Source organism: Neovison vison, chromosome 8, assembly GCF_020171115.1.
Source record: "Neovison vison isolate M4711 chromosome 8, ASM_NN_V1, whole genome shotgun sequence".
NCBI lineage: Eukaryota > Metazoa > Chordata > Mammalia > Carnivora > Mustelidae > Neogale > Neogale vison.
In genome coordinates this window covers 19,448,610-19,520,698 of record NC_058098.1, presented here as the reverse complement: position 1 = coordinate 19,520,698, position 72,089 = coordinate 19,448,610, and the positions used below count along the sequence as shown (strand labels likewise).

The 72,089-nt window shown below is 44.3% G+C and overlaps 1 long non-coding RNA gene across 2 annotated transcripts; it reads right to left on the bottom strand.

Annotated features, from left to right (window-relative positions):
* Positions 1-18,928: 18,928 nt before the first annotated feature.
* Positions 18,929-47,295, bottom strand: LOC122915563. Of its 2 annotated transcripts, none has more exons than XR_006386067.1 (3): positions 47,253-47,295; positions 46,454-46,634; positions 18,929-19,009 (listed from the first exon to the last, which is right to left on the bottom strand). It is a non-coding gene; the product is annotated as an uncharacterized LOC122915563 (long non-coding RNA). The 2 variants fall into 2 exon arrangements; XR_006386066.1 differs by lacking the exon at positions 47,253-47,295 and adding an exon at positions 46,823-46,893.
* Between the last annotated feature and the right edge of the window lie 24,794 nt (positions 47,296-72,089).

The following is a 72,089-nucleotide window of genomic DNA, read 5'->3' as shown; positions in this document are numbered from 1 at the left end:
ATGCCTCCATCAGAAAGGATGAATACCCAACTTTTGTAGCAACATGGACGGGACTGGAAGAGATTATGCTGAGTGAAATAAGTCAAGCAGAGAGAGTCAATTATCATATGGTTTCACTTATTTGTGGAGCATAACAAATAGCATGGAGGACAAGGGGCGTTAGAGAGGAGTAGGGAATTTGGGTAAATTGGAAGGGGAGGTGAACCATGAGAGACTATGGACTCTGAAAAACAATCTGAGGGGTTTGAAGTTGGGGGGGTGGGAGATTGGGGTACCAGGTGGTGGGTATTATAGAGGGCATAGCTTGCATGGAGCACTGGGTGTGGTGAAAAAATAATGAATAATGTTTTTCTGAAAATAAATAAATTGAAAAAAAATAAAAATAAAAAATAAAAGAAGTAGTTCTCAATTGAACGAATGAATCAATAAACGAATGAAAATTGGAGTCAACAGCTAGTTGAAGACAGACTTCTTCCCGGGCGAGTCACAAAGAGGGAAGCTTGAGGGAAGCCAAAGGAGGGGCAGAGCTGTGGGGATGATGCCAGGGCGCTTAGGGGAGGGCAGGTACAAAGGACAGCAGAACATCTCATCCCCAGACTGCTGGTTTTTTTGAGTCTCTAGGGAACTACCAACAGGACCAGAGGCATTGGCCAGAAATGCTGTGTGGAGAGTAGGCTGGCAACAAATCTTACCAGCTCCCTCTGAGCCCAGAAGACCTGCGGCCACTTGTGGGCTGGGTGAAGAACTTGCCAATTAGGACCTGCTGGATGAGGAGGCACAAGCCACCCAGGAGGGGTCCCCACGTAGCTTCCTCAGAGGCGGGGCCTTCTGGGGAAGTGAAACCCCAAGGTCATTTTGACTGAAGGCACGGTTTCAGTACACTCACAGGAAGCAGAGTCCTAAGGTCTGTTGCTTACAAGTCCCAGGAGAGGAATGCAGCCAGCTGGGGGAGGCAACCCTCCATCCTGGGTCACAAGTGGAGGGCAGGGTACCAAGCACTTATGACTCAGGAGACAGCTGGGGAAGCGGTCACTCATTTTTCACAGACTGGACTTTAACTGGCTATTTTAAAAGGCACCCCAGGAAAAGCCAGCTGGGAATCTGTGGTAGAAATCCTAAGCTCTGATCCTAAGGTCTTTATCTAAATGTCCAGACTCTTGGTGGGAAGAGGTTGTTATTCTGTGAAATGCCCAGGTAGCCACTCAGAATGGCTATTTTCTCAGCGTACCCTCTTAGGAAAGTTGGGCTTGGCCTGGAACCTAGAATCCAATTTCAGTTTTGAAAAGTAGCACAGTGCCAGGCAAACAGAGGATGGTCATGCTTTCCCAGCATCGGACCTCCCCTACACCAGCCCCTGAGGGGTATACAGAAACCTCCAAGGGGACAGACTAGTTGACTGGGCTGAGCTGGCCCCACAGTCTCCTGAACCCAGATGAAGGCATGATGGCTGTGTCGGTCAGAAAGAGCAGGCAACCCAAGACAATGTTTGCTCCTTCCCAGGATCCAGCCAAGGCCAGTCTGGCCCAGTCCGGCCATCCCATTTTGGAATTCTCCACTCAAAACGTGCTGTTCCCAAAGTGTTGATGAATTAGGGCTTAATTATCCCAGCTCCAGTTCCACGCTGCTCTGGTTACAGTAAATAAACCAGAGCCTGTTTTAATGGATTTTTACCATGGGGTGAGCACTCGCATGGACTTTTTGCTGTAATAGTATCACTGCTTTGAAGAGGGCCCAAGCCGCATGGAAGAGGTTTGCGGCAACTTCTCCCCTGCTCGGCAGACGTACTCCGGGGGAAAGAGGAAGCCCGATGTTCCCCCTGGACTGAAGTGAGGGCTGAGGGACTGTAGAGTCAGCAATATTGATTCTTTCTCCAGTTCCTCGGCCATGTCCAGGGTTTTGAAGAGACCATGTTCTCAGAGAAACTGAAGAGGGTCATGGTAACTTCTACAGTTTTTTGAAATGCATTTTTAAAATTGATATTTCAGAAATGAATGAGCACAGCCACTGTGGTGTGGAGGCATGGTGTGAGGTAGGGGTGTGTGTGTGTATGTGTAGAAGGTAGGGGTGTGTGTGTGTGTGTGTGTGTATGTGCATGTGTGAGGTAGGGGTGTATATGGGGGTGTGAGGTAAGGGTGTGAGTGTGAGGTAGGGGTGTGTATGTGGGAGGTGCATGTGTGGAAGGTGTGAGGTAGGGGTGTGTGTGTGTATGTGTATGTGTGAGGTAGGGGTATGTATAAGGGTGTGAGGTAGGGGTGTGTATGTGGGAGGTGCATGTGTGGGAGGTGTGAGGTAGGGGTGTGTGTGTGTGTGTATGTGTATGTGAGGTAGGGGTGTATGTGTATGTAGGACATGGAGGGATTATAAATTTTGGGAAATGGCCCCTTAGGGAAATGGTCATATCACTTGTAATTAATTATTAATAAGTCACTTCCCAATTTACTCATGATTTGGGGGCTTTACCATCTCTCACCCAGGGCAGTTGTGCCATCCCTGTGCCTCAAACCTCACCCAGGTCCAATCTTCTCAGATTTCATCAAAAAACTCTTAGTATACAAATTATGGAGTGCACTCTCTTGACCCAAATCCTCTCAATAAGCCAATGTCCTGGATAATAATGTCCAAACTCCTTCACTTGGCATTTATAAGTTCTGCTCAAACAGTTTGTGTCCACCTGGCACACGCACCCCTGGCACCCCACAGTTTAGCTGGAAGGAATCAGTAGGCCTGCTGTATCATTTACCTTGACTGCTAACACATCTCTCTGCCAAAGACCTACTCAGCCTGTTGAGAGGATGCCTGGCAAATATTTCTCGACTGAAAAAATAAAGGGACGAGGAAGGATGTACACAAACACAAACATCTGTTTATATTCTCCCCATTTTGCCCTTTGCTTTCCCATGATCCCGACCTTTTCAAGAATATGGAACTCCTCTGACGGGATCCACGAGTGTATACGTCAAGGTCAGAGCTAGGGCCAGTGAAAGGGTAGGTAAGGGTTGGTAAAAAGTGGAGAAACCAAGTTCACGTCCTATCTCAGGCCCGGGCAGTGTCAGAGACAGCAGCCCATGCCTTGTGAAGAGAGGACTGCGCCATCTTCAGGAAATGCTGAAGGTGCAGATCAAGAGACTGAGGCTGAGTGAGAGTGATGGAGACCTCGCCTGACGCATCTGAGGAGAGAGAAAGGGCTGCTGGCACTTTCATCCTCACAGATCTGCTCCAGGAGCCACCCGGATTCTGGTCACCCAGCCTTTGCAGACCTGCTCCTCCTCCAGAGAAAAACTTCAGTGGCCACCCACCCACTCTTCACAGTGGCTTATCACCGGTATGCCGTGAGTCCCGGTAAGAAGCCAGCTCAAATGACCACCATCTCTGTCCTGACTGCGGAGGAAAATGCTGTCATTCCAGGGAACCAGAATACCAACAGGCTCTAAATTACCTGGTGGTTTCAGAACCTCTTTTTTTTTTTTTTTTTTTCAAAATAAGTTTTTTATCTACACTGAATCTTTTTGGAAAATATTGGGCCTGTGTTCCAATTAGCCTGGATCCTGGCAGCCTGAGACTTCACAGAAGCTGTTAGCTTCACTGGAATGTGGATGAATCTGAGACCTTCCACGATTCTCAGGGGTCACTTAAACAAGAGATGCCTCCGAGGTCAGCCCCAGATGGCTGAGAGCTGTTGTCCTCTTCTTCCAACCAGGGGCTGGGCCGATGTCAGCGTCCAGGCAAATGCGGGCAACATATCCAAGGGGATGAGATGGGTTTCAGGACACTGGGGGCTTTACCTAATCACTAGGCCAGACCACACCAATTAGAAACTGGGAAAAAGCAGATCCAGCTATGGGCATGTAGATGAAGTCAGGGTGTGAACTCAGGTCTTCTTAACTTCAACTCAGGACGTACCCATGCTGCACCACAGTCTCTCCCTTGAGTCCACAATGCTGGTGTTCACTGTGTGAGTCCGTACCGAAAGGACTCCTTCACGCCCTAAGCCTGGCACACAGAACCCAATCATGACTCCAGAGGTTGTGTCTCTCTGGCTTTGCTTGATTTTAATACGACAGGAGGGCCTGGAAGTCCCTCTTATTCATTTTATTTATTTATTTTAATGGCCTAAATTCAACTCCACTAAGCAAATCAATTTAGCGCCAAGGCTAAAATTTACAATACACCCACCAACACTATGGCTCAACAGGATGCATTAAGAGGCTAGTTAAACACCAAATGCAGTATAAATCTCAGCCTTATAGGTGGGCTGAAAACGTAAATAGCTTCCAAAGAGCTTCGATCAATACCAAGATATATGTGTTGGCTCAGAGTGTGCAAATAATTTAAATTTTAAATGAGCCCCTCCTTTGTACCCCTCCCCTCATTTCTGGGCTCTGCAATTTCTGTTAATGGTGCCAAATTTCTAGTATCTGAGTACTGGTCCTTGTAGTTCTGTTAAGACGTCAAAACCAGAACTGATGTAGTGTCAGGGTCTGTGTGTTGGTTGGAATCCAGAGACAGAAAGGGGAAAAACCTGAAGAAGCTGGGGACATAGGGAGTAAGATAAAGGGTAGGCCCACAGGACATCTCAGAAGGGACAGATAGTCTAGAAAACAAGAGCAGGCCAAGCTGGTACTAAGAAATCCACAAGCTGGTACTAAGAAATCACCAGGGCACACCCCAAATAAGGTGCCTTGCAGTGCCTTACTGAGACTGGGCTGATCTTGTTCTGGAAAGCCATAGATTCTGAGCACAAGCACCAAGTGAGGGCCTCCCCATGGGGACACCACACACAGCTGCAAAACTTAAGTGTTATCAACAGCGACGTAGACCCAAGGCCACTGCCAAGTCATGTGGTAACTGTTTGCTTTGGGGCTGAGCTGCTCTGAGTTCCCAAGTGAGGCAGGGAGGCAGAGCTGAAGTCACCCAGACAGGCTACAGACTCTCTTCTCCAGGAGCAGTGTCGGCAGCCCCTGCATTTCTTGGGTGATGGGGCAGCAGCATTTTCATGATTTTCTCCGGAGTTCGGACTCCCTCTACACAGTCTGGATTGCAAATACTGGCGCGTGAAATTGTCCCAAGGACACTGGCAGCTCAGACTAAAGGAACAGTCCACAGCCCGCCCGCCCGCCATCTTCCCGGAGGATACTGTCTCTGGGTTACACCCAATCCCACTTTGCCCTTTGGTTGTTCTTTGGGCTGTGGCAACTCCTTTGAGGTCGGGCTCATGAGTCTTAAGATCCCAGTAGTTTCAGGAATGAAGTCCACTGGAAAGAACCTTCCCTGCAACTCCAGGCCACCTGGAGGTCAGCCTGACCCTCTGACGAGTCCAGTAGCAGGTGACTATGCAGAAAGATGCTCAGCAGATAAGCAGACCAGGTAGCTCTGCATTTGGAGCCAAGCCCTTCAAGACGCCTATGCAAGGTGTGCCCTCAGTTATCAGCACCAACCCACTGGGACCGAGGAAGTTGCCTAAGGCTGGACTGACTCCCTGATGATCTAGCAGCTCTGGCTCCAGGGGAGGAGGGCAACTGGGTGCTCTCAGATTCAAGGACTGGGAAAACAGGGGCTGGGGGCCTGCATATATTGTGGGGGCAAAATGGGAGGGAGAGGCAAATGAGGGACAATTAATGAAGGATGAGAGAAGGATGACTAACGTTTTCACGGTCTGAACGTGTGCCAGACAATGTACCGGCAACAGCTGCATGAGGAGGGGGCACCCCCATCCCCAACGCCTTCCCCCTGGATAACTGCAAGGAGCTCCCAGGAGGTACCCCCGCCTCGAGTTTCAGCTGCCCACAGTGGCCACAGACTGGAAACCCCACGGTGGAGACTCCCTTTACAGACTCCTTCCATGACTTTCCACCTCCTTCAGAATGAACACCAAGCCCTTTCCCATGGCTGCTGAGGCCGCCTGCTCTGTTCCAACCCCTCTTCCTTGCTCACCCTGCTCCCACCCCTTTGAGCCATCCAGATGCTCCTTACACCAAAAGCCTCAGGACCTTTGTGCCTCAGTTTGCTCCGCATGGAAAGTTCTTCCTGCAAAACTTTGCAAAGCTTGCTCTCTCACTTCATCCATACCTGCTCCAGTGTCTCCTCAAGAAGTCCTCCTCTGGCTGCCTCAGCTACAACAGCTCCCCCAGCTCTGCTCTGGTGCTCTGGTGCCTATTCTATCTTCTCTTCCGAACATGTATCATCTGACACGTCCTGGGTTCTCTGTTGTCGATGACCACCCTTCCCGCCTAGAAAACAAGTTTCAGGAAAGCTGGTGGCTTGTCCCTCCCTGCTGTGTTCTCAGGGCTGATGGAGTGGCTGGCCCCAGTCCCTAGAGGGTGTCCAGCAGGTTCTTGCTGGATAGAACAGTGGGGAGATGATCATGGGCCCCGCAAAATGTCTTCATGGAACTCCATCCTTCCATCAGCTGGTTGAGTTTATGTTCCACTGGTCTTCCTATCTTACAAATAAGGACAGGAACGTGTTTAGAGGGTGGAAAACCTGCCTGAAGAGGTGGTGCTAGTGGGCAGGGAGCAGGGACTGGAAGTTGGACCTGACTCTCTGGTCCCGTAGGGGAGGTAATGCCAAACATCCCGAAGGAAGTAAAGATAAAGGAAGGCCTCCTGCCCCTGAACCACCCACTGAATGATCCTGAACAATCCACTGAACTTGTGACTCACTCATTATTATGCCCTCCACTCATTCGATTGGCCTAAATCTTCTTGGCAGGATACTGCAGCCAATGATGCTCAGTGCCCAGTGCATGACAGCATAAAAGAGCCCCTGACCTCAAACAGTTGAGGCACCAGGGCAAGAGAACACTGTGTGCACAGACCATTGGCAAGCAGTTCGGGAAATCTGAAATCAAGGCAGGAAAATGTCTGGGGTGCCCAGAAGAACTTCACGTTCCAAGCTAGTCCTACATTCCGAGGCTCACTGTAGTAGGATGGGCTTACCTCAGCTCCCTCCTTTCCTGCGGGGACTGACACCCAGATGACAGGCTATGAACATGGGGCCATTCTGACGAGTGCCACTAAATTTGGTTGTTGCTACAGGAAGCCTCATCGGGACGCCCGGGTGGCTCAGTCTGTTAGGCGTCTGTATTCGGCTCAGGCCATGGTCCTGGAGTCCCAGAGTCAAGCCCTGCGTCGGGCTCCCTGCTCAGTGGGGAGCCCGTTTCTCCCTCTCCCTCTGCCCCTCCTCCACATGTGCTCGCTCTCTGTCTCTCTTGCTCACTCCCTCTCTCAAATACATAAAATACATCTTTTTTTCTTTTAAAGAAGTCTTCATCATGCGGATGTCTTCTGTGCAACCAGTTTTGCCCAGTCTTTCCATCTGCCTTCCAAATATTCCCCCAGCCTTTCTCTCTCCACCCCCGGTGCCCTGATCCAGATGAGCCTTTACTGTCCCCAGAGTGGGTGAAGGCACCAGCCTCTCGAATGTTCCATCTGCTATCATTCTTGCCCCTTTCCACTCCAGACCTGAGCAAGTGCCCCACCCTCACCCCCTGACATCTCTGGTGCTCCCAGGGCCTCAGAAGAAAGTACTACCGAGCCTGTGAGACTCCTCTTGCAGCTGCTACGATGCCACCTGTGGGATGCCATGCTGTGTCCTCATACACTCCCAGGCCTTCACATATGCCCTCTCTCCTGTCATTTTTTATGACCCAACATCCACCTCAAGAGCAGCTTTCCCTGTGAAGTTTTCCACGATTAGCCCAGGAAATGAGATCACTCATTCCTCTGGGCACCCCAGACATTTTCTTACCACGATTTCAGATTTCCCAAATTGTTTTCCAATTATCTGTGCACAAGGCCTCCTCTTGCCCTGAGGTCTGAACTGTCAGAGGGAAGGGGCTGTTTCACGTCGTTGTGCGCTGGGCGTCGTTGGGTGCAGGGCATCCCGTAAGTAGATTTAGACTTGATCTTAGCCAAAAGGCCGAGAAGCGATTATAAGTAGATTTAGGCCAGTCAAATGAGTGGAGGGTATGATGACCGAGTGAGTCACAACTACAGTGGAGAAAATCCCAAAACACTTTGCAATAATATTAGCCAAGATTTTCTCAGTGGTTCACTCTTTTACTCTTCACATAAATCCCATGAGGGAGGCATCTTTATCCCTATTTTGCAGATGCCAGCCAAACTGGGGCGTACCCAGAGAGGTTAACGGGATTGTCCTATGTCTGACCGTAGCTTGTGGTACAGAAGGCTGAGTTTAAAGCCTGCTCTATCTCAACGCACGCACGAGCTCTTAGCCATGGTGGGAACAGGGCAGTAGAAAGGAGAAATCTCCCTGCAGGTGGGAGCTGTGAAGCGGGGTTCCTCATATATGACCAGCTCCGAGGCTGGACTTGCAGGGAATTGCAGGATTAGGTAAGAGATGTGGTCGTAGCCCCATCTGTAAGGTGTCTGCCTCCGGCAGGCTGTACAGACTTATTACCCCGGGATGTCAACAGTTCAAAGCACTTAATGTAAAAGCAAAACAAGCAGGACTTATGTGACTTGGCCCCATCCTTCACTGAGAATTCCAAATCATACTTGTCAACCTCGACATCCAAGTCCAGCCCTTTTGCCCCAGAACAGAGACACAAAAGGCAACTTAACTAATTGGTAAACATGATAGCACCCTCTTGTCCTCCTGGCCTTGATGTGAGGGCAGTTATTTGTGGCTGATCGCAGTGCATGAGGGCCGAGGGAGCACAGGGAGCAAAGGGGATGATGTCACCAATGATCCCTGGAAAGTCTACACACTATCTTTACTCAGGAGGCTCTTCGAGTCCAAAGTCCTATTCTGTAACCTACTCAGCACTCCTATGGACCCTCCTATATTCTTTCAACAAACACTCATTACCACTTAATATACCAGACTTTATTTTAGGTGATGAGCTATGGTGGCAAAAAAGAAGGCTCTTAAAACCATGAAGCTCAGATTATATGGGTAGGGCCAAAAAGTAACTACATAAATAATTATAAAAATAAAGTAGTCTTACATTGCGGTAAGTATTATCAAATTGCTTAGGAGGCAGGGAGAGAAAATAATGAGGGTTGTTTTGCTTTTGATGGTGTGGTCAGGGGAGACTTCCTGGAGGAGGTGTCATTTAAGTAGAAGCCTGAAGAAAGTAAAGAAGCCAAGCATTTGAGGGTGGTGGAAAAGAGAATTCCAGGCGCAGGTTGTCAGAAGACTGCCCTGGCAAGCCACAGAGTTGAAAACACATGCCTCTGTGAGGGTGCCCAAGATAGGGATGGCAACAACATTGTCTCGAATTTTACTGTTGAATACCACAGTGCCTGTGTGCCAAGTGGGCCAAAAGATTGCTTTTCTTTTCTCTTCACCTTGATTTCTACACGAACTGTATCTCTGTACAACGACTTTCTGTTTTTATCCCTGGTGCTTATGGACATTGAGAACACACCGTGGAACATGTCTTTGGCTCCAAGTTACCAGCAAAATAGAACAATATGGATGTTACCTCTGAAGGCAGCCTACTGTGGGCAGGGCTTCTGCTTCAGGCCTGCCACGAACGGGAGACCCGCTCAGCAGCCCCAACGCAAGAGCTACCTCTTTCTTTTCTTTTCTTCTTCTTCTTTTTTTTTTTTTTTTTAAGTTTTATTTAAGTAATCTCTACACCCAGTGTGTGGCTCAAACTCATGACCCCAAGATCAAGAGTTATGTGTTTTTCTGACTGAGCCAGCCAGGTGCCCCAGAGCCATCTTTTATTCAACCTTAGTGAGAGATGTAAGGTGCTTCACATAAAGATATTGATCTCTTCTCTTTGTATGGCTCTGTATGGTTCAGAGGCAGTCAGGGAAGTCTCCTGGAGAAGGTGACTTCAGGGAGCATACAACGCCGGTGGGTAGAAAGGAGAAAGAGGCACATTCCGGACTGCAGACACAGCCACTTAGTTTTGAAAGTGTGGCCACCTGGTTTGTGTACAGGTGGAGACAAGTCAGGTTAGAGCAAGTCTGTGCTAGAGAGAAGTCAAGGTCAGGAATACAAAGCTAGGAGGCCAACAGCGGGGGGCTGTGAAAACCAGGCCTGAGCACTTTGATCCTGCACCTGCATCCCTTCCCTCTTCTTTCTTTGGTGTGAATGGGACTTGTTTCCTGTCCCCTCCAGGGGCAATGTCACACCTACAAACTCAGTTCTCCCAGCCTCCTTGGGAGGTACAGTGACTCCCATGGACTAGGTTGACTCAGAGATGGTGGAAGCGGAATTCAGCTCACATCCCGCACGGGTCACCAGAGCTGCCACAGAGCTCCCTCCTCCCCTGCACACTTAGGTCACAGCCAAACTTTGCTTCTTTGTCTCTTTCACTCTCACACAGACAGATCCCATGATTATCCCATCTTTACATGCAGACTGGGGCTCGGACGCGTTAGGGAACTCCTCCAAAGGATAGGAAGTGGCAAAGGTGTCCGTTACTCAAAGCCAGGGGCCTCTGCTCTCAACACCAGCCTCCCTCACCTCCCAGTCCCCCTTTCGTTGCTATTGTTAGATAATTATCGTTAATAGTACTAAAATTCCTGCTCTGGGGCGATGTCAGAAGGGCTATAGAAAGAAGGCGAGCAAGGTGCACAGGCAGCTAGCTTGGCTACATCTGCCTGGGAGCTGCTGTTGGCCTGTGCACCAGGGACCCTCCGAAGCCTGAGAGCTGTCAGCACAGATCCCACCAGGGAGCGAGCAACACCCCTTACTTCCTCGGGCCTCTCGGAAACCCGGCCAAGGAGCAGGCGTTGAGCTAACGCTCAGACAGCTCCTGGAGCCTCCAGCCCCGGGCACGGTGCCCTCGCCTGTGAAGATGGAAACGGCCAGGCCTGTCTGACTCAAAGACGCTTCATTGCTCCTGACACCTCGGACTTAAAACCCACCATCACTGTCATTCATCATCTACCCCGCGGGGCATGATGTAGGGAAAGATGGAGAGGAAATGGAAGGTAGCCGCGGAGCGAGGGCGGGGTGCGGGGGGGTGTACAGAAGTTGGTGGAAAGAATTAAGGACCCACTTGTGGGAATCCTAGGGGGTGCGTGGTTAAAAGCCCGGCTGTGGGGGAATCAAAGGGGAGCCCCCAGCACAGCTCAGGGCCAGAGGATCAATGCCTTGCAGGCCTCATTAGGCCTTGATCTCCCTTCTCCTCTGCCTTTGAGGGCACACCGCAGCCGCTGCTTGAGCAAATGCTGCCTCAGGACGAGCGGTCTCCAGTGGGGCCTGAACAGCCTTGTGACAGGAAGTCCCCAATGGGAGTGTCATAAATCTGGATTGTTCCACAAATCATGAGGTAAAATCACATTAAGAGAAAAAAAAAAAAAAAAAGTCATTCCCTCTTCAATTCTCTTTCAGTCCCTAGAGTACACCAAGGGCAATGCATCCGATTAGTTCTAGGGTGTCTGTAATACTGAACTCCTTCCTCAGCTTCCCTTCAAACAAAGAGCCTAACCTGTGGTAGGCAAGGGTGTCTAGGTAAAACAAAATCACATTGTCCGGCTTTCATTACACTTCTACGCTTAACTGCTGCTTAGTACAGGAGTACAGGAAATATTTGTTTTCTCTCCAGTAATGGTACAAAGTTCTGTATAAATCCTTGTTCCTGAAGTTTTTGTTGTTGTGTTGTTTTGTTTAGTTTCTAAATGAACAGAAAAATAACACAACCCTTCACAGATACTTGGGATATTTTGAGGAGATTCGGGGCCAACTGAAGGTTGGGTGGCAGGGCCCAGGGTGACAAACCTCTGAGGACTCTGGGAAGGTTCTGGAGCCAGGACAACCAGTCCAGAAGCTGCTGGTCTCTGGCAGCCACGGGAGCCCCCTGAGCAGCGGCCTTTCTTCGAGCAAACATCCGTCTCTCTCCTCTTTGTCCTTAATGACCACAGCCGGGGGGGAGCAGCTTTCACTCCCAAGGAGGCTGTTTGTATCCAGTCTGTGAGGAGAGGCCTAAATTGGCATTCCACATCATAATAAAAAAATTCCCAACAATTATTAAAAGATTCTTATCTCTTGCTCCCTACGTGGATAATGAGGTCCTTCTCTGCTGGACTGAGACAGGCTGTCTCTGCTCTCACTTAATGAAACAGGACCAAGTTTGCAAATGAGCCTGCCCTGGCTCTCCCCTTAACCTCTGCTTGTCGAGTTGTACATCAAACCTCCTAGCTCTGTCTTTCCTTATTAACAGCCCGTAATCTTAGCAGGGCCCTTGCCTTGGCACTTCCTTTTTGCGTGTACAGATCTGGTTTTCCCTGGACAGAATGACTGGGGTGGGGGGGGTGTAGCCTTTGTCTCAGGGACTGAGGTTTTAGGGGATCGAGGTGCTCCTGCTTTCATGTAACAAGAAGGGTTCAGAACACTGAGTGAGACAGAGACTGAGAGAGAGTATGTGTGTTTGCTGAAGAATCGCTAGCATTCTCTCCCTGGGACTACTGGTCCGGGAAGCTGTGTTTAGTAAGGGTTTTGATGGGTAACCTCTATCTGCAGCTGTGGGGTTCAGGGGTTCGTCTTCTTCTCCAGGCCCAGCCCACTCCCAGGGCAGGATCAGGTCAGCTGAGTCATTGTAAGAGAGGTCACTGCATTATATTTTTCAAAGTCGTCCCTCCTCTGGGAGTCCCAGGGACTTTCCTTTATTTTGGCCCCCCACAAAAACCTTTGAAATAGGGACAGCTCTGCTAAGTGGAGTGTTTGACAGCTTCTTCTTAAAGGCCCATCCACTGCTAGGGGAACAAGGAGAAGGCAAGCATGTGCTGAAGGGGGAGTTTTCGGAATAGGCTGACCCATGTAGTCTCTTGTGTGTATAGACTATTATTTTGATAAAATGAGAGTTGATGGGCCCTTCGCTCCCAGAAGGTGTTGACTTTCAATGTCTGGTGGAGCATGGCCAATGCTGCAGCTCTTGAGGAAGCCGTCCCGTGGAATATTAACCATCCTCCGTTTCTGGAGGGCTTCACGCAGACTCTGGGATTCTAGTCCAACTGTCTGTTGCCACCTAGCAAAGTATCCCTAAACTTAGTGGCTTGGAAGAAAACCTCCTGATTTCGTCAGGGCTCAGGAATTCAAGCAAGGCTGCATGGGGGCTCTTCTGTTCCTCAAGGCCCTGCCTGGCATGTTGAGGTGGTGCACTTGGTCTGATGACCCAAGGTGCCTTTGCTTGCACATTTGGTGGAAGACAGGTACTCTTAGCAGGGTCTGGGCTGTCTGGGCTCCTCTCCCTCTCCACCTTTTCTCAGTGGTCTTTCCAACAAGGTGTCACACTCCTTACATGACTGTTCCGGGGATCTAGGAGCAAGCATTTCTGAAGACAGGAAGCAAAAGCTGCTGGCTTCTTGGAGTCTGGGCCTGGATCCTGGCTCTGGGTCATTTCTGCTACATTTGGCCAGTCACAGCCACAAACCCCACCCAGATCCAGGGAAGCAATACACCTTGGGAGCAAGGGTTAGGTTCCTAGTCCAATGCTTATGGAAGAAGGTACCAGCAACACACAAAGAAAAGCCTGGAATGCCTCTTGATAGACTTAAGTGAAAGAGTTGCTGAAATGGGACCAACCTCCCCGGCCCTATACAGAGTCAAGCTCAGGAAGTGACAGTCACAGGAATATGACTTCGAGTATCCAAAGATGTTAAGGGAATCCAGATGTTAAGGTCTCCAAGGAGACAGAGGTCCTGAGATCTGGGTTTCCCCTTTGCTGCCCAAGAAAGGAATGCAGGGCCAAGACCATATGTCAATGCCAGTCTCTGTTGCCAGTTTCCCCCATAGATGATCCCCTGCAGCTCGGGAAGTCGAGTAACCCACAGTTGAGGATGGCACTCACACCCGATAACTTATTTGTCTCTTCTACGGTTGTAAACATGACTATACTCTCACTGCTTACTTTTGGGGTCGTGGGGGAATCCAGAAGCAGTAGCTCCTTCCTTCCTACCAAAGCAGGGATATTAAGTCACCTCTTCATGCCTGTGCCCCGCCCCTATTATTGCCATCTGTTCCACCAGTCCTAAGCACTCCAGAGTGACAAGCTTGAGACATGGGGTACACCAGTTCTCCTTCCATTTTTTTTTTTCCCCCAGCTCAGCACCTGGAGTCTCCATTCCACCTGATGATCCTCGGGGTGACATGAAAGAGGAGGCTATTTTCAGCGGTGCCCACACCTAGCTGTGCATATGAATAACTTGGGAAACTTAAGAAACAAAATGTAGATCCACATGATACCTTTAAAGAGATCCTGATGCAGGAGGTCTGGGCTGGGACTCAGGAATCTCCAGGTCCTCAAGTCTTCCCCGGTGATTTTGATATGACTCAGTGCTTTCCTAGATGCATTTTATTAACTTCCAGCTATGCTGGGTCCATTTCAAAGGGATGGGGCCAATTAGCTCTCTCAGTTGGTGAGACCAGCCTGGTTATTGAGGAGACAAAGACCTGGGGTGTGTTTTCTATAGTGAGAGCCTGACCCATGACCTTAGCCAGCTGCCTTGCAAATGCCATTGGTCACCAGGGCAACCCAGCCAGAAAGGGCTAACGGTTCAGAGCAAATGCATCTTCACTGTGGGTGTGGGAGGGAAGGAAAGATGACTCTCTCCTAAGGACAGACCATACTGACTGTCACTTCTGAACAGGATCATCGTCTGTTACTCTGAAACCATGTGATGGAACTAGACACCTCCTTGGTTCTTAAGCCTGTGGGCCATTCCAACAAAGAATCCCACCCCTACCCCTTTCCTCCTAGGACATCTTTGTTTAAAGCAAGACAGAATAATATATCTCTGTGATATAGTGGTTAAGATACAGCCTCTGGATCTAAAGGTCTTCCGTGGATTTGTGGCTTTAGTGAGTGGTCTGTGGACAAGCAAGTGAATGAAGCTGTATGTCTCAGTTTCCTCATCCTGCAAAATTCTGGTAAAACTGGTGCCTATCTTGTTCTCAGGATAAAACGCCACGTCGCTCATAGAGCAGCTTTGACTTAGCACAGGGTGTGTTCTCTAGCAAACACTCGGGAAATATTCTCTGTTGCCATTGCTGTTATTATTTTCACGAATGATAAATCCCTCTCATCACTTCTACTTTCAGGACCAACATTGCCCTCAGCTTGTCCCCCCCTGCCAGTAATTTCCCTTCCTGTGATCGCTCCCCAACTCTGGTTCAGAGGACGCCTTCTAAGAGATCAATTTTAACAACTCACTCTGTTTAAAGAACTTACTGGTTTCCATCTCTTATGACACTAAGTACAAATCATTTACTTGGTACACAAAGTCCTTCATGCCTTATCCCAGAACTCTTCTCCAGGCTACCGCCCCTTGATTTCCTCTGTTTAGTAGGCACCAACAAGAATTCTGTGTCTATAGAGCTGACTTTCAGTGGTTCTCTCTGCAATATTTTTTTCTGCTGGCCAAGACATCCATCACTTTCTTTTCTCCATGGTGAGCCTCAAGTCACCCTTAAAGACCCATTCTTAAAGACACAATGTCCCAGGTCCTTCTTTGATGCTTTTAGCTTGGAACCAGTCTCCTTTGTGTTCCCGTATTTCTCCTTAATTCTATCAGAGTAGGGACTTATCTCAAAAGACTTTCTTAAGGACTTATCTCAAAGCTGTATTGCAAGTGCCTGAGGTTCAGGCTGATGGGATGAAGAGCTCAGGCTCCAAGGGCACACATTCCTGGGTCCTAACCTGAGTGTGACTCCATTTTCTTTCTATAAAATGGGCATAAAAGTACTCCTTTCCAGAGTTATTGTAAGAATTAAATGAAATCATGCCAGAATAATACACAGCAGAATACAATAGTACTAAATAAGCAATAGTACTAAATAAGCACTAGCTGTTTTTTGTTTGTTTTTCTTTTTTGTCTGTAGGTCAGTCTTCCCTGTGAGTTTTTTGGGGCTGAGCCCCTGTCTTTTAGAGCTCTGCATCATGAGCTGCCCAGGCAAGGCCTAGCACTTAACAAGGGCTTAATGAATATGAAAAGTCAACAGATGCCTTCTAATCCCAAGTTAAACATTAACGTAATTACCTGCTTATGGAACTATCTGAAATGTGGTTAGAGTCCTGGCCTGAAATGCTGGGGCCCTGCTTCCTTTTGTATTCCTTGCTCTCTTTCTTCACTCCTTCTTTTCCTTATTCTTTTCCCTTCCTTCCTTCTTTTTCTTCTTCTTTTCCATCCTGTAGTCTTTCATTCTCTTCTTACCTATTGGAATGATAATTGATTGATTTGCAATGAAAAAATAGGCTTGTATTAACAAGAAATACTTTGATCTTAGTGACAAGCCATCATATGTACGACCACTTTCAAGGTGTTTGGGAGCTCAGGTCATAATTAAAAATTGCTAAGCTTACTCGGCAAGAAGTGACAATAAGTAGCCTGCCTGTTGAACAGCCACAGAAGTAAACTTGAAACTGGATTCTCCAGCCCTACTTCAAAGCCTGAGAAGACAGTAATCCCAGCTGACTGCATCTCTGAAACCTTAGGGGAACCAGAATCAGCCAGCTAAGTTGCTTCTGGACTTCTAAACCTCAGAAACTGTATGTGATAGTAAATCTTTGTTGCTAAGTGCAAACTAAGTTTGGAGTAATTTGTTAATACAGCAATAGATAATGAATATAGTCCATATCAACAATGTATTCTTTACTCTCAGACAAGAAGAAAATATGTGGAATTATAAGTTCTTTAAGGAAACATGTATTTAGCATGAAAAGGGAGGTGAGAAAGAATGAAGTGAGCAACAGGTTATTTTTTTAAAAAATACATATTTTAATATGTTTATACTATAAATGTTAGTAGTACAAATTCACGTAGTATAAATATTATAAAGTAAAATTTAGACTCTCTTCATTCCCCAGTCCTATGCCTCCAAATCGATAATATTATTTCTCCCAGAATGTATCCATTCATACATTAGTAGACATACAATGTGTTATTCACTGATCAATACGTTTCGAAGTGTGGTCACAGCAGCATCAGCAGCATTACCTGGGAACTTGTTGGAAATGCAGAATTTCAGCTTTTGACCCAGACCTATTGAATCAGAAATTCCAAAGTGCATCCAGCAGTCTGCGTTTCAGCAAAACCTTTAGGTGATTCTGATGCAAAATAAAGTTTGACTCTACATACCATTCTGTAGCTAACTTCTTTCACTTAGCAGACCTTAAACAGCTTTTCTTGTGTATATTTAAATGATACATTATTTAAACTGCCACCCAAGATTCTGTCACATATGTACATCATACTTCATTGAACAAATCCACATCTGCATCCAAGTTTCTTCAGTATCATAAGCAGAGTTAAAAACAGAAAGACTTGTGTTCCGTTTATGTGTTATAGAAGGATGGATGAATGCATAGATAGGTACATAGACAGACAGATAGATAAATGATTATAAACTTTGTAAGAATTATCTAGGAGAAATTCCCAGATGTGGTACAGTTAGGTCAAAGAGTAATTGTATATTGAATCTGGACCAATTTGGCAAGTTCTCTATGAAACTATTTCATCAATGTGTAGAAGGTCTACTCCTTGAAATCTGCTTCCATACTTGGGCATTATTATCAATGTATAAATTATCAATGTTTAAATATCAATGTTAAACCTTGATGGGTTAAAATCATTACTCCCTTTATACTGCATTTCTTTAGTTATGAGTAATATTAAGCACTTTTCATAGTTTTCTCGACATCCCCCCCCCCAGGGAACTGCTTTCAGATAATTTCTTTCTTTCTTTTTTTTTTTAAAAGATTTTATTTATTTATTTGACAGACAGAGATCACAAATAGGCAGAGAGGCAGGCAGAGAGAGAGGAAGGGAAGCAGGCTCCCCACTGAGCAGAGAGCCCGATGCGGGGCTCTATCCCAGGACCCTGGGATCATGACCTGAGCCGAAGGCAGAGGCTTAACCCACTGAGCCACCCAGGTGCCCCAGATAATTTCTTTCTAAAACAAAGATTTCAGCAAAGAGCTTATTCCGACTGGTTTGGGAGTCATTACAGAGTTTGAAGGAAAACTGCATTATTAGCATCCTGCCGATTGCCCTGAATGTTTAAATACGATTCATGAGAAGTGATTGATCATAATCAAAAAATTAATCACCAATCAGCCCTAGTAATTAAGTTGTAATCATATTTGCATATAGGTGATAATTTATGCAATCTTTCGAGAAGGACATTTAGATGGGAGTCATTGACTGTGGAAGAGGTGCCAAAGTTGTCAGTCATGGGAACAGTGATTTTTAACTACAGTATGGCTGGATCCCTATGGTTAGTTCACTGGACTAAAGGGGCAGGCTAGACAGTGATGTCCACAGACTGGTTGGCATATTTCTACCTCATACTCAACAGGGTATTTTATTTTTATTTTATTATTTATTTATTTAAAGATTTTATTTATTTATTTGACACAGAGAGAGAAAGAACACGAGCAGGAGAAGCTGGAGAAGGAGAAGTAGGCTCTGCGCTGAGCAGGGAGCCTGAAGCAAGACTCGATCCCAGACCCTAGGATCATTACCCAAGCTGAAGGCAGACACTCAACCACTGAGCCAGCTAGGTGCCCCTCCAATGGGACATTTTAATTTCAAGGACTATGACGATTAAATATATGGATGGTTCAGGGCAAATCCAGTTTCCATGCTCAAATAGAGCTCACAGTGTACCCACACAGAATGGGTCTGAAAGGCAGACATTATGAGCTGATTTATGCCCAGTTCAGTCCCCTTTTTTGGTAAAGGGCATGATAATAAACATTTTTGGTTCAGTGGGCCATATGGTCTCTGTTGTAAACACTCAACTCCGACATCATTTTGAAAGCAGCTCGAGATAACACATGAATGTACATTACTGTGTTGCAATAAATCTTTACCTACACAAACAGTGCACCAGATTTGACCCATGGGCCAGTGTGTGCTCACCCCTGGTTTAGACATTCTTAGTGAACCAAGAGTTCAGGGTCCTACCTGTGATGAAATATCACTTCTTCTTAGTTCCCCTCCTTTTCCTCCTCCTCTTCTTTCTTCTTCTTAATAGTTGTGTTATGTAAAGACAGTTTCTTAACATCTCTGTAGCTCAGTCTCCAAATCTACAAAAGGGTAACAATAATAAAACCTTATAAAAAGGTTATTGGGAAGAGTAAATTAAGTAAAGATTCTGGAACACTCTTTGAGAGATTCCCATGGCTGTGAGTGTGTGTGCACACAAAACCTCAAGAAGGGGAATAGCCAAACACAAGAAATAATTACAATTCTGAAATGACATATTTAACTTCCAGATTGAAAGCATCCTTTAATGTGTGTCCATTGCAAAGTTGCAAGATCTCAGATATTGTACCAACTGTGTGAAGCAGTGAAATGAGTGTTTCCCTTCCTTGTCTTCTGGGTTGGCCTGCTGGGCAAAGAGCGCTTCAGAGATCCCTTCTTTTTTCCTGGAGTCAGAGCATTTTTGACCCATTTCTATTTACTAGCTGGGGCAAAACTCACATCCATCCTTCTAGAATGGGAGAAGACCCCACTGGTCACAGTGTTTCTTCCAGACCCAGCCTACTCTGCTGGAATGCCTTGAATTGCTACAGTAATCTGAATCTGCCTTGACATTGCAACATCATTTTGAGTACCTTCTGTTGGACAAATGGCCTCGGCACTTACCATTGGGTCTAGCTGCGTGGTTGTTCTCACCTGTACTCCTGGCTTTTTCCCTTTTCACCCACCCTTGTTCCTTAGATTCTGTGTTGATGTCCTAACCCCCAGGGCTTCAGAATGTGATGTTATTTGGAAATAGGATCATGAAAGATATAATTAGTGAAGATGAGGACATGTTGGAGTAGGATGAACCCTGGATCCTTCAGAACCCTGATGTCCTTCTAAGAAGAAGAAATGGGGACACGGCGCATGCGCCGGAAAAGGTCATGAGAGGGTGGAGGAGGCAGAGACTGGGTGATGCCAGTCTCTGGAGGAGGACAGCCAAGGATCACCAAGAAAGCACTAGAAGCTGGGGGTGGTAGAGGCCTGGAACGGATTCCTCCTTGAGGCCCTCAGAAGGAAGCACGCCTGAGGAAAACTAGATTTAGGAGTTCCAGCCTCCAGAAGCAACCAATTTTGTGGCACTTTGTTACAGCAGCTCTAACAAACTAATACACTTGCAACTACACTCTTTTTTTTTTTTTAAAGATTTTATTTATTTATTTGACAGACAGAGATCACAAGTAGGCAGAGAGGCAGGCAGAGAGAGAGGAAGGGAAGCAGGCTCCCTGCTGAGCAGAAAGCCCAATGCGGGGCTTGATCCCAGGACCCTGGGATCATAACCTGAGCCGAAGGCAGAGGCTTAACCCCCTGAGCCACCCAGGCGCCCCTCAACTACATTCTTAGTAATAGTAGTAATAACAACAACAAAATTGTTTGGAAGGTTAATGATGCACCAGCCATATGCTGGGTCCTCTTACATGTATTATTTAATTTTGTCCCTTCGGAGGCAGGTGCAGTTAGTACTCCTATTAGGTAGATAAGGAAATGGAGTCTTGGAGCCTAAAGAAGGTAAGTCTCATTTTCAAGGTGAGAAGAGGAGTGGTAAGGGTTTGCATCAGGCCATCCTGAGGCTACATCCTATGGCTGGATCCACCTTGCAGTTCTGGAGAAGCTTGGGAAGAGAAGGTCCAGTGGAGTTGTTCTGAGGAACATTCACTTCCCATCAGTCTCAGTAAATGAGAGGTAATAAGTGATATGGAAAGTGGGATGTTGACAGTGCAGCAGCTAAGTGGGAGAGAAGGGTCCAAATGGACAGGTTGTTATTTGCATGTGCTGCTGATTCAGGTCTCGGGCTTGCTGGTCTGAGTCATCTGTTTGTCCTCCAATGTTCTGTGCTCAGCAGCCATCGAGGTGCTGGCCTGCACCAACTTCCCTGAGTCTGAGCCCTTTCCCTGTGATCACTGGCCTGTTTTCCTACACAACAGCCCTAGTTATGAATCCAATCGTCCTTCCCTCATCAGGATCTTGGAGAAGCTGCTAGAAACACACTTCTCACCAGTGGTGGGGCTAGGGTCCATCCTGCTGAGAGTCATATGATCTAGAGAGAACTAAGTCCAGAGGTTAATTGGAATCAGAAGTTTGGAACCTGTTAAGTCATTCAATTAATTATGTGCAACCCCTCCCTTGTCCTCCCCTTTTCCTGCTTTCACACCCGCACAACAGCAAGGAGAGAGCTCTGGTTGCATACAGATGCTCACCTTTCACCCGAGAAGTCAGGAGAGCCTGTCTACCAGTGCAGTCACCCAAGAAAGCAAACACACATTGTCCATGCCCTGGGAGGTAGTGATTCTGAGATGAGAGACTGTGACATGTCCATGTTCCCTCCCTCATCTCGAGGATCCCAGGTTGTGGTGGGAAGCTAGCTGTGTCTGCAGGCAGAAAATCTGCTTGATTCCCAGCATGGCAATAAGCAAATACTTGAAAGGCAGGCTGACTTGGATTCTCTTCCTGGCTCCACGCGCCCTAACTGCATGCCCTTGAGAAAGTTTTGTGTCCTCCCAGCCTCACATTCCAGGTCCACAAAATGGGTACAGATCTTATGGTCGTTGGGCAAATCAGATGTACTGTTGCATCCCAAGCACATGGCACAGAACTTGGAGACACAGAAGTTGCTGGATTAAGGCTAGCTCTTCGTGGATGCTTTGCTGTTGACAAACCGAGGTTTTGCCTCCCTTCTTCTTGTTGAGACAAACTGGCAGAAGAGACAAACTGGCAGACTGTGGCTCCAGGTCCTGACCGATCCCTTCTGTTAATGCCCCTGACTCCTAAGACAGCCTTCCAGGTTTTGCCAGACTTCAGTGTGAATCGTTGGCTTCCACTTCATTCTTTGCAGAAAGACAAGTCCCGTGGGAGGCAGAGCTCAGCCTCCAGAATTCACTGGGGGGCCCTTTCCTGTTCATTTACTAGGTGGGGTTCCACTGGCCTGAGGGAGCTAATATGTTTCTCAGCATGTTTTGTAGATTGCATCTGGCCAGATGTTCCTCTGTGTGGGCTCCCTAGGCAATGTGGGAGGGAAGGAACACCCTCGTGTACATGGAATTCCAGCCAAGAGGCCTGGTGTTTCACCACTTTTGCTCTAGACCAACCGCCTCCATGGCTCTCAGGGAGCAAGACTGTATTCCAGGCTGAAAGCTTGGATTGTATTCTGGAAGCCACTTTTGATATCTTCCATTAGGTGCAGGCCTATGACTGCGTCTCTGATGACACCGGCTTCTTTTAAGAAAGGAGACATCTTTCAAGACAGAAGCCCAATTAGAGACCCATTACAAACACTGGAATGGGTATTCCCCAAAGTGGCCTTGGAAGGGGTAATATGTAACAGCCAGGGGGACCATATGTCCTTGTTTGCTGGAGACAGCACCACTCAGCATCCCATCCAGTCCTGTCCGGTCCCATCGAGCATTCTCCTCTTCCACCCAGTTTGGATCTGAAAACATACGCACATCCTAGCTATCACTCAGACTTAAGGCATCTTCCTCCAGGGACACAGTAGACACGTGGCCATCATGGCAAGCCTACAGGAGGCATCCTCATCCTGAATCAGAGGGTGCAAGGAGGCTACAGAGAGTTATCATTAAGATGTCAGTTACTTCGCTAGACAGAGCCAATAGATATGCAGAAAACAGAGAGAGAAGAACGTGGGTGGGGCAAACTTAGAAGAAGAAATATCAGAGCAACCAGGCTCTCCCTTGATGGAAGAACTTGGATTATAAAATCCATCTCACCTGTGTCAAGCATTGTGGAAGATCACCGTGAGGTCCCCCGATCCACAGCCTTGCCTTGCAGGGAACACTGTCCCATTCAAAGCAGGTGGCTTGGGTTTCATGGTTTCCTAGGTCCCACAAGCCTAGAGAGGGTGATCTTACACTGGGGTTGGAATTATAAGGACAAGGGGTGGCTGCATCACAGTACCACACCAATACCAATAGCATCAAGAATGGGAAAGACAAAATTCCTCCCTTACATGGACACTCAGTCCATGATGATTATGCTACGTTATTCACAAGCACTGTCCCACGTCATTGTCACACAGCCAACTGAAGAGGGGTCTATTATTCCAGATGAACAAACGACTCAGAGAGAGAATAACTTGCCCAGGGTCACACAGTCAGGAAGTGGAGAAGCCGTGTCTTGAATCCTGGTGTACCGAAACCTGAGCACCTAACCATCACCGTACTCTGTCTCTTGGGAGTGATCAGTCTTCCAATTTCCTCCCTTTCCAGGGAATAGCTTTCCCAAAGCCAGCTGGCACCAAGCAGTTTCGAGCTGCTAGGACACTAATTAAACTCTTCCCTGTTTGGCTTTTGGCTGGAACTGTGCTTTCCTCTCTAAAGCTCCACCAAGCCTGCCTGCATGTTTGGCTGCCATTCTTCTCAAAAGGTAAGAAGCATGGGAAAGAACCTCACTGCAAAAATAAGTCTAATTAATTTTATTGTAAAGCCAAATGAGCATCCGTGTGTTCCTGGTATGAGTGGTGCTGCTCCTGGTGAAATATAAGAACGGTGATTGTGGTAATCCTTTAAATAAAAGAAGAATGGTAGTTATCGTAATTACAATATAACACCAATACCGAGTACTTACGGAACACTTACTGTGGACAAGTTCCTGCTCTGACCCTTTTACATCTAACAATGTACCAGCTCTCAAGTCCTGGACTCAGATGAGGCTTAGGAAGGCTCCCAGGGGGAAAATGCAAGAAGGTGCTCACTGTGAGGGCTTGAAGGGCAAGTACCCCCCTTAAACATGGCACCCTAGGTGTCCTTCATGCCTCACCCGGAGTCCCCCTGGCACCCTATGACCATGGTGGGGGTAGAATGCTCATAGTCGTATGAACCGTCTATAAGCAAATAAACTGGAACTTAAAGGGTGGGAGTAAGTTTGGGGGGGTCATACAGATAGCAGGAGACAGAATTAGAATTCAAATCCAGATCTGTGTCAGCTAATGCTCTTTTCCTGAGCCATACTTCCTCTAAGTTCCACCCCTCTCTTAAGAGGGAGCTTGTGATAGAATGGTTCTAGGATCTAAGCATGGGGGGTGTTTCTCAAAAGCTCAGTCTTGCAGGGAAGAGTCAAGAAATGTTAAAAGCAGGAATCGAGGAAGGAAGAGAGGGAGGGAAGAAGGGTGGGGTGGAGAGAGAGAGAGAGAGAGACAGAGACAGAGAATAGGAGGGGAAGGGTAGAAGGGAGAGAGGTAGGAAGGGAGAGAGGCAGGGAGGCTGGTGGTGGGAGCAGGAGTGGTGGAGGATTAGTTCAAATCTTCTTCAAAAGCCAAACTGAGGAGCTACATTGTGCCAGTCCGTGTATTAGGTAGAATATTTCTTGTACACAGGACAGAAACCCAGTTCACATTAGCTCAGGCAAAAGGTAGAACGTGTTTTAAATGTAGGGCTTCATCATGTAATAAGAAACAAACGAAAACCCAAACTATAGGTAAGGCGCAGACCCGGCAGACTTGAAGGATAATTGAAACTAGGGACCTGAACTCTTTCCCATCATCATCAGCAGCAGCAGCAGCACCAGCAGCAGCAGTGGCAGCCGCTGCAGCAGCTTCTTTTCTAGAAGGCTCAGGGAGAAACTCAGACCACCTCAGCTGAGATCTCACGCTGGAATTCTCATGGTAGATATGCAGATGGGGCCTCATTACTTGTGTAGTGACAATCATATTACCAGAGAGAATATGATAAGGGCACACACTTTTGTGCTGTACTATTTCTAGGGATGGAGAATTAACATCCTGGTGATAAATCAGTGGGGGGGAAAAAGCATCAAGAAAAATATGACATGATAGGATGGGTTAGATTTTGACAAGTAAAAAGTGTAAAACCAGGACTTGAAGAGGGGAAGGGAAATTATCGACAAATGCCTGGAACAAGGAGCATTACCGAGCATTACTGGCTGTGCTCTTTGGCTGGATTGCAGATGGTAAATCAGGTATCATGGGGGTGAGGCAGAAAGGGGGAAGTTACAGTAGTGTGGTAGAGAACTCTGAATATATAGAAGAGGGATTGTATGTGCCTAATGTTATGTATTTGTTTACTCATTTAGTCACGTATGGTTGGTTATTTATAGGACACTTGTTGGACTCCTATTAAGTCTCTAGGTGCAAGGATAATCACAAAACATAAATGGTTTCTAGTTTAGATTCATTTCTCATGTGAATGGGAGTGGTGAGTAACTGAGGACAGCACTTACTGTTCAGATGGTACTGAATCACCCTTCTTATTTGGGGGCTTTCTAGAATATTGCTATAGTGACAAGGTGGCAGCTCCTGTCTTGCCTCTGGCTTTTTTTTTTTTTAAGATTTTATTTATTTATTTGACAGACAGAGATCACAAGTAGGCAGAGAGGCAGGCAGAGAGAGAGGCGGAAGCAGGCTCCCTGCCTAGCAGAGACCCTGATGTGGGGCTTGATCCCAGGACCCTGAGATCATGACCTGAGCTGAAGGCAGAGGCTTTAACACACTGAGCCACCCAGGCGCCCCTTGCCTCTGGCTTTTGAGGAGAAAACTGTTGTGTGAAAGAATCTAGGAAGCTCTGAAGCTTTTTGATCAGGGGAATGACATGTTAGGGACTTCCCTTTAGCAAGCCAGTATTTGTGGTTCTAGCAAGGGGAGACTGGAATTGGAAGATTTGGGAGCAGAACAACTCTGTGGAAGTGTGTGTGTGTGTGTGTGTGTGTGTGTGTGTTTGAGGGAACTGTTATGAGTTTGCATAAAAGGAGATAACATTTAGATAGTTATAAAGCCTGGATTTTAGAGTGGAATGAGAAAATGGAAGGACATGTTAGGGGACCTGAAAGTCCCCTGGGTATATTGGCTATCAAAGGATATTGAGGATTCTGATGGCTAGATAGATGATGGTACCACTGACTCAAAGAGAAAGATCAAAATTAGGCACAAGTGTGAGCACAGCACGAGAAGGCAGTTTAGGACATGCGAAATCTGCGATACTATAGATTTCCTAGGGGCAGCTAGAAATCAGCTCAATAACAGTAAAGACCAGTTAGGAGGCTGAGGATAGAGACACAAATTTGGGGTCTTCAGTTTAGAACAGCCTTCTCAACTGTTTTCCAAAAGGATTAACCCCGTCTGTCCTAAGGTATCCATTGTCTGTAATGAATTGACTTTCTTCCTGTACATGGAAAATGATATTAGCTATGTACCATCCTTGAGGGACTTGAGAAGAGTCATTCAAGTCATCAAATGATCCCATTTGAGAAAGGCTATGTTAGAGGTAGTGGTGCTAGAGCTGGCAGTTAGCGAGGACATTAGGAAAAAGGATAGAACTCATGCAAAAAAGAACATAAGTAAAATGATTAAGTAGATCTAATATTTAGGAAGCAAGAGGGAAAATAAACTACTCTAACAGTAAGGAAAGGAGCAGCCAAAGAAGTAAGAGAAGAAAATAATCTCCATACTGTTTTTCACGCTGCAGTCACTGTCTGGAAAACCCTCCATCCATGTCTTTTCCTGTTGACTCTCATGCATGTTTCAAATGTCAGAACAGGGGCTGTATGTTCTAGAAAAACTCACCTATAAATCTCATCTAGGGAACTGCCACAACTTTATTACCCAAGTATGTCAAAACGCCCCTCCAGAATACCCAAAGCACCTTCTGCAAATTTTTATTGTCACAGTAACTATGTTATTTTGAAATGTGCGATGTGTATAATCATGTCTCTTACTAGATCTTGGAGCAAAAGCCGTATTACATTTAACTTTATAGTCCCATTTGTGAACAGAGAGCTGTGCCACTCAGATCACTCTTCACAGAAGAACTTATCTCAGCTGTCAACTCCTACAGGGTTTGCTCAGCTGCAGAGGTCCACCTTGCCCAAGGGTATAACCTTCCCATGGCAGCCCATAACCAATGCCTGGAATAACTCTGATGAGCCATATACACTCCAGAGTTTCCCATGTGGTAGCCTACGTCTTTGTCAGACCTCTAAAACAAGTTAACTTCTTCATCTGCTAATCTTACTTCTTGCCTCTCCCTTCCAAAAGTGTTAATCCCTAATGGAGCACTGTACATCAAACTCTTTCTCAGCATTTGCTTATGAAGGGCTCAGCCAGTGACTGCCCAGTATCTAGAACAAAATCTGACACATCAAAGAAGAGTGATTGCTTTTTGTGCAAAGAAAGAAGTTGAACACCACCAAAGTTATGTATTTTACTTATCCCTGCAATGAAAATTAAGTATGTATCTAATCTGTGTCAGGACTAGATTTTGACATAGTTGGAGTTGGCCTTCAGTGCTTTGAGAGCAGTGAGTCAGGGCAGGGGGGCTAAATCAAGACTAAAATGTTAGGGAGAATGACAGCTAAGGTGGGTCAATGCTGTGTTAAATGTAACACACAATTCAGAGGTTAGTAACTTTTATCTTTCCTTCAAAAATGATAGCAGGGGAGCGAAATAAGTCAAGCAGAGAAAGACAATTATCATATGATCTCCCTGATATGAGGAATTTGAGAGGCAGGGCAGGGGGTTGTGGGGAGTAGGGAAGGAAAAACTGGAACAAGATGGGATCAGGAGGGAAACAAACCATAAGAGACCCTTAATCTCACAAAACAACTGAAGGTTGCTGTGGGGTGGGGGAGTAGGGATAGGGTGGCTGGGTGATGGACATTGGGAAGGGCATGAGCTATGGTGAGTGCTGTGAAATGTGTAAATCTGATGATTCACAGACTTGTACCCCTGGGGCAAATAATACATTATATGTTAATAAAATTTTTTTTTAAAGTAAAAAAATGATAGCAGGAAACAAATAGGAAGACATGAGTCATGATTGAGACTGACGGTTTATCATAAATACCTGGGGTCTCCTCCACCCCTTGGCACTCTACTTGACTACCTCGCCAACCTTCTTGCATATGTGAAACAAAATAATTATTTCTGACCAATCTAATATGAGCATAAGAGATGTGCATCACTTGCAATCTTGGGCCATAAAACCCTCCACTGGAAAGCCTCCAATTCCTCTTTCCCCTTAACTGTGTCAAACAAAGAGCAACACAAGGACTCAGAGCAGAAGTTCGAGATAAAATGACCCTAACTGCAATGACTGCATGATGCAGCAACCCTCAACATACCTATACCCTCTACCCTGATATAAGCAAGAAATAAACTATTACTGTATAAAATCCCTGAGATTCTGGAGTTGTTTGCAGGTTGTCTATCCTAAGTAATCCCTAAAGTGTAGAAGTTAAGGGATGATATTCCTCTTGGAATGGGAAAGCCCTGACTCTATTTAGAGGCCGAGGAGGTGGTGCCGTGAAAGATATATTGAGATAGCAAATGAAAGGGGGGATAACTGTTAGAGCAAGTTCCCTGTGGCACAGAAGGAAGTGGCCCAGAACAGGATCCTTTGTTCTCCTGTATTTTGTTGTCAGAATGAGAAGAATATTGGCCATTTTTTTTTGTTGTAGTGGTTTTACTACTAATTATGTACTAGAAAGAAATGTTGGGAGAAGAACAGGATAGGAAACATAGGCAAGTAGCAAAGGTTCAAGAATCTTTTCATGTTGTTATGCCATGGTGTGTTAACAGAAGAAAAAAAAATAGTGAGGCAACATGAGCTTAAATCGTGGTTTTGCCATATCTTAGCTGCAAAATAGAAAATTTATTTCGAGATTATTCATTCCGTTCAGCTGTAATGTGGATAATCTGGTAAACACCTCACATGGATTATTTGTGTGTGTATGGGTGTGAGTGTGTGTGAATGGGCGAGAAGGCATAAGGGGATGTCATGAAAAGCACACCGAAAAATGTTTGGAATATCTTGAAAATCATAACACTAGTTAATAATTATCAGGAACTTCTCTAAGAAAAATATAAGCATTGAATCATTGATTTCTCATAACAACGCAAAGAAGTATGTTCTCTTATTATTCTCACTTTATGGCTCAAGAAATCCATTCAAAAAACATTAACTGTCAAGGCACACCTGGGTAGCTCAGTCAGTTAAGTGGCTGGCTCTTGATTTTTGGCTCAGGTCATGATTTGGGGGTCCTGGGATGGAGCCGTGCTTCAGGGGGTGAGGGTGGGGGGTCTGTGCTCAGTAGGGAGTCTGCTTGAAGATTCTTTCTCTCTCCCTCTGACCCTTCTCCGCTATCATGTGTGAGCTCTCTCTCTCTCTCTCAAATAAACAGATTTTTTTTTTAAGGATTTGCTGCCAGTACTTGTCCTTGGGCTAGAGAGATTATGGGTATACATTTCCTGATATTTTCATTATTTTTAAAATTCTATGAGACGGAAAAAATTTTTAATCTTTATACTTAGAAATAAAGGAATGGTATTTTAAAGACAAGGGAAATATTAGGTTTTGATTCCTTTTGAGGAAGCCGGAAGTGTGCTTCTTCAGTGTGGATGAAACCCCAAGCCTACTGATCCTTTTACGAAGCTTCCAGGTGGCTTTGTGGGGAGTAGCGTATGGAGGAATCAACAAAAGGAGAACAGGGACTGCCTTAGCTCTGGGAACCTCCAGTTTTGCTGGTATTCGGGTCAGTACGCTTGAAATGCTCCTGGGCATCTCCTCACAGAATGTGGCATGGGTGTTTTCCCACTGGAGAGCTGAGTGTTCTTGGAACATGCCATTTAACTTCCCCAGTGATCCTGCCGGGGACTGTCTGAGAACCCATACAGACACATCTAGGAATCTTCCCGGAATTGCCCCGGGGCAAGGCAAATAGGATGTTTAAGGACCAATTTATACCCCTGACTGTCTGGGGGTCACTGCTTGTTCTTACAACACCTTGGCTGTTCTGCTTATCCAGTGCCGTGCGCCAAAGTCTTCCCATGAGCAGACGACACTGAAGCCGACAGACACAGTTCTCTTTAGTACCCGTTGTGACCTCTGAGACAAGGAGAGGTGACAGGCCCAGGCACTAACAGAATCTGCTACCGATGTCAAAAAGATAAATAAAACGACCAGTTGAAGGATTTAGCACATGGTAAGTGCTCAGTAAGTACTAATCGTTATAATTAAAATGACAGCATTAGCGTTATCATAACTACAGCAGGATTCATATTAAAACCTGTGTCTTGTGAGTCCGAGCCTCAGAAAGTTTTAATTAACAACAGCATCTTCAGGTTTCTTTTTGGTTGTTCTCCTTCTCCCTCCCAACCATGATGGTGGCTTCGGGCTAACCCTTAACTCCTCATTCTCTGGGTAGGAATAATTAAATGAGACCCTTTTTTACAGACGAAATCCACCATCCCTGAAATTCTGTGCTTTGCTTCCGGAAAACCCCCAAACAAACATTAGCCTCTCTTGTTGTTTTATTTCTTCAAGCTAGGCCACTTACTGCTCTGGGGTCAGGAGATAGACATCTTGTTTGTATGAAGGCTCCCGAGGGGTGAACTACGGTCAAACCATGTTACCCTGGAAGACTTTAAGCCATTTTAGCTGCTCAATGGAGAACACGTCGCAGGATGCAGGCGGGTTTCCAAGACAACTGGGGTTTGATGGGTCATTGAAGGCTGGCCAGAGCAGCTGTGTACTGGTGCTCTGCAAGCCTGAAACTACTCTGCAAGAGCTCTGGGTTCAGAAAATCCAAAACACATTTGCCACAAACATTTTTCTCCTCCATTTTTAATCACATATATATTGCAAGGGAAATGTATCCCATCTGTTTTTTTTTTTTTTTACTCATTTATGCTTATATCATCCAAATAAAATTCTGAAGTTTATTTGATGTTCCACATTAAAAAAAAATACTCTAATGGAAGAACATATTCGGTAAAAGGCAATGCATGGCTTCTGCTCCTCCTGCCGTCAGGGACTGCTGGTCACTGAAGTGGCCTGCAGGTCCACACGGTGAATTGGCCACATCCTGGATTCCTTTGAGAGACAGTTCCAGCTCTCCCAGTGGCAGATACAATGGGCAACAAAGGGCTCATCTAATTCTATTAATCACAGAATCTTGGCAAAAAGAAGAGCGTGGTCAAAAGAGGTTAAGGGACCTCAGATATCAATGAGCCCAACCTCACTGTCATTTTTCAGCTGAGGAAACTGAGCCCCAGAGGGAAGAAATTCTTTGCCTAATGACACATGGTTAATTAAAGGCAGATTTGGGGTCATAAACTCAGGTCTCCTGAGCCAAGGAGCAGTAGAGCAGTGTTCTTTCTACTGCTGCTGTACAGCATCAAAGCACAAATGCAAAACCCAGACTGCAAAAGCAAAGGCATAAGTGTAGGAAGAGCCATAGACCGTTATGAATTTAGGGGCAAGAAGGATCACAGGGATTTTAAAAACAGGCTCCCCTCCCTCAAGGAACACAGGCTCTGGGGCTAGCCAGGTGCGTTTCATGATATAGTTTAACAATTTTCTTGACGATAGTAATAACCCTGGGAATGTCCCCTAAGAGCTCTGAGCCTATTTCCTAATCACTCTGCAAAATGGGTTAAAATTAGCAATTGTGTCTCGTTTTTTCATGAAAATTATATAAAAACCTGCACTTCAAAGTCCTTGGTGGGGTGACCAGCACAGGGCATATATTCAAAACACAAGTTTTTCATAGTATCGCTATTCTCTTTATTACTCAGAGGTCTTCCTTTCTAAGACAGGGTTTCCTAAACTGTGTTTTGTGGAACACTACTGCCAGGAGATGTGAACTGATCTTACGAAAAATAAATAAATGTGAGGAAAACATCCCATATCATCGTATGTTTTGAGAACACTATACACTCTAGCTTTCTTTCACAGATTCTGAGGGCATAAAACACAATTGGTAAACTCTCCGAGAAGGCAAGCAAGAGAAAACACTGTCTGTCCAATTCTGTTGAATGAAAACAGTACCAAAGGTGGCTGATTTTTGTTGTTGTTGTTGTTTTCTTCCAGGAATGCAGGTAAATGAATTCTCTGTGGACCAGCTTGCCGGTGCACACCAGTTTGGGCAATGAAGGTACGAGAGAGATGAAGGTAGGTGCAAATCTGTAATGTGCAGCGAACAGTGATCCATCACGAAAAGGTGTGCAAAGGTGAGTGCTCAGAGGCATTCCTCTTGGAAAGGGATGTTCATGGTTGACTTCATAGGGAAGGGATATTAAAGCAGGAGAAGGTCCCCGGAGATGGAAATGAGGAAGTTCCTGGACACAGAGTCAAGGGAGTGCCAAAGAAGTTCCAGAGAAGAGCAAAAATCCACCTTCCTACCTTCAGCAGTGGGCGTAAGTGGGAAGAAACACTGGCTGGGGGGTTGGGGACCGGCTTTTCCCCTTTTCTTCGCCCAAGGGCAGGAAGCATCCTGGCTTCAGTTTCACACTTACAGTCCTAGCGCAGGGGCTGGGACGAAGCAGAACTCAATAAATGTGCACTGAGTTGAGACCAGATCTAAGTGGATGTGAAAAGCCATGATAAGGAATCTGGACGTTATTTGGCAGACAATGGGGAGCCGTCGAAGCTTTTTGCTTGGGGGACTGACATGTTCAGAAGTGCACTTTAGAGAGATTGGTTTGGCAGCATGTGGGGGATGGAGCCAAAGAGAGAGAAACTGGAGACAAGAATCCTCCAAGAATCCACACAAGCAAGTGCACTCGGGGATGGGCTATAGGGATGGCAGCGAGAAAGCAGCTGCAGGCATTGAGATTTAATGAAACTTAATTAATTTTTTTTAAGTTAAAAGAGGAAAATTGACAAGGATTCATAAGTGATTTCATGTCATGCAGAGAGAGAGAGAGAGAGGCAGAGAGAGAGAACCATCTGGAGCTCCACGGCTTGAGCCCTGGGAGAAGGAATGACAGTGGTGTGGTCAGGAGACAGGAAGGGGGAAGGTGGTGTGGACTGAGCTGGGACAAAGATGGCTCCCTCTGGCCTTGCTGGGGGTGTAAGCTGTTGACGAGGCATGGAGGGCACCCACCAGAAGGCATCTTGGAGCATTCAGTGGAAACCTGAAGGTAAATTAGGAGAGAGACCACCTGAGTGGGATTCACCTGCATGGAGCTGGGGCCTATAGCTCTGTGATGCCTGAGTGTAGACTTGGAGATTAGAGAGAGACCGAGAAAGAAAGTCAAGGTCTAAAGCATGTGAAGCAAGAGCACCACGGCAGCAGCCTGACAGCCTGGCCCCTGCCCCCACTCACACTTCTGTCCAGTCCCTGTGGCCACCCTGCAGGACTGGTTTAGCTCCCCCAGGGGGTGGAGTCTGCATAGGACATTGTCCTTTTGTGTGGGGGGAGCCCAGATGCCCACCTACCCCCTCAACTGAACTCTTCCTCCACCCTAGTATCTTCAGAATGCCACCTCTGGAATTCGGCTTCTTGGATTTGAATCTCAGCACCCAGAAAGTGGAAGGGCTTTTTAATCCCTGTCTTTGTTTCTGTTTTTCTGCAAATTTGGAATAAAGGTAGTGTGTATGGGAGAGTAGTTGTGAAGAGTAAATGTAAAGCATTTAGAAAGTTCTTGACTAAATTGGAGGAAAAAAAAAAAAAAGAAAGTTCTTGACATCTAGGAGGAGCTCAATGTATTTTGGCCATGATTATTATTACTTCTTTAATCATACTGGCCATTTGTAACCAGGACTGTTGATTGGGCTTGTGCCTCAGTTTCCCTACAATGATTAAAAACCAGCCCTGAAGTCTGTTCCCTCTATGGAATCTACAGTACTTAATTTAGGTTGTGCTAGTCACCTCCCAAGTCTAGCTAGCTCTTGCCCACCGTGCGCCTTCTCTCTGGATAGCACTATGCACACCATCACTGTCTGGGGAACGTCAGCTGCTGCATCTCTCCTACCACCCACTCATTCATTTATTTATGGAATTATCCATTTAGTTAATATTTATGGAGCATTCACTTTATGCTAGACACTCTTTCTACAGCCACCAGATAACACTACTGGAAACTGAGGTACCCACATCTTTTCCTGGTTATTATAACACTGTGACCTTCCACCTCAGCCACCAGACCAGCAGGAAGGGTTGGAACCCCGCTCTCCCATGAGTCTCTTGCATGCTTTGAGGCAAGCCATCATACTCAGCAAAGTAACCCTGCTTTGTTGTGTCTTCCCAGGCTCATGAGCACAGGGAGGGCACAGGGCAAAAACCCAGTAAATGCATGCTGATGACTTGGGAAGATACACAAAAAGGTCAGCACTGCTTTTACCCCATCATGACTCAGGCTAGAAGACATTTGTTCTCCCCCATATCTGTTCGCATCTGCCCTGATACCTCATAAAACCTTCTCCTGGATAGTCATTAACGAGGTGGCAACATGGATTTCAGGGCCCCAGGGAGACCATTTGTTTGATGTTCTGGATGAAGGAAACACAGACTTGCTCTTTGAGCAAGCATGGGAGCTCACTCTGAAACTCTGCTTGACAGTCTCTCCCTGTAAGCTCGGACATGAAGTCAGGGGAATACAATGGTGCAGAGGCAGCAAAGCCTCAGAGTGCTGGATGGGAGATTTAGAGGCTCAAGGACAGGAGTGGAAGAGTAAAAACAGACACAAGAGCCTGTGCATGGCTAACATGAAATGCTAAGTCAGATTCACATCAACAGAATGCTCCCTACTCTGCCTGTGCTCTTGTTGTGTGTGTGTCCCAGCTTCCGGGTACACATCTACACTCCTGACTGACAGTAAGACTGAAAAGGGGCTGTTCTTGCAGTAAACTTACATCCACGTGTCATTGTAGGTGTCTCTTCTCTTCTGTTCTTGGGCAACACTTAACACCATGCCTGGTGTGTGGGGAATGCTAAGAAAATTTGAATGGGTGGGTGGGTGGATGGATGGTTGGTTGACTGGATGGATGGGTGGATGGTTTGATGAATGAATGAATAATCAAAGAATGGGACCATTTAGCAGGGAGAAGGGACTAACCATCATTTTCCCTTCCATTCTCTTTTGTGTCTAAGACTTGCCACCAGACTTAGGCAAAGGATAGAGAAGAGGCACTGGAGAACCTCATTCTAGGAGTCTTGTGGACTCCCAGCTGTTGATGGGGCTGACTCCAGTCAATTCTGGGAAGGTGACCTTCTGTTGCCGAAAATGGAAAAGACCCCGGCAGAGAGATGTAGGGAAGCCAGACCTCATTTCTCGGTCCTGGAGAGACTCTGACTCTCCCCCTAACCCAGCACCCTTAAACACACACACACACACACACACACACACACACACACACTCCATGGTAGAAAGCAGACACTGCTTTGAAATGGGGAAGGCCACTTCATCCCACCCAACATCAACCACCTAAAATCAGCCCAGCGGGGATATCTGCACAAACCTTAGGGTTGTCCTGTATGTAGTGGAAAACCAACCATTTTCCTATGCTCTAAAAACCAACTGCAGGTCAGTGGAAGGATCACCAATGTTCCAACATCATTAACAAATACCTTTTGAGAATTTATTTGCACAGGTCACTTATCTTTAAAACCTGGGTACTAGTTACTTTGTGGTTTTAGTTCTGTTACATGCATTACGCTATAGTTTTCTCACCTATAAAATGAGAAAACAAAAACAAAAACAAATTTCTGTCCTAAGTTGTCAGGGTGAGGGGTGCAGAGCAGACACACAGTGTCTGGCGTATAGGACATTTCTTTCCCCAACATCTCGGTCATTAAGACGAGCTTGTATTGCAAGTTCCACCAAGTCTAGCTCTCCCTGGACCCGAGAGTCCCTTCCGCCAGCGTGGGAAGGGCTGTTGGGAAGCTGTTGCTTCTCAAAATGAGGGAGAGGGCACCCTCAAGGTGTGCCAGATCAAGTTCATTCATAAAACAAACATTTTTGGCACTGTGGCAAGAGGCTGGGCGGCCGCAGGAACCCAGCCCAGAGGACCGCGCAGTTGGCTCGTTAGGAGCTGCAGCCCCCTGGAGGTGGGCAGGGAATGGGGCGGGTGGGGAGAGCCGTGCAGAGGCCAGCTGGGTCTCCGGCAGCAAAGTCAACATCGCCCCAGATGTCTGCCCCCGGGGTTGGGGCCATTAGCTCCAGTTTACCTGCTCGCTTCATTTTTCAAAATTAGCCACAAAAGCCTCCCATGGAAACACAATGCACAGCATTTCTCAGTGGGGGAAAAAGAAAACAAAAGTATATCTTTTCCATGCACTTGTTTGGAGTTTCTGAATGTCTCCCAGAGCCCGGAGCCTTGGCAGGCATGTTCCTGATTGCTCCCACATGGATGTCTATGTGAGCCCCACTTTTCTGTCTGTCCCCAGAGGCACCTCAGCTAAGACCAGGCTGCTGTCGCCAGCCTGTCCTGGGCACCCCAATGCTGAGCCCAGCAAGGCACTGACTTTCTCATTTTCTTCCTCCCTTTCCTGGGGGATAATATTACAGTTGGAATTCCTGGGTTCGCTTTGAGGGTTGCTTAGAAACGGTGTTAGCTTTCAACCACCTGATTTAATCTCTTTGCTCACTCCCAGCTTCCCCCACTGCTGCTCAGACAAGGCAGAGGGCGAAGGGGAGAGGTGAGGAGGTGAAGCGCTTGTCTGTGGTGACATCTTTTCATCAGGTTGTGCTGAGAGCGGGGCCAGACAGGAGAGGCTGGGGAGCCAGTGTGGCCGTGATGGGCTGTCTGTCTCTTGGCAGCCTGTACAGACCTCAAATGGGAGAAACGGGGGAGGGAGGGCAGAGGCAATGCACCGACGCAAGGAAAGATGGACACAAATATAAACACTGAGATGTAAGGCTGTGCGGTTGAAACTATGAGGCACAGACTACATTTTTGTCCTCGGAAAGTAATTCCCGCCTACAGATCAGTAGGAATTTGGGCAACAATCTACTAGGTGCTGAAAAAAATCCACCCCAAATATAAAGGCAGCAAGAAGACTTCTAAGAGAAGAACCAGATGCCACCCAAGTGATGAGGGCATGCCCGGCGGTGACTTATTGGTTTCTACTTTTAATCTCTGGGAAGTCAAGGAAACAGGAGAGATGCCAGAAGACTGGAAACTGGAATGTTTTTATTTACACTTAATTTAGTCATTAATGAAGTGTATTGTTAAGTGTCAGTCCCACCACAAGGTCCAGGAATCTTGCTTTCATCTGCTCCCTTGATGTAATCCGGTGCACAGAACAGAGTCTGATTCACAGCAGGGGCTGAATAACATTGGTTGAGTGAGTCAGTAAAAGCAGGGGGGTGGGTGGAGATGAGCCTGCAGCTCCTCCCACGATGATGCTCCTCAGGGCTTTAGTTGGCAGACCAGGTAACTGTGAGAGAGCCTGCATGACTTGAGCCAACACTGGGGGTTTCTGATCTCTTTCCTCACTGCGTGTGCCTGTTTGTGCATGTGTAAAATGTATGTTCTTAACCTCCCTGAAGAAGTTCATGAAAGATCTTAGTAGCCTCCAACTTGCCATCCTCCCCATTTTAAGAACTCCGTCCTCCTGTGTCATCTTTGGCTCTGGATCCACTCCAGCCATCTGGGTGGCATACTACGCTGAATAGTGGTCCCCAAAGAGATCTAGACTTGGGGGACTATGCTGTATTACCTAAGTATGTCCTAAATCTAATCACCTGTTGTTATTAGGGGGAAGGAGAGGAGATCTGATAAAAACCGAGAAAGCAGTGTGAAGATGGAGGCAGAGATGTGAGTTCTGAGCCAAGGGAGGCTGGAAGCCACAGGGAACTGGAAGAGGCAAGTCCTTCTCTGTTCCATGAGAAGGACTGAGACCATGGAGGCTCAGCCATCTTTACTGTATAATTTCTGAGGTTGCCTCAGGCATCTACAGTCAAGTATCAGATGGAAAGAAAGGAAAATTACAGTTGGGGTGTTTTTACAAGTCGTGATTATAAATGGCACATATCAATTCTACCCATATCTCATTGGATATAAGTAACTTTGTCGTATTACCCAAAAAGGGGCAGGAATTTTCGTTCCTGATCAGGTAGCCACATTCCCACCACAGCATTGTCATGGTGAGGGAGCATGGATTCTTAGTGGACAGCTAGCCAAGGCCTCAACAAGAGGGAGAAAAATACCTACAAAGGGATTAAAATTAGGTAACTAGGTAATTTAACTCAAAATATGAAACCTCATTTTCACTTTAAAACTGACACCAAATTTTATGAATTAATATACAAGATTCATATTAATTTTTAACATAGAATAAAAGACATAGAGTGAGCTTGCCTTCATTATGCATTTTGGGGAAAGCCTCTAATCCAGTAGACTTACGTGTCCATTCTCCTTTGACTTGTCCTTTGGGGAAAATAAACACAGACCCTGGAATCAGAAGGTTTCCTGGATCAAAAAGTAACTCTTCTACTTACTTATGTGACCTTGAGAAATTACTTCACTGTTCTGATCCTTAGTTCCCTTATATTTGGAAACAGGGGAGTAGGTTTCCTACCATCCATCCAACACTATGATGGACGGAAGAGACACTTGCAGTCTGGTAAGCGCCCCCTGGAGGATGAACTGGGGAAGAGTCTCTGGTGCCTACCAAGGGGTGAGAAGGTGATTTCTGTTAATAAGAATTAATTTGAGGCTATATGCTCTAAAAAGCTTCTGGTACTGTTTGTTTATTGTGTCTCTGACTATCTTAAGAGTATGTAAATATTAATCACACATCTACATTCTATTCTATGTTCAACTCATCAATGTGACAGACCAGAGAAATTGTTGCAAAATGAAAGACTCCTTGCTTTCTATGGGAAGGATACCCTGGAACTGAAAGTATCTAGGTGCTCTGTTGTCTGTGCAATGCTTTCTGTCTCCTTATTACCACCCATAGTGGATGTGTTCTTCCTCCCCCCGCCATCCCAGATTCATTTATCTGAGAAAGAGAGAAAGAGAGAGAGAGAGAGAGACCATGAGCATGGGGGAGAGGCAGAGGGAGAGGAGTGAGAGAATACCAAGCCAACTCCACATTGAGCACAGAGCCCAACATGGGGCTTGAGCCCATGACCTATGAGTTCAGGGCCTGAGCCAAAAGCAAGAGGCAGAAGCTTAACCAACTGAGCCACCCAGGCACCCTGGATATGTTTTACCTATAAGATGTCCAGAGTAGGGACAGAACCAGGAGTCAGCCGAAAAATTCATAAGGAAGAGTCAATGAGTCAATATACACACATACATACAACTCTAAGATTTGAAACTAAGATAATCTGAAATATTCTATAAAATAACATTAAATGTTATTAAAGATTAAATGACATTGTAGAATGCATAATGAAAATATGGTATAAAAATTAAGACATTTGCAAAAGGATGAAATAATACTTCTTGAAAAAAATACAGAAAGCAAATTTTTAAAAATGCCTCAGTGAACAAATGAAGTTCCAGAATAGACACAGCTGAAGAGAGAATCGATGAGCTGGAAAATAGATCTAAATGCAGCAGTGGAAGGTAAAAATACCATTAGTGCCTAAAGTCAAGTCCAAACTGCAAAAGTGACTAATATTGGTGGAAAAGCAATCTTCTAAGAAGACTGAAAGCTTCACTGAGTAAAATATGAAGCATGATTGGGGATAAAGTGTTCAGAACCAGGACTGGAAATGTGGGTAAGGGCTGAAACTTTATTTATATGTTGCTGCAATGTGATGATATTCTTTAACCCCAGGTCTGTGTGACCATGATCTTTTTCTTCTGTACTATGTGGTCTCTCATGGAATTGCTTGGGCTGGTGTTGTTACTGAGACAGACTGAAACTGGAATTGCTTATTCATTTATTTTTTCTTTAAACGTAGATCTATAACTGTTTTGAAACAAAATAACATGAATAATAAGATTTTATTTTACATGCTTCCCTGACAGGTGTTTAGCCATGTCAAGCTCAGGATAATATATTTAAGATTAGCAAAATCATAATTACAAATTAATCATAATTATAGCTATAATTACAATGGAGACTGCATAAATCTCTCCCTCTCACTCCTGAAGCTGGCAAGGCCTCTCAGGGGGTTCCAGGAGAGTGGAGAAAGGGGACCAAATAAGTTTATCTCTAGAAGCATGTCTCAGAAAGGGAGGCAAGATACAGTCCTACTAACCTCCTGGTAGGCATTTTCTTGCCTATAAAAAGGCCAGTACGTAAAGGAAAAGTTCTTGGCCACCAGGGCTTCAACCAGACCCTTCCTGCTGAAAACCTCAGAAACCCCTCATCCCCACCTCACACTAGCAAGGCTGCTATTTCCAGCCCTTACTCCGCTCTATTTGCCTTCATGCCTCAGAAAGCAGGGAAATCATAGCCAAAGCTTGAGCTGACAAATGGTAATAAAACCAAAGAACTCCCAGGCAGGATTTTGAGCTTGACCTCAGAGCTGCTGGTCAAGCTGAAGATATATTTTTAATGTAAATATTCCTGGTAACATGAGCTTGGGACTCATGCCAGCAAAGCTTCTGAGGGGCCTTTCTCATTCTGTGTTCTGTGAACAAGTTTCTCCTTCTTAGAGCCTTTTCCTCTGTTTAGGAGCAAACTTTGTTTTATGATCGCCAAAGCAGTTAGCAACCTGATGATTTTTCCAAAACTAAGGCTGAGAGACCATAAAACAGGTTTCAGAGTTTGAGCTGAGGCCCTTAGGAAATAGCTTCTGGTCTAGATTTTACAAATGTTTGTGAACATTTGGTTCTAGACTGTCATCATGCATGAGAAAAGGCCCATTTGCTTATGAGTAACTTGAGGTAGCTGAATCATATGGCATGTAAGAAAGAGCATCAGAGATATATTTATAAGGATCCAGAATCTTTGGAGACTTAAATGAATATGCTAAACTTAAGAGTAATGTAGTTGTTAAGATGAGAAATTTATTTCAGCGTCCTGATGGTTGGGGTTAAAAGAAAGGTCTGTCAAAAAGGAGGACCCAGATTGATTCCTAAGGGGAAATGACGGGTTCCATTTCATTCTCTGTATTTTTCTATCTTTTAAAAGAAACATGTTACATGACATCTTCTAATGGGGGTATTGATGGGCAGAATGAAAAATACTTATAGCAACATTGAAGCCAAGACAAAAGTGGTTTTTAAATGGTTATTTGATTTTAAAAAATCTCTGATAAATATTAAAGGTAAAATACTAAAGCAAGATTTGGTGAAGAATATCTTCCAAGGGACTGAGCTCCCAAGGACTAAGTATACAAATCTTCTAAGGGACTGAACACACTTGGGCTAAGTGTACGTATCTTATAAAAATAAAGAATTTAGTTTATTTGAAGTGATGAATGAGTGGGCTGTCTTTGGGTTTTTATTTCTTCTATGTGTTTTTTTTTTTTTTTTGCCTCTTAGATACCCAAAATGCTGAGCAGACAATGTGAATCCAAACTCTCGACTTACAAAAGACTTTGCTGTCCTTCTATTTTCCCCTTCTCATTTTCCTTCACCTCTCCTCTTCATCCTAAGATTTACTGACTGAATCAACACATGAATAACTAAACTTTGTGTTTTTCATCTGTCACCTTGATCACTCTTCAAAATTATCTTTTTTTTTTTTTTACAAAAAACAGGATCTCTCTTTTATTTTTAAGTCTGAATAACATTCCATTATAGGTATTTATAGAACAAATTCTTTATCCATTTGTCCATCAATAGTTTGTGCCCATATCTTGGTAATTGGGAATAATGCATGGGCATGCAGATATATCTTTTTTTTTTCAATTTATTTATTTTCAGAAAAACATTATTCATTATTTTTTCACCACACCCAGTGCTCCATGCAAGCTGTGCCCTCTATAATACCCACCACCTGGTACCCCAACCACCCACCCCCCCGCCACTTCAAACCCCTCAGATTATCACTATATCCCATTTATTGGATGCAAAAATTGAGGCACAGAGACATTAAGTAACTGGCCAAAGGTCCCAGAGCTAACAAATGTCAGCCCTGGGATTCTTACTTTGACCTATTTCACACTGATCTATAACCTCCATAATACTCTGAAACAAGCCACCAAATTTAATGGCTCAAAACAGTAACCATTTATTGTTAATGAGGTTTGAGTAGGCTATACTCTTCTGGTCTCACTCGTGTCTCTGAAGACAACTGGGAACTAGACAGGTGGCTGTTAATCTTGGCTCGTATTTCTTTCTCTCTCTCTCTCTCTCTCTCTCTTTTCCGGTAGGGGAGTCAGCTAGCTGTCAAGTCATCTAAGATGACCTTGACTTTTCTCTGTGAATCTCTCACATTCCTCTAGGAGCTTAGAAGAGCACATTCTTATGGCAAGGAAGAAATGTGAAAATGAAGAAGCCCACTTAGGCAAGAGGAAGGAGAAAGGAGAAACATGAATGTGCTTTTCAAGATGCTGTTTGCGTCCGGTCTGCAAACAACTCCATAACCAAGGAAGTCACATGGTTGAACCCAGAGTTGACAAGGGGAGGGACTACAAAAGAAAGGACAAAGTGTGAGCATACATTTAGGCCATAATGCAGTAAGTCGACTTTTGAAAGATTCTCAAGCCCCAGCTTTTAACTACTATGTCTGTTGTTCATCGAAATTAATAATCCTTTGAATCTTGAGATTCCTGCAGGGGCTACAGTCCAATGGGCCTTCCAAGAAAACTCTTTTGGCCACTCCATATCCATGTGGGGGTATGGAAAGTTAAAAATAGGATAGAAAGTGAAATGGCTTGGAGATGAGAACACGTAGTGGATGCTCATTTCTGAATCTGCTGTTTGAGGGATGACAGTAAGTGATACTAATGGCAGTAAAAGCAAGCTCCACATCCCACAGGCTTAAATCTAGTGAAGGTTGGTTTTTTTTTTTTTATCATCAAAAGGGCAAGTGGCTATCTCCATGCAGGTCTAGGGCTTCAGATCCCCTGCATCCTGCCAGAAGACAAGGGAAGAGAGAACAAGTATGGAGGATTGCATGGGGCCAGACCTGAACCGCTTACACTCCACTGGTAAGACCACAGTCATAAGGCTATATATAGCAGATGAAGAAGAAACAGGACATGATAAAAACACAGCAGTCTGCATCATTTTTATTTTAGTCTTTCTATCTTGGACTCATACACCTCCTTGTGGCAGTGGCAACCTGATCTTTCACTGGGTGTAACTGACCTCTTCCCTATCCCATATCTCTTTAGTGAAGCAATAATCCCTCTAGGGGCTGAGGGATTCTCTAAAGTGAAGATGTTTAGCCAAGACCTTAAGAGTTAGCCGGCTGAAAAATCTTGGATAAGAGAATCCCAACAAGTGAAAAGGTCATGCAGCACAGTGCTGATGGAGGAGTGTTATCTGTGGAAAGAAATGAGAAAAGGGCTACTGGTTCATAGAAAGGAAGCCAGGAATGAAAACGGGGATGTAAGCATGGGTGAGATCCGATGGCATGTGGGTGTAGAGTTAAAAATACTGGATCTAATATAAATCCATGGATTCTAAGAACAATGGAAGAATGAAGAATACCAAGATGCAAGTAGCACAGATGATTTCTGTTTATAAAAATTTTACATCAGTTATGTTGTGAAGAAGGTATTTGGCTGACAAAGCATAGAGAGGACAACTGGGAGGTTCACTATGATTGGAAAGACCAGGGCGACAGATACTCCATAATCTAGGAAGAAAGAAAGGAATTCAAGAATATGGATGAGAGGCTAATGATGGAATAAGTAGAAACTTAAAAAGAGTTTGTTTGGCACTAACGGCTTCAGAAGAGAGGTAAGCTCTGGACAGAGAGGAATCCAACTTTTATGGGGCCTGAAGATTATGCAATTTGGGGGACCATCTTTCAGAAACAAATGAACAGAATTACAAGCACAAGCTTAGGTATCAAAGGTAGTATTTAGGGACACCTGGGTGGCGCAGTTGGTTGGACGACTGCCTCCGGCTCAGGGCGTGATCCTGGAGTCCCGGGATCGAGTCCCACATCAGGCTCCCAGCTCCATGGGGAGTCTGCTTCCCTCTCTGACCTTCTCCTCGCTCATTCTCTCTCTCACTGTCTCTCTCTCTCAAATAAATAAAATAAAATCTTTAAAAAAAAAAAAGGTAGTATTTATCTAGAGTGGGAAAAGAAGTCACAACAAAATTACCGTAATCACGAAGATTCAGTTTCTTTCCTTCTGAGATTTCTTTAGGCGATTTGCCGGGAATGTTTCCAAGGAAATGGTCCCAGTTGTAACTCTTATTTCCCTCCACACCTGAAACATTGTACATTCCCTGGAAGCTTGCAACACTCACAGAGGCCCATGAAGAGCAGCATGGCATAACTAAAACCTCTTCAGCTTTACAATAAACCCATCTCTGGGTTTCGAGTCATCACTTTTAGCATCACTGGGATCTAGTGGTGGCTACAACAATGGGGAATAACTTATTTAAAAAATCACCTAGGAATAAAATAGAACATACACAAATGAGGGTCACATAAATGAATGCAAAGAATACAAAGAAACAAGTTAAAGCAAAATCCTGAAGGACTCCAATATGGAATAATTGACCAAAGAGGAAAAAGGGTTGACAAAGAGGACTAAAGAAAGAAAAAAATGGATCAGATTGGGAAGAGGAGAAGCAAGAGTGCTGGATCACACAAGCCCAGACTGTCCCAAGCAGGATATGGTCAAGTTAGTTGAAGTCTGGTGAGTGATCAGACTATTCAACTTGACTTCTTGAGTTTATTATCTGTAACCTTCTCTATAATGGTGATGTGCAAAGAAACAGGAGTTCTTGTCAGTTTTCTTCACTGCTGTGTCCCTAGTACCTGGAACAGAACTTGGGTAAGTAGCAGGCATTCAATAAATACCAGAATGAGTAAACAAATGAAAAAGAGATTGAAGGGATCCATTTTATGTAGTGGTGTGGGGGCTCTTATGGCATTGAAAAGAGGCTATCTCCTGGACTGATAAGAATCAAAGCCAGATTTGGCATGTCTAGAGAAGTGAGTAGTGTTAGAAAATGGAGATCAGTGGAGCAGACAACTTTCCGAGAAATGTTGCTGTTAACAGAGGGCATACAGCAAGAGTTAAGGGGGAAGTAAAATCAAGGAAGATTCTTTTTTTAAGAGTAGAGAGAGTTAGGCAAACGATATTCTGGAAAGATCCACAGTCCAGAGAGTGCAAAGTTAGAGAAAAAACGGAAATGAATGTCATCCAGGGCACAGATGAAGGAACTGCCTCAGGTAGAAATCTAGAAATTCTTAGAATTGTTTTTAACTTCGGTTTGATGTAATTACCAGCACTGCATACTAACATGTGGACAATTATATGATCGTGGGGAGGACATGAGTTATCTGGAACTCTGCTTTGGGATGCCACAACAGCAACTGCCAAAGTTATTTCCCCACCCTCCTTGCAAATGTACTGTTTTCTATTCCCCCTAATAGTCAAACGACTTAGAATGAATATATTTTACTCTCTCAATAAAAATAAATCATAATAATATTTCTGGAAAAAATATTCTCAAAGTGATATGCTCCTCTCTGGGCTTAGGTTTACGTATTCTCAGTTGTTTGCCAAGGGCCAATAACCTCTGATAGTCCCTGAGGATAACATTGATTATCTGCTCAAATGTGGCATTGTTCTGAATTGCCTCATGCTGGATAATCCAAGTATCACTTCTTTTATGATCTGGGATTTAAGTTTAAGGAAAATTATAAAATATGAAAAGCATGACTCTGTACAAGAGAAAAAAGTTTTATGGGGTGTATAAAAGTAAAACACAGTAACAGATCCACGCTTGAGACTTCTCACTGCACGACAGAATTGGCATTAATTATCATCACTGGCACTAATTCTAAACAGTTTTTTTAAAAAATTAGATTGGTAGTATTTCAAAGAGTAAAAACACACTTGACAATAGATAAAATTAAATTTTAGTTAAATCCCAAGTGGATCACTTGAAATGCATTTATTTTTCAGTACACACACACACACACACACACACACACGCAGAGGCAGACACATACAAGACACACAGGCAGAATTTCTTAAGTTCTAACTAGACTATTGTTACCAGAATGATAAGAAATAAGGGTTTAAGAGTGATTTATGTTTTCAGTACTGATCTGGATGCTCTGTTCCACGTAAACTATGGAAAAGTTCCCAGTTTCAAATCTCAGGCTCTTCTAGGTAACGGGAGCAGTGAAATTCTCATGCTATGTTCACCTTCTGGAGCAAAAGCAGAGTATGTTTGAAGGGATCATTTTGTATCAATATGCTTTCTTTAGCTGCTGTGGTGAGTGTATATCCACTTCAGAGCTAGTTAGGGGAATATGTCATTCTTGTCGTCGTCAGAAAAATACCCAGACAGGTACCCAGAAGAAGCAGCTTACAGCAAATAAGGACCTTAGGGTATCTTACAAAAGGAGAGCAGTGTTGGGCTGCCTCCCAGACCCCCTCCTGTGTGTCTGAAACCCTGAAATTGAAGCCCAATGGGGTATGCATGGTGAAATTCTTCTTATTTAACTTACCTGTCCATGGGCCACTGGAAACCAGGGACCAAAAACAAAACAAAACAAAAAAATTGCTCTTGTTCAAAAGTTTAGAAAGAAGACTAGAGAGAAAGTTGTGCACAGGTGTGCCTTGTATCTGGGCATGTCAATAAAAGAGGGGTGTGGCTTGTGGATGAGCGACAGTATAAATGAAAAATGGCAGGAATCCCTACCTCTTGGCCTCTCCTCCTCCAGTTTTCTATGGGAGACACACAAATCCATGCACTTACGTGACACGAACAGAAGCTCCTTGGAATGTCCCAAACACCACTCTTTTCTAGAGCCTGGCACTTAGTAGGCGCTCAGCAGGGGGCAGTGTGACACAGTGGGTAGGAGCTTGGACGCTATGTTGTCTCTGGGCCTCCTCTTCCTCATCTGCTACATGGGGATGATCGGTCATTTCATGGAGTCCTGCAAAATTAAATTAGATAATAGATGGTTAGATTTGGCACCGAACAAGTATTCAATAAATGGTAACATTTGTTATTTCTACTTTTTAAATTATTATTGTAAAATATTCTCCTCCAGCCCAGAACTCCCATCCAAACTCCAGTCTTGCGTATCTTTGTCTGGGAGGTCAGGGAAGGCTTCCAACTCACAATGTTCAAAAATGTAACTCATGACCTCCACAGCCAACCTCCCCATCTGATGACTGTCCAGCACTCCCTGCCTTACTTAGTCAAGAAAGCAGCACCCAGGAAGTTCTGCAAACTGTCATGCTTAACACCTCCCTCTCCCCTACTCCTGCCCACCAACCCAACCTGAATGCTTTCGATTTTACCACCTACCCCTAGGAACACCCCACTTCTCTGCACTGCCCCCACCACCTCCACAGCTCAGGCACCAGGACCCCACGCTGGGGACTCTGATGCAATCCTAGCTGGTCTGCTCCACACATCCTTTCTTGTCACTCTCCAATCTGTCCTCCATATTGGCCGAAAGGTCACTAGTGTAGGAACACAGACACCATCTTGTTGCCCCCTTTGTTTCTTCCCAGTGCTCTCAGAATGAGGACTACAACGTACCCACCATTAATTACTCTAGCCTTAGCTTCCCAGACATCTCTGCTTCCTCCTTCCTCTGGGCTCCTCTCACTCCAGCTTGTTTCAGTTCCTCAAGGGGCCCTGATTTCCCTGGTCATGGGACTTAGCACCAGCTGGGCCACCCTTCCCTGTCACACCCGCCTTGGCCTTGGCCTGTTGAACCCTACCACCCTCCCGTTTTGTCGCTTCTTCAGAGGAGACATCCTGAATAGAGCTGTCTCCTTTTTTGTGTTCTTAGGATGCTGATATCTCTCTCTGATGCATGTTGATCACTGTTATGATGCCACGTATACTTTTGTGGTTATTTGCTTCATGTCTCTTTTTCTTGAAGGTGTAAGTTCCACAAGGGTCAAGGATGAGAGTTGGAGGTAGGATTTGATTTTGTTTGCTTTGGGAGCTACGTTGTCCAGCACAATGGCTGGCTTCTTACACTCCAAAACTTACCTCAAGTTTTTATTTACTAGTCTCTCGCCATCTTTTCTCCAGTTATTTGAAATCCAGTGAAATCAGGGATTTCATTACATATTGATGACAATGTCAAGCCAAATGATAATTGGGGCAAACTATTCTCTGACTTTGCTCTGGGTATTTTTTGTTCAGTGAAAGCCTTTAGCACATATTCCCTGAGGCCAGACTCCTCTTTGTTTCTATGTGAATTCAGGCTGCAACACCCCCTGACTTTCTAAATATGGTGTGCCTGCAGAGAGGAACATCATAGAGAAGGAATGTCAATCAGTGAGGAAAGCTGGAAGAGCTAGCAGCATACCCTCATTCTATGACTAGCATAGGGAACTGGTCTTGGGAAGCCCCCCTTACACCAAATATCAAGATAATTGTTGTTTCTCAATAAGGACCAAGGATCGGGTAGAAAGTCCAAGCCAGGAAATAACTCAAAGAAGGCATTTATATAAATGCTAAACCAGTGGTACAGGATGGTGAAGAGATGAAGAGAAGCTACTCATTTAGAGGGCTTTGATTCAAGGGGATGTTAAGAGCTTTATGTAGGCATCAATTTTTGGTGGCAAAAGAATGAGGGTTGTTTCTGGAAAATTTCACAAACCTTGGGGATGAATTTCTCTTAATGCTGATGAAGAACAATGCTTCCTAAACTTAATGTGCCCACAGGTCACCGGGGGGGGGGTTCTATTAACTATTCCCTTTGTGATTCAGTGGGTCTGTGCTAAGACCAGTGATTTTGCAGTTCTAACCAGTTCACAGCTGATGCCCATGCTGCTGGTTTAGGTTCCCCAGTTTGAGTAGCAGGTACATAGAGCACTTCTACCAATCTTGGAGCAGATATTACCCAGATGAGTCAAATGCTGATATAAGCCATAGCCTACGATAATAAGTTTGCTGTGATCTCTTCTGAGTGCTCTGGGACTCAGGTCTATTCCAGTGCTCTGTCAATGCAAGTCATTATTAATTACTCAAAGAACAAAATAGAACAAACAAACAAACAAACAACAACAAAAACAAAAACAAAACTGGGCCACCATCAGTCTAAGGTGTACCCATGTTGGAAAGGGTTCCTTGATAGATCCTAGCATCTAGGCCCTTGGGTTGTACCTCTAGCCAAGATGGGGCTCAGCACGCTTTGGCACCTGCTAGCAGGTTGAGGCAAAGGTGATAGATGGAGAAAGGATGAGAATTAAGGATAGGAAATACTTATTAAGGGGAGATAAACAGAACAAATACCCACTGAGTACTCTTCTCTCTATATGTGCTATTTCACTTAAATGCCATTGCAACTTTATGAGGAAGGAAATTCTTTTATTTGTATTTCCATTTTACAGATGTGAAAACAGAGCCCTGAAGAGATTATGAAGTTCCCCCAAAGTTGTGTAGCTAGTTATTGAAGGAACCCAGATTCTCACTCATTAAGACTCACTTTAAATCTATTGTTCTTAATCTGACTGCACATTAACATTTCCTGAGGGGCTTTGAGGAAATACCCATTTCTGATCCCTCAGTAATTCTTATTTCATTGCTATTAAAAAATAAACAGACCTGTCCAATCAATTTAATGTATATCCAGTGTTGAATACAATTTCCCAGGCCCTGACTCTTAATTACTAGGATTTATTCCCTCCAAAAGGGAACTCAGCATTCAAGCCAAAGAACTAGGAATGCTTGATGGGGTATTTTGAGAAGGCTGCATTTAGGGGTCGCCACGTGCCCTGTACTAACTCCTGACCCACTGAGCCCTGATCTTAACAACTGAAAGATGATTTCCAGACTCTATTTGCTAGGACTATATGTGATAATAACTATGTAGAGTTTACATCACCAGGAGACACTATTCTAAGCACTTTGTATATACTACCTCCTATCTTTCAAGAATGCCTAAAGTAGATACCCAGGAATGGTCCCCATTTTACAGATGGGAAAACTATGATCCTGCAAGGTTAAATGCCTTGCCTCCTGACAACTGGGCCAGGATTCAAACTCAGGCACATTGGCCCTAGTGTATGGGCTAAGCCACTTTGCTGTGCTGTCACTTCATGGGCTGTGCTTGCTTCATATTGGTTCAGATGATGCCCATCTGTAGTACCTCTCATGCTGTGAGAGCAGAGAGGGGCTGAAAGAGATTCATTTTGTCACAGAATGAATCCATATTGGAGAATGGGGCTCAGTGCCTGGAAATTTGGGAAGCAGATTACCACTTAAAACCAGGAAAGTTTTTTTTTTTTTTTTTGAGCTGACAAAGTCATCCAGCAAAGGAAAGGGCTACTTTGGGCAGGAAGGAGTCCCTCCATCACCAAGACATCAAATATTTCCTGGGTGTCTCCATGGCAGAAATGTTGTTGAAAGGGTTCAGGGACTGGGTGCAGAGTTGGCACGGGTGCTGTCTGAGGTCTTTAGGCATGAGTAGCTGTGATCCTGTGATCTGACTTCAGTCCTCAAACACTCAATCAGCAAGTAAGGGTTTGATCATTTACAGTTATACAGTGAGATGTTTCCAGGAACGATTTCCCTGTAGCATTTTAATAAGTACTCTATAAATAATAATTTATTGAAGTTGCCTACTATGTTAGAAAAAGAATATATTAAAGAACCCGGGCTAATTGAAGCTGGCAGTTAAGTTCCCTGAATCGAAAACAATCGGTTTATCTACATGATTCTAAAGATTTGGGATGAAAACTGCTCATTATATTCCAACATCCTAATACCCAAAGATCCAGATGTTTCACAGTATATTGACATAGCCTTCCAGGAAACCTATGTACAACACTGAGTTGAAAATGTTCTGATACAATTAAAAATAAATTGGATCAGAGAGAGCCTTTGCTCTTCTTTTGCTGGGAGCTGAAGCTTTGAACTTGAAAAACACTGAAAGCTGTGTGACTCAAGTCAGCATGATGGCTGGTCTTTTCTGTTGTTTTTGTCTTTTAAAGATTTTATTTATTTATTTATCGGAGAGACAGAGTGAGCAGGAGGAGGGGCAGAAGGAGAGGGGCGGAGATAATCTCAAGCAGACTCCACGCTGAGCAACGAGTCCGATATAGGGCTTGATCCCATGACCCTGAGATCATGACCTGAGCTGAAGTCAAGAGTCGAATGCTTAACCAACTGAGCCATCCAGGTGCTGCATGACTACTGGTTCTAAGTTAGATGATCAAACAGAGGATCATGATGAATGACTTGTGACTGACTGTGCAATTCACATCTGCAGTCCCAGTGTAAAGTTTAACAGAGCACCCTTTTCCTCCCCAAAGTGTCCTGGTTGTGTTGTTGTGTAATTTACATACTTAGTTATTGTGTTATAGTGTATTTTACTATTTATTTTGTGTAATTATTCTGTAATTTACATACCTAGTTAAACTATAGTGAGAGACTGGATGGGGTACAATCTATTTGGGGAGGGGGCGAACAAGTCACTTGAAGAAGAGCCCAGCTTATTCCTTCAGCTCAGCTTCCATCTGTGTATTTGGGCATATGAGGAATCACAACCTGGGTTCTCTGTATTTGTGTGGTCTCTGCATGAGCTCAGATTTTTAAGATTCCACATATAAGTGAGATCATCAAAAGGTATAAACTTTCAGTTATAAAATAAGGAAGTCCTGGGGATATAAGGTACAGCACGGTGACTACAGTTAATAATGCTATATTGCATATTTGATGGTTGCTAAAAAAGACCTTAAATGTTCTCTTCACAAGAAAGAAAAATCTGTAACTATGGTGATGAATGTTAACTAGTGGTGGTCACTTTGCAATATATACAAAGACCAAAGCATTATGTTGTATACCTGAAACTAATATGATATATGTCAATTATATCTCAATTAAGAAAAAAAACCTATGGCCATCCTTTTTTCTTTAATTTTTCACAAGTTGCATTATTGTAGGGTATTAAGGACACAGACACTAGAATGGGACCTAAGGGAAACAAGATCCTCTGAAGATTTTGACTTCACTGAAAAAAGTGAGTGTGAACCAGGCTTGACAATTCAGCCTCTCTAATCTTTCCTCAGGATTTTATAACAATGACTAACATTTCTGAGTATTTGGTTGAGTTATTCAAAACATGCTATTTTTAATGCTCATGCAATTCCTAGAGGATAGGTATTATCACTATCCCTACTTTGTCATTGAAGAAAATGACACTGGAAGAGATGAAGCGACCTGCTGAAGATTCACATCAAGCAGGTCATAGTGTCCAGATTCTTACCTAAGAAGTCTGACCTACGCTCCTCCTGACTAATACTCTATTTTGAGCAGAATGTTGTACACAGTTCATCAACAAATATTTACCAAGGCGACTGGGGCAGGGAAAGCTGTAGGAGACAGCCCCCGCTGTCATGAAGCTCCCAGTCTCTGCCGTGGAACGTCCCAGTCCAAGCAGCAGAGAGGCGGGAGGCGGAAGTGCTCTGAGAGTTACAGACTCCCCATGGGGAGAAGAGTGCCTACTGGAGGAAATGATCAGAGACTCTGGAGAAGGGAGCTCTAGGGTGGGTTTTGAGGAGAGAGAAAATGTGAAACAGAAATTAGAAGCATGCAATGCCTGGCAGGTGGTATAGCCTGGCAAACAGCACTGGCCTGAGGAGTACATAGGAGGATGGGTCTTCAGGTAATCCATTGGGGCTGGATCATTGTAAAGTTCCAAGTCAGTATGACTTATGGAGATGTCCCACAATGGCCTCTGCTCCCTACTTCTGATCACACATTCTCTCCCTTGGGTTCTACTCTCCAGTCACATCTTTTTATAGGACCCCTACGTTAAGGTAGTATCGTCCGTGATCTTCTTTTGTACTATAAGACCCTTTTCCTGGACATTTTCTTCATCCGTGTTGCTATTGTTTGCTTCAAACCCTGCTTTGTCAAGGAAGCCTTCTCTGATCTCCTGTGCCAGGTCATTTCTCTCTGCCATCCAATTCAGTGGCTCCCCAGTAGGTACCCAGTGCTATGAATGGTTTGCTTGGTACAAAGCAGGAGGTTAAAACAACAAAATAAAATCAGATGGAAAGAGATGCATAGCTTAGAAGCATGCAGCTTTGAGTCAAGTTCAAAGGCTGTTTCTACAGTGGTTCTAGCAAAAACCAGCTCAGTGTCTTCAAGTATAGCCTGGGGGATATAAGAGGAAGGGAGACTGCTGAGATAGGACCCTGGGTGTGCACAGAAATCTCCTTCTAAACAACATGGAGGGAGAACTTAGAATTTCAGACTCAAAGGAATGGAAGAGTTTGGAGTCCATCTAATCTAAGAAACCTCCTCCCCACGCCTCTCAAACTTTCCTTGCAAATACTTGGCCATTTCTTCTTAAGGGAGTTTTCTCCTGTTTCTTCTGAGAAACCTACACTAGGAACTGGATTCAGTCGGTCAGTTAGGTGTTCGTCCATCCACTGAGCACCTGTCATGCTCTGTGTACACATAACACCAGGATCCAAGGGTGAGCATGGCTCCTTTCCTATCCTAGCAGAGACGAGAGGCTGGTAAAGGAAACACACTTGGAACAGAGGATAAATCTGTTTAGATATTGAGTCTCCTTTTCTCATTAGGCCCATTTTGGCCTCTGACAGTACAGAGCTGACCAGTCAACCTCCTTTTATGTGAAAATATCTATCACGCCTCCCCAAAGATCTGCCTACACGTTCTTCTGATATGAGACAATTATTTCATATTTTCTGCATTAGTTGTGGCCACTGATACTCTCACAAAGACCTATAAATGTCAACTTGTTCTTTCTCAATGTACTTAACGTGCTTCTTTAGATGTGTGTGTGTGTGTGTGTGTGCATGTGTGTTGAAGTGGTGGTTATGGAGGGGGTGTGTGATAAACAGATGCAATGGGAAATTCAGTAAGAACACGCAGAACTGCTCATGTTTCTCAATTATAAGTTAAAAGGCAGAGCCTTGGGGACTGGATTTTCTTAACGTTGGGGAAAGTGTGACGTAATAATCGTTCCTTCTTTCTGAAGAAATGAAGAGGAATGAGTGGTTTGTTCAGCTCCTGATATAAAAAAGTCAGCTGGAAAGTGATATTTTATTAGAACCATAAGTTTTGTTAAAGAAATTTTAAAATCCAGAGTTTATTTTCCTTTGGTATTGCTGTAGAGAGTCAACAGGAATTGAGATAATTTTTTCTTGTATTTGTGCCCACTTATTAAACACACGTGTGAGCGAGATTCCTCGCATAGGTGCAAAACGGATTAGAAGCGGGGGCGGGAAGAGAAAGGTGCAGTTTGGTCCATTGACCTGTTTCCCTGCCCTCAGGACTCTTTCAAACAGCTGTGAGAAAGAGGAGGAGGAGGAAGGAGGTAATTTAGCAGTTCATATCCAGATGTTCATTTCAAACACACCCTGAACAACTTTTGCATGGTTTATTTCATTTTCTGAAACCATTTTTCACAAGCCTGTTTTCTCAGCTGGGAAACTTCTGGTGTAGTCTTTTCAAACAAATATTGCATTTGGCATTACAAGAAAAAAAAAAAGAGCTTTTGAGACATTCAAAGGACAATCTGTTTGCCTTGGTCCGGAGAAGCAGGACTGCAGGAATGGGGGCATTTTGTACCACCCAAAGTATAGGTAGGAAAGTTCCATGCTCACATTCCATTTACATGGAAATTGGAGAGCTCCTTTAGCTTGATCATTGTAATATTTTGCCATGTTTTAGGTTGACCTGAAGTGCTGGAGAAGAGAAACCTGGCTGCAGAAAAAAAGGGCCCATGGAAGAATCCTCTAGGATTAACACTAAACTAGAACCTTCCACATGGCACTCCATACACAGTAGTCCATTAAAAAAACAAAAGAAAGCAAAGCAAAACAAAACAAAACAAAACAGTGTGCTGTTCTACTTCCACCTATCTTCTTAAGTAAAATGGGAAGATCTAGAAGCAAAATATTTCTGAATGCCAATGAATCTCTTAGGTAGAACTCCATAGTACGTCATCCTTGTGGTCCCATCCACCTCAAGTTCTGGGTTCTGGCAGCAGATTGTTCCACTAGAGTCATGGGAGTTGGGGTTCAGGGCATCCTTACTCCCACTACAGACTGAAGCTGGTCTCCTGGCCAACTGTTGAATAAAGCCACTCCCTCTTCAGAGTTGAACCAAACCTGGAAATAGCCTCAGAAAAGAATGGATAGCCTAAAAGAATGAGTCTAAAGGGAAAGACTAAGATATTTCTCTTTAAGGAAAGGAAACCAAGCCATGAAGATAATCAGAAGAAACAATAGAGAAAAGTTTTGATGTTGATGAAATAGAAAATTCAAGCATTTAAACCCAAAACTGGGTCTTGGATAAGTTTCTTAACCTTCCCAAGACTCTTCCAAGACTCTTTTTGAATTAGACACCTGAGTCATCAGACCAGTGTTAAAATGGGGGTTGAGTGTAAAAATGCTGCATGTGGACCCAGGCATATAATAGGTCTTTGTTATTATCAGCTCTGCACCATGTTCCCTTGAATTGAGAATGTGAGCAGTCTGTATTTCTGTAACTGTTTCTTTTGAAAATCTTTGTGTGTCTCTGAGATATTGAAGAAGATATCCAAGAAAGGTGGCCCAAGATGGTGACATAGGAAGACCTTGACCCCACCTCCTCCCAGGACACATGAAATCTGCAGACATATGCTGAGACAGTAGCCTCTGAAAAAGACCTGACAGCTTGGAGAGCAATTCCTTCTCATGGAGAAAACACGAAAGGGGCCACATCTGAGGTAGGCAGGAGAGGCTGAAACTCAGTCTTGCCATACCCCACAACCCTGGGGAGACCCACAACTGGGAAGGAACTCAAAAACCTGGAGCATTGACCTCAGGAGTGAAGGGTTTGTACACTGCATCAGGTACCCCAACTTTTAAGACTTGCATCTGAGAAATAAGCCCCCAAAACATCTGGCTTTGAAAGCCAATGGGGCTTTCGATGAGAGAAGATTCCAAAGTGAAGCAAGCAGTGCTAAGGGAGTCATTAAAAATAGCATCTGGAGGATACTGAGGAAGCTAGGCCTATGCAAGTCTCCTGTTCCTATGTGGTTTCAATTTTTGGAACACTACGGACTTTTGACTTTTGTCCATTGTAACTTGTCAGTTGCACCTGGACCACCTTCTGGAACACACCCTTCCAACTTTGGACTGAAATAAAGATAATGTAACACCTGTTAGCTATATAGCCAATGATGTGTTAGAGAGTCAGCTTAACTCTGTCAGCACCAATCATAATTCCTTCAAAACAAGTTACGTAACCTTGTGGTCTCTGTCTTTATAAGCCTGCACTCCCTACTTGCAATTCGGAACACACTTTCGATTTCGGTCGACTCTGTGTCTCCCAGATTGCAATCCCTAAAACCCCAAATAAACACTTTGGGTTGCTTTACAGCCTTGTCGTCTTCTCCGTCAACAGCCTGTATATATTTGCATACTTTAAGAGCTGCCGCCCGAGGATCTGGCTTCTGATCAGCCTAAATCTAAGTACTGACTGAAATTGGCCACTTTGGGGACATCGTCAGGTCTTGGCACCCCTCAACAACCACAAGCTGTTAGAAGTAAAATATGCTGCTCAGACAATCACCGAGTTTCAAAAGACAAGCGAGAGTCAGGACACAGTTGAATGGTAAGTTTCACTTCTGACATGAAGGCAACCCTTCAAGACTGGGAAAAGAGATCCAGCGAGCTGTTGGGTCCACCAATCTCAATGTCAGGAGAGAAATCAGCCTGGAGGACAGAGATTCAAGAGTCACAAGCACAGATGTGATGATCAGATGCCTCAGAGTATCTGAGACCCCCTAGAGGCTACAGAGATCAAGAAGAAGAAGGCACAGAACAGAGACCCCAGGCCGGCCTCTAAGAGCTGCCTCATCAAGGACCTAGCAGAGACGAGGGAAAAGTAAACTGAACAAGAATATTGAAAGTGGAAATTAATGAGAATGAGGCCAAGAATGTTTCTGAAAGAAATAAGGGGGGGATTTCTAAAATCTAAAGTAAATATTTATAACTTAAAACATAAGATATTTTAGAAATAATAACAGTTGCCTAAAATCACATATGGTACCATGAAATACCGGGAAATGGGAGAAGGGATGAAAAAATAAAATGTGCTAAATTTCTCGACCAAAATAGGATTGAGTCAAAGGCTATTGTTTCTTCTTGACCTTGATAATTAGAGGAATATCAGATCAAGTATGTTACTTTGCAAAATTTAGTAGAAACAAAAACAGGATGATTCCTCCCAAATTACTGCAGGAGATTAAAGAAATCAAAGCAGAGTTCAACTAGCAAAAGACAGGAAATAGGGGAAAATGGTAGGAAAGCATGAAATACAGAAAACATAGGATCACAGAAGGAAGCAGGAATTTATCTCTTATGACAATAAATGTAAGTGATTGTAACACCATAATATTTAGAAACCACTGGTTCAGGTGAGAAATAAAAATATACCTTTTGGAAGATAGAATTTTTAAAAATGTCTCAGATACAATTTTTAAAAAAAATTTTAAACACAGTATTTGGAAAAAGCATATCAGGAAAATGCAAATAAGAACAACATAGATGTGTCAGTATTAATATCAGGTAGAGCAGATTCCTGGGTGGAAAAACATACAAATAGGACAAGAGTTGATTTACTAGGAGTTATATTCCTTTTTGAATGAGTAACTAATATTCTCTCTAGTCTCAATAGCTCAGTATTAAATAAACATGTCAAATTTTAGAAATTCAAAGGGAATTTTTTGTTTGCAATATATACATTACTCTCAACTAGACACATCATACAGACAAAATAAGTAAAGATATGTAAGGCTTTATTAATGTGATAAGAACACATAAACTTGTACACCACACCTAGAGAATGAATACTCCTTTGACCAGCTATGTTTCAGATATTTTCCCCTCTGAATTTCAAGGAACTCTTCCTAGGACCAATTTCATTTCCCTTAGGACATGGTTTTCATAAGAAGATTAAATTATTTCTCCATTTGTCCTACCATAAGGTCACACTTCTCTGACGACATTCAGTACTCAGCACTTATGGGTGTGTTCCCATATGTGCAACAGGATCTTTGCTAAAAAGATCCTAAACTCTTTTTCTACAAATAAGGGCAAACTCTTCTGAGATGCACAGAGTCTCTGGGTTTCCATTTTACAAGTAAACTCTTGGGAATAATCACTTAATCTATCTTCACAGAAAGCTCTAGGAAAACTGCCTTTTAATGTCTCCTTATATTGAACATCTTTTTTTTTTTCCCAATTTATTTATTTTCAGAAAAACAGTATTCATTATTTTTTCACCACACCCAGTGCTCCATGCAAGCTGTGCCCTCTATAATACCCACCACCTGGTACCCCAACCTCCCACCCCCCCGCCAGGATGAACCATGAGAGACTATGGACTCTGAAAAACAATCCTTATATTAACATCTTTCCAAGACTTAACTCCTGCACAGACTTTTAGAGGAACTCATTCACATCACCCGCGCTAGAAGAAACATGTGAAGACACACAGTCGTCTCTTACACCAGTGAACTATCTGGTACATTGCTCACAAAGGAGGAGTTGGCTCTACTATCGGGAGAAGAAATTGGCTGATGGTCCAGATGGGCACTTGCTAAATACATCTGGATAAGTCCTCAAAATTGCAATCCTTATTTTTAATCCTGACCACAACAGTCTTAAAATACCTTTGAATTGTCAGAATAGTTATAAAACAGTCCTTCTCTACCTCATTACTCACATGCCAGAACTGGGAAAACTCACTCAAGACTTCCCTACCCTGATCAGAATGGAGTATTTCTGCTAAGCTTTGCGACATGATCTCATCAACTGTCATTACCCTCCTCCTCCTCCTCAGCATTGTTCTCTTCCTCAGGCTGACTAAATTGTCACACACTGGAATTATCATCCATACAGAACACTGTGTATTTTTATATAATTTAATCTTACGATAATACCATTAAAACTTCTAGTTTAGTGATGAATAAACTGGGGTTCATGCCCAAAGCCACAGAATAAGGGCATTAACAGAGCTAGTACTATCGATGTCTCCTTTCTCCAGTCACCCTGCCCCTGGATTCTTATTCAATCTGTAATTACACGGACTCCCAGGTCATTTCAGGGATGTCACCCTCTTCGATGGCTTCCAAAATGTTTGTTAACTTCCCCTTACTTCTGTTTTTCAATGTTCTCAAGTGGTCTCAGGGAGATAAATTATCCAGGCCCTCTCATTACATGTTCTTGGGAAATAGACCTAAAGCCGGAATGTTCGGTGTTGTTCTCGATTAGAGACATTGGTGGGAATTTGTTTCATTTGAAATTGTTTTCGTACAGTAGATTGTCACGAGTTCTTAGGGACAGGGGTAGCCAAATTCCATATGAAAACCTTACCGTGCTATGTTTTCTTCAACATGTCCTCTCCTGTAATAAAGAAAACCAATTTTCCTTGGGTCGGACTTATGAGTTTTAGTTCTTTGTCATTCATTCACTCATTTATTCCATACCCATGTCGTGTAGGTGTGTTCTGTGGGCCAGGCCCTCTGTTGGGTGCTGGATGAATATTACTAAATTAGACATCCTTGAAGACCTAGTGAGTTTGGCATTTAGGAAAGAACCAACAGGCAAGCTAAGACCTGAACCAGAACTCTGCAGTTGCTCTAACAGGGCTATGACTGGGTAGGGAGAGAATCATAGGTTGAAATCCCACCCACAAGGCTCCTTGGCTAATATCCTGCTTGCCTGGCTAACCCTCCAGGCATTCCTGGACATGTCTGAAGCTTCAAGATATACATACTTCAGGCTCCCACTGTGGGGTCCTGTCGGACTGGGAATAGTCCCAGGCTCCGCTTGGTCGGTATTGTGGTTCAATAGAGGGTGGAGAAAGAGGAAGTTATATATATGGCAGAATAGAGGTTTTATCCCTATCCCCTTCCTTTTAGCCTGGGACAGAGTGCTTATCTGTCCACCTTTTAAGGTTAGCAACCATGCAAGCCAAAATTAGAGAAGACTGTTATTGGAAAACACACACACACACACACACACACACACAGAGGAGAAAGGGAAGCAACTGTGTTAGGGGAAAAATGCAGGGAAATATAGTCTGAGAAGAGGTAAATGTTAGCAAGTACAGGATTTGTTAGTCTTGTAAGATATGTCTTCAGGAGACTGGTAAGGAAGATTCAGTATCTTTAAGAGTTCAACCCTTTGAATGTTTTACTTGGCCTCTTTACCTCCCAGTGTGATATTGGTCCCTGGAGTGGAAAATAATGACAATCATAGCTAATTTGGGGGTTTGATGCTTGACTGAGCACTTATGTTCCAGGCCATACTAAGCATTTGCTCTGTATTATTTCACTGCATCCTAAAAATAACACTATAGGGAAGGTAGTATTAGCATGCTCGTTCCACAGGGCAAAGGAGAAGAGAAAAGAAAAGCAGCTTGCCTGAGGGCCCAAAGCGAGTAAAAGGAGAAAAAAAGGGAAAGGAGACCTGGGATTCCAGAGCTCTCCTGCTCTTATGTACTGCAGACCACTGAATGGACGGAATTCTGCACTATTGGTTACCAAATTTTATTTGAAATTTCTAGTAACAGAGCATAGTGTACCTTTGTGTAATTCTAAGGGATTAACTCAAATGTCAAATAGAAACAAGGTGTTGGGATTGAGGCCTTCAACCACTAGACATGTGGTTGAAGGTGCATTTACCCAGGATTTTGCTTCAGAGAAAACTAAGAATTACGTACAAGATGAATAACTGGCATCACAAAAAGGCAAGGATGTGTAAGTGTTGAGGTTTATTTCTTGTACTTAGGATGGAGCCTCATCCCCGTGAGAGAATTTATACCTCCGTGGCACTGGCCATTCCTCAAGTCTAAATAAAGTCACACAATATGCCCTGTGCTGTGGCAGGTGCACAGCAGCGGAATGTAATGGTTCAGCACATATGATCTGGAGCGGAGCTGGCTGGATCTGCATCCTGGAACTACCACCGACTCACTGACGTTGTGAAATTGGGCAACTTGTTTAAATGTTCCATACTATCAGGTGGAGGGAGTGCCAGTATTTGCAGGGTGGTGATAATTAAGAACAAGACTGTTTTTCACGATTACTAGGCACGTCTTATTTACCGGGATATCGTGCCAGCTATTAGATGGGACCGGAATGTGAACAGGCAGATAGAAGAGAGAAGGAGGGTTTTGACACAGGCACCTGCAAAGGTTGAAGAAAGGTCTCAGAGAGGGAGGGAGTATGGCACTGAGTCCCTGAAGCTGCGCAGGTGTGTTCCTGAGAGCGAGGTGGAGAAGGGGACTGCCTTCAAAGGGAGCGGCAGCGAAAATGGGAGCATGGTCAAGCATGGCCAGATTGGGGAACTGCAAAAGGAGGGGTATGCCTGGGTTTAGAATCCTAGTGGGGGCCTTGTTGGAAAGTGAGCCTGGAGAAGAAGATGGTACCATGGATGAGGGTCTTCAGCCACACTAAGTTGTTCAGACTTCACTCCATGGGCAACAGGGATCCATAGAAGGTTTTAAACATAATGAATCATATTTTGGTCTGCCTCCTTTTTTTGTTCCAAATATTTTAACTTTACTTTTAAATGAAGAAAACTTTTAAAAATGTCCTTCCAGCCAGTGAAATACTGTATAATTACCATAAGCATACTAATCTACAGAAAAAATATAAATAATATTTTTAAATTATCTAAAATCTTACAACCTTCAGGAAATAAGCACTAACATTTCACTGAAGAGCTCTCTGAAAGCACACAATTTCAAGGAACTGATTAACAATGTTTTATAAGTGTTTGAATCAATACCCTGTGACGAGCTTTCCGTGTCAATAAATAAAGTCATACGTTAGCATTTTAATGATGGCAAAGTTTTCTATTTTTTGGAGATAATGCAGTTTATTTACCCAGTCCTTTCTGATGAAAAAGTCTCTCCAATTTCTGAACATTACAAACTGTGCTTTGACAAACAGTTCAGAACGCAATGCAACAAAGCCATAAAGGAATGGAGAGATTAGAAAACATACCAGATTTCTGAAAATTAAAACAAGCAAACCAAACTCCTTTAACCTGCTACAGAATGAGAAGGGAAGGCCATGTCCAGCACCTTGGCTGGAGGTTTGTTTTATTTAATACTTCAATTCTTCATCTCTTATTTATCGGGCATCCACAAAGTGTCTGGTCCTGTTCTAGTAATGGGATACAATAGTGAACAAGTCGGAGAATGTTACTTTTATTACAACACACATGCTAGCAGGGGAGACAGGTTATAAATTGATAAATAAACGAGAATATAGTAGCTATCCAGGAGCGCTACACAAGGAATTAACACAGGATGGTAGGACAGCGCAGGGGACCACTGTACGTGGATCATCTAGGAAGGCTTCTCCAAAAAGTGGTCATTAAGGCAGAGCAATGAATGGCCAAAGGGAGGGAGACATGTTAAGATCAGAAAAGGGAAATTCAGGGATGCAGCTGATGTAAAGACCGAAAGTGGGAGATGAGCTTAGCAGGTTCGAGGCAGAAAAAGATCAAAAGGCCAATGTAGCTTGTGTATTTTCAACAGGAAGGAATGTAGCGTGAGGTAGGAAGCACAGAGAGGATGAGGGATCATCCTGTAGACCACATAAGAGTTCAGATGTTACTCTTACTTAAAATGGGAAGACACTGGAGAGTCTTAACCAGAACAGAAAGTTAATCTATGATTTTAAAAGACCACTTTGGCTCTCTAAAATTTTAAGCTTTTTTTTTTTTTTTTTAAAGATTTTATTTATTTGAGAGAGAGAGAGCACGAGTGAGGGGAGGGGTAGAGGAAGAAGCAGACTGTCCTCCTGACATGGGGCTCAATCCCAGAACCCTGAGATCATGACTTGAGCCAAAGTTAGATGCTTAACCAACTGAGCCTCCCAGGTGCCCCAAGACTATAGGCTTCTAAAGGATAGGTTGTTACCTTGTTTGGCTCTACATTCACAAGACCAAGGAAACACTTGGCACATAGTACGTGTTCCATCAACTTTATGAAGAATCAACAAACATGTACAGAATCCAGCATAGGTATTCATTTATTGGTCTCACAATATTTATTAAGTGTTTAAATGTACTGTACTAGGTACATGGATATAGTGAAAAATGAGACTTAGTCCTACCCTCAAGTCCAAATAGACCTGAAATGAATAAACACTTATGTGGAAATTTACTGGAAGAAAGGGAAGGCCTTTTCTGATACTCTAGTCTGCGATGTATTCATTTTCAGGCTGGAGACGGGCCATTGCTGGTAGTCTCTGTTTTCCTTTTCAAGGAGAAATCTAAGACTTCTGCCTGACCAGAAAATGTAAGAGGAAAGAGAGATTTAGGGGAGAGGATAATTAGTCTATGTGGGGATCTGCTGGCTTCTTGGTGGCTTTGGCCCTGGGGGTACAGATGAGCAATGGGACATTGGACAGGGTAAGTGAAGCTTAGACAAGAGAGGGGAGCTGGGGTCATGGCTTTGTGGAGGCCAAATAATGCACAGAGGAAAATGCAGTGTGTGAGATAATTATCATAATTTGCCCTCTCTGTCCCAGTCAGATACATTGTACCTTCACCAGTTTCCCCAGAGAACTGTAACAGTGTTTAAGGAGCATGCGCTCTGGAGTTGGGTGCCTGGAGGAGCACCAGAGCAGCGTCACCAGTAGAATACTTGTGAGCAAATTACCCAACCTCTTGGACTTTCAGTTTCCTCATCAGTAAAACGTGGATAATAACAGCACCTATCTCAGACAGTTGATGAAATGCTTTAATATATTTACAGCCCCTGAGTCATATTAAAGGCTTAATGATATAATTTAATAGCTGTGTTATATTCAATTGAAAGTATTGGTTTATTACAAGGCTGTAACTCCTTGTAGACCACCGTTCATTGTGACCATCTGCATATCACCCATGACAAGCACAGTATTTTGTTTAAAAAAAAAAAAAGTGTGCTTGATAAAATGTTCTTCGAGTTAATCTTATTGGATTAATCATTGCTTATCTAATATCTAGGAGAGCCCTTCATTATTGAGGACATTATGTACCAAAAGAGCATACAGGTATGGATGGTACGTTCTTCAGTCTTATTTCATATCATCAGCGGCGTTGGGATCCAAGATAACCCTTCAATAGGAGGGTCCAAGTCAAGGTTTGGAGGATTTGGTTGAATCAGGTGTCATCTGTGGGCTCAGGGTTAGATGGAGCCCCTAGCGCAAAGGGTTCCAAATCAGACCTATGCACCATCTGTATCCTGGCCCTGTGGGTCAGAGGCTTATTAAAAATGAGGCTCCTTGACCTCAGCCCTGACTTACTAATTTGCAGCTTATTACTGGTGCGGGGCAAGGCAGAAAGCAGCTTGCCTGGAACTACCGCAACAGTGGCTCCCAGTATGTGCCATGAAATAGCAAAAACAAAGAAAATCAAAGAGAGAGAAAAAAATTATTTATATTCTTGCTGATGGAAATTATTTCTAGAGGTCATGACATAGGCTGGGTCTGAGATCCTGGAATCAATGTTTGTCTTCATGTAGCTGAGTGTTTCTTTTTTGAGAGGACATGGGAAGTAGGAAGCAGACAATGCCTCTTGGTGGCAATCCGAGCTGGCAGGGAGCCCCTTCTTCGGGGCAAAACTTCTTTGGGGGCCTACAGAGCCTTCGTCTCTCAGCCTCGACCAACCCACCCATGAGATAGGCTCTGTCTCTTGCTTTCTCTGGAGAGGAGCCTATGATTGTTCTGACCCTTGGTCTCGGCCAATTAGAAGGGGGCACAATTGGGTTGAATTCAAAAAGAGGGATTTCTCTTTCCTATTTTTTTTTCCCTCTTCCTCTCATTTCCTAACTGAGTTTCTGCCAAGGCAGACTGGTACAAACTGCCACCATCAGGAAATCTCAAGATGGAGCCCAGTTCTCCCAAACACTTCATACCCGACTGTGTTCTTTCCCTAAATCTGTATCCAACATTTAGTCAAGCACGGATTCCTGTAAAAGCCTTGTGCAAAGAAAACATGGATCAAAGACTCCTTCAGAGTGTTGTCATGCCGCACCGAAAATCTCTGTGCAAGGAGCCAGTCCCAACCACCAGCTCGAGGTCAGAACTTCCCTGAGACCCTCCTCACAGGGCCCTCCCATAGGGTCCTTCCACCAAGGCATAGCCTCTGCCACCTCCCCATCCTTGTGTTCTCCCGTGAGAAAGGACAAGAACGGCCCCGCCAGAGGCCCTTTTCCTTGGCAGCACCGTGTGTCAGCAAAGCATCTGCAGCAAGCGTTTCCGTGGGAAGGTCTTCCATCTGGAGCTTGGCAGAGAGGGGAAATTTCCTTTGAGGTTCTGCCACCCTTTCCGTTCAGTTCCCCATAAGGTACAGCCTGCAGAGGCCTTGTCTGACTGCAGGGATGGTGCTGCTGTGCTTCACGGAGTCAGAGCGGCTCTTCCGATGTTCCTCGGCAAGGCCGAGAGGCGTTGAGAGAAAGAATGTTGTTTGTTCTGCCACTACCTCCCATCTCAGTGTGCAACAGGTCACAAGATGTGACAAGTTCATGCGCTAATTCCTTCCTTTTCAGTTAATAGAATAACACAGATGGGAACACTTACCCTGGGACGGACGTAAATTGGAGCGGCAGTAGAAGGAGGATAGAGGCAGCCTGGCCCCTGCTCAGGATTCTGCTCAACAGAAATTGTTTTTAATAGCATCACCACCCGCAGCTGGGTAGCCCCAAGAAGCTACGCTCTGACAGGAAGGCACAGGCCTCTGGCGTGGGCCCTTGTCTCGATCCACCCATCCCGCAAAATGCTCACAGCATGTGAAAGAAATAACACCACCAGACAGCAGCTCCACTGCTTCCCAGGAGCCTCTGGGCAGCAAAGCCCTGGCAGCAGTTCCAAAACCACCCTGCAGACTGTCTGTGGGATGATTAATGGAACATTACAGAAAGAGGGATGTTGAGACAGCAAGAGTAGAGCCGTGCACAGTCCCACAGGGACTCCTGACATACATCCGGGCCACAGAACACCCCAGATATTCAGGTACAGAACCAGCTTTAAATGTTTGGTCCCTTACCAGACCATGGCCTGAATTTTGGTTCAAAAACAAAAGACAGAAACCCTTTGGTGATCAAATGGTTAAGGCTTTGAAGTCTAAGAGATAATTTCAAATCCCAGGCTGCCACTCACAAGTTACAAGTGTTTAAGCAAATAATCCAACTCTTTCCTGAGCCTCTGTTTTCTTACCTGTGAGATAAGTTAGGAAAGACGCTCCCCTTGAGCGTCCCCTTGATAAGTTAGGAAAGACGTTCCCCTTGATCAGCTGTTGAGGATCAAATAAAACATTCAGAGCTGTGGCTGGAAATACAAATAGTAGCTAGGGTTGACTGATATATTTCATACGTGCCAAGCATTGTGTGTAACACTTTTATGGGCACATTTCTCATTAAATTTCACTGAAGTGCTCTAAGGCGAATGCTACCATCAGCCTTTCCACCATACTGCCAATGAGGAAACGTGCACAATGATAAGCTCCTACCATTTGCAAGTGATGAGATGGCTTGAAACCACTTTTACGTATTTATGATTTCAGAGTCCAGACTCGTCACTATATCGTAGGCCCTTGGTAAAGAGTGTCTGTGGCCATTTTCATTATCGTCATGACCACTAGCTAAGTTGTGAGGGGTCTCTGTGCCTTGCTAGACAGTTTGTACATCAATGTTTTAGTATCAGCTATAAGAAGAAGATGTTAGAATAAATTATAAGGATTAATTCCAAAGGAAGAGAACTAAAAATTTTGGAAATCAAGGAAGAAGAGAAGGACACATGTGTCTGAGAACTTAGGTGAGGTTAGGTCAACATGAATCTTTGTGGACATTTGTCAATTATTTTCTGCTTTTAACCCCTTCATCCCTTTTTTTTTTAATGGTAATAGCCTACCCTCCCTCCTGAGAAATAACCATTCTTCTATTCCATATGGCTCTGATGGGGATGACAAGTCATATTTTCCCACTGCTTTAGACCACAAGAGTAGGCTGCAAATCAATCATAGACCTGGTCCATAGAGATCAATACTTTAGGCTGAGCCTGTGATCCAAAAGGATCCAGAAGAGCTCACGTATTGATGACAGAAGAATGAAATGTCTCCATCTTCATAAGTCTGGAGCATTATAGCCATTTTGGTTGCTCTTTTTTCCAAATAAATGAAGGAAGTTAGCTCCCGGAGGGAACGCAACCAATACAGGGAAAAGCAAAGGAGGTAGAAAGAAGAAGGAGAGGATGAAGATGAGGAGGAAAACAGGAGGGAAAGGAGGCAGAAGAAACAAAAGAGGAAGGAAGAAAAAGGAAAATGAAGAGGGTGAGGAGATAGTTATTTTTGTCTCAGGATCACTTTGTGTCAAGATCAGTTCTAATCCTAGACTCCCATGTCAAGTTTCCATCATGTTACGTGGGAGAATACTGGTTCTCACAGTTCACGTTGGCTATGTCAATAGTGACATCATGAGCCTATGAAAAACAAGTTCAGTCATCTAGGATGATCACTGTTTTCAGTACTTTCAGAATTTCTAAGTCCCTTTCTCCAGGATAGTCTTTGTCTCTACGTGGTCATGTGGAAGCCCATCCCAATTAAATTCCACTTGGCTCTTTATTTTTAGTTGCATGGTATGATGGAAAGAGAATGAGCTTCGAAAGCAGATAGACCTAATTTCAAACAGCAGCTTCACCAGAACAAATTATTTATTATCCCTTTTCTCATTTTCAAATTGGATCTGGGCACTTGAGTGTGAGAAAAGTGTTCTTGGGCAAGTCCGATGATCTAGGGTAGGAAAAGAGAAAGGGGGGTAAAGGGCCTTTGGCATAGTGCCTAGCTCCTAAAATGGAGTCTGAAAATAGTTATTCCATGTAGCTCCAATAGCTCAAATCCACTTTTCCCTCCTGAAGACAGTGCATGGGAACTTAGGATAGGTACCTAAAGTCTTTCTGGGGACCTAAGGACCTTCTGTAATTCAGAATAATGACGCTTCTCTGTATGATGGGAGTTGTTTTATGGTCATGCTATGTAAACTGTCCACAAAACTTCTCAGTCTCAACTCTGAGAATAAGTTGCAAAAATTAACAAAATACATGAAGTGTCTAATTTGTTCCCTAAATGCACAATTACACGTCATACATCATTATCACTTCTCACGGCTGCTTTCTCCCTGAAGTAACAGGCTAACAGCTCTCAGTGCCCCTGTTGCTGGGGTGGAGGAGGTGATGATGAGCTGTGGGCCTCCCCTGACCTCGGGATATGTCTAGTGACAAGCACAGCAGGGCAGTCCTTGGCTTTACTAGTGACAGTCTCCCTGTAGCTGATTTTCTTAAAGAAGGGAAGCAGCACATTGCTGGAGGTTTAGGGAATTTCATAGTTGAGGTTGTTTTTTTGCCTTTCTTACTTTCATATCCTCTATTGTGGCATGTTCCATAGGGCTTTTCTCTGTCTCTGTCTGCCTCCCTCTCTTCCTTAACCTCCACCTCCTCTTTCTTCTCTCCTTCCCCTTCCTTCCTGCTGCCTCCTTCCTCTCTCTTCCTCCCCCTTTCTCTGTCTCTCTGTATCTTCTCTCTCTCTCATCTTTAGTCCCTGTGCCTAGTTCTAGGCAATGGAGACAAGACCAATGAACACAACTGAGTAAGATATAGGTCTCTGCCTCAAAGAGCTCACAGTCTCTTTGAGGGCACAGACCGAGAGCAGTTTGTAATTACTCCTTCATTAGTTTACAGCCAAGGAGGTGGAATCAAGACCTGTGCCAGAGTACAGAGCTGACTTCTCAGCCTGGGAAAGGTGACATTAAAGAGTGTCTAAGCCTCACATGGTGCCCAGATGCCTCGCTTTGTACCCTGTGAGCCAGTTAAGAGGGAACTATCTTCCTATAAAAGCAGAGAGCCTTAATGCCTGGCAGACCCTGGATGTGAATTTCAAACACTGTGATTTAAGTAAAACTTATTTAAAGTGAAAGTTGTGGTCACACTGAAGATACAACCCGTCTTTGTTTTTTGCCTTAGAAAAGTTTATATGGAATTCCTTTCTTTCCCATTCTTGATGCCCATTGGGTATAGGTATCCTTTTGGCTGACTCAGAACATTCATGGGGAAAATCAGAACCAGGACCTAGTCTCATCTCCTGAAAAGAGTTTTTCTTTTCAAATAAATCTGTGGATAAAATGTTTACAAGTGTGATATTTCACACGTGGAGAAAAGGATCCTGCTAATGGCATGAAAAAAGGTATCTGCCAGCTCATTCAAGCAACAGGCCTCTCACACTTCTTCTGTGATTGGGAGTAGGAAACCTATGAACCCAGAAGAGGGAAGGACTGAGTCTGATACAGGGTTCTAAAGAAAACTGCAGCAAGAAAGAGCTTGGATTAGTTCTCCAACTGAGTCCCAGTCTTTTGTGGAAGACGATTATCCATATTGCCATTATGAATCCAAAGGTAGTTTCTCTCTCCCAAGCATCTAGGGAAAATAAATTAATGTTCACTTAGCATCTACTGTGTTTTGTAGGAAGGGGGGTAGAGAATGTTCATTATTTATAGCACCCTAGATGAGAGCCTACCGTTCAAATTCCCTTGGCAAATTTGCTTTTGAGGCTTCATCTCCATGAAGGGATTTTCCTTACTAAGCATTTCCCAGTTTTTTTTTTTTTTCAGTTTCTGTTTTCTTAATTTCCTAATTTTACAAATTGTCCACCAGGGAATGGAGCTGAGAGGACAAAACCAACAGAGTGAGGCCGTGTGGGATTTGGTTGCCAAGACTCAAGAGGGTCTTGCTCTTACTGGAGCCTCAAGTTCAACAACAGTCTTACTAACAAAACACAAACAGTTCCCTTGACACTAATTTGAAGGGGGAGGGTGGACTGTGGAGCAAATGGCTTGTCTTCTAATAGGACTGAAAGCAAAACTCAAGTGAAGTCAATTAAGTCTACGAATAAAGTAATTTTCGCAGGACTTACCCAGCAAAGAGGAGCAGTCATATCAGAGATTGAACAGGGGAAAAGGAAAGCATTTCCAACTGGACTCATCAGAACTCACAAGACTGTTTTGGGATGGGATAGCTATGGTCTATTAAATGGAACTGTTCTGTCCTAGGGATTCTGAGGCTATGGCAACTCCTTTCCCTGTTCACTGGTGAGCTGGTTCAGAAGGCTTAGAAAGGCGGTGTGGCCAAGGCTTCATGGCACTTTGGGGAGATAAAAATGGATATAATACCTGGAAAGTGGAGTAAAGTAGTCTCTATTATAGCTCCTAGGATATGGGAGACAATAAAACATTCAGTTTAACTAGAAGGGTGATGGAGGTTGTCCAGTCTTGGACGATAAACAAGAGCCCAGGTGAGCCGGGAGGAGAGGGGTCCAATTTGGGTTGAAGGGGCTAGCCCACTGACCTTAGAGAAACAGAGGGAAGACACAGGTACTCCAGCTGCTCAAGCAGAGGACACCCCTGGAACTGAGGCAGAGAGAGCAGAAGCAAGGCCAGCAGAGGTTTTCAAAGGGAGGCAGCTGAATTTGGGGCTGGGATTCGCTATGGTATAGAGGACATATTGGATGATTCATGACTATTACTGATTGCCCACATGTACCCAACACTGTATCAGGGATACAGTGACAAGCTAAGCAACAATTCCAAATAATGTAAAGAGTAACATGAAAGAGGAGTGTAGAGAATTCTAAGCGGATGTCTACTTAGGCTCTCCCAGTGGGAAAGGACTCCTTCCTGCCCCACTGACCACCCTAGTTTAGGGCCACCATCAGTTCTCACCTGGGCACCATGAGAGTTTCATGGTGGACTACATGTGGACTACACCCCACAGTACATGCCTACCTGACAGCCTTTCAGGGCATCCCACTACCACATAGGTGCACTCAAGGTTCTGTGCTATGGCCAGCATGGCTCTGCTATTTCTGCCTTGTCTTTCCAAAGTCATTTCATTCTACTCTACCATGTCTCTGAAATGAGGATACACTGACATTGAGACGCCTGTAGGATATCTAGGCAAAGAAGTATAGAAAACCACTACATACAAGAGAAAACTCAGGAAAGCAGTTGACATGTTCTCTCTGAAATGCACATTTTTGAATGTGCTAAGAAGGGGTGGGCAGAATTCTGTGATGGCCCCCCAAGATCTCTGGTCCCTGGTTTATATACACCAAGTCATTCCATCAAATACTAATTTAGGTGTGACTGTGAAACAATTTTGCACATGGAGTAATCAAGATCCCAAATCAATTGTTGGAGAAATGATCCAATGAGCCTAACCTCACCACAGGAGCACTTTAAAAATGGAGTGTTTCCTCCAGCATTACAGGACAGGAAGTTGGAGATCTAAAGCACAAGAAACTTTCAGGACAGGGGCTCCTGGGTGGCTCAGTTGAAGCATCTGCTTTGGCTGGAGTAGAGATTCTAGGGTCCTGGGTTAGAGCCCCACCTTGGACTTCCCACTCAGTGGGGAATCTGCTTCTCCCTCATCCCTTCCCCCTCCCTCTACTCCTGTGCTCTTGCTCTTGCCCATGCACTCTCTCTCTCTCTCACAATGCACACTCTCGTTCTCTCAAATAAATAAACAAAATCTGTAAAAAAAAAAAAAAGAAGAAGTGTTCAATGCAGCATTGCTAGTTTAAAGGGGGAAGGATCCATGCAGCAGGGAACATGGGCAGCCACTAGGAGCAGAGAGTTGTCCTGGCTCACGGCCAGGAAGGAAACAGGGATTTCAGTCCAACGACCACAAGGAAACACGTTCTACCAATCCCTGGTGACTTGGAAGAGGACTCTGAGCACCAAAGGAGAACAGCAGCCCTGCTGACTCGGATTTTAGCCTGGTGAAAACCCGAGCTGAGAATTCACTGAAGCCACACCAGCCTTCTGACCTGTAGCCACTGCGAGATAATACATTTGGGTCATTTTAAGCTGCTACACAGGAATACAAAACTAACACCTGAGGCACAAAGAAAACTCAGCTTTCAAAAGGCTCGGCTATATCGGACGAAAGTGAGCAAACTCCTGATCATTTACCGGTACCTTGCTGTGAAGAATTAATCCAGATCACTGCTTTGCACAGATGTACATAACCTACACGCTTAAGGAAAGGGCAGCGATTATTTCCACCCTCAGCTGCAACTTGCAGTTGAAAGTCAGATCTCTTGAAATACTGAGACTCTAGATCTTCTTGACTCTGGAATAGAGACAGACCGTCTGGCAGACATTTTGATTATCTTTCGAAACAGCTAGGATTGGGCAAATGGTAAGGATGGATTGAAAGCTAGAGTCAGAAGCATGCCTACTTGTTACGTCTAGAATAAGTAACTAAATGATTAACTTAATAAATCAAACAAATAACCCCTCGGGTCATTTCCAGAGCACCAGTTCTACAAGTCTGTGAAAGGAATTT